This window comes from Buteo buteo, chromosome 9, assembly GCF_964188355.1.
Source record: "Buteo buteo chromosome 9, bButBut1.hap1.1, whole genome shotgun sequence".
NCBI lineage: Eukaryota > Metazoa > Chordata > Aves > Accipitriformes > Accipitridae > Buteo > Buteo buteo.
The window spans coordinates 27787042-27859130 of record NC_134179.1 but is presented as its reverse complement, the minus strand read 5'-3'; the positions used below and the strand labels follow the sequence as shown (position 1 = coordinate 27859130).

Sequence of the window (72089 nt, the reverse complement as noted above, 5' to 3'; positions counted from 1 at the left end):
TGAGATGAATCCCATGAATGCAAATTCATCATGTTCTCCTTTCTGTTTTATCTCACCAACTCTCTAGAAACATCCAGTCAACTATGATATATTCTCCTGTAACTTACAGACCTATTAATTATGATATCTCATATAATTTCTCTGTAGAGGAGGTATGGTATGCTCAAAATCATCATGGCTAATGTATTGGGTATAATTGCCACGGTTTGGGGACAGGTGGCGGCAGGGAAGATCTGTGTCGGAGGAGGCCATGAGCTGCTCTGTGGTGGCTACAGCTGGGTTGAGCTAGCTCTGAAACCCACGTGGGCAACTCATCACACCAGCTCTGAAACTCGTGTGGGTAACCTACTGCACACCACTGCAGGGGAGCACCCAGCACCAGTGCTCAGACATTAAAGCAAGAGCAGTAGCTGCTAGGGGCCGGAGGAACAACAGAGGAAAGTAGAAGGGCACATTGCCTGGGATGTGGCTGGAGACACACTCTTGGAAGGAGGTGTTCAACGATGAAGGAGTTATGTCTTTGAGGGACTTTGGCTATGGACGACCCATGCCAGGGCAGGGACACTCCAGAGGGACCGTGACCTGTGAGTCACCCACGCTGGGGCAGAGGACAATGAGTAAGAAGTGGAGAGCAGCGGAGGAAAAGACTAAGCAAGGAGTGTCAGAAAGTAACCATTATCCACCAACTCCAGTCGCATGCAGCGCCCTGTTGTAAAGGTACTGGGATAGTCTCAGTGTAACAGGTGATAAAAATGAGGGGAGTTGAGACCAGGAATAGTGGAGGAGAGATATTTGGCTGAAGTTGAGCCTAAGAAAGGCACAGGAAAGGTGTTTCCCTTGTTAATAATTTTTTATATTTTCTTTTTTCTGAATCAATGATTAGAAGTTTAGGTTAACTAGCAATAAATAAAATAAATTTGACACTGTTTTGCCTGCAACAGTTTTGGAGACCCCTTCTGGTACTTATAAGCCATTGCAAATAATTTCTTCCCTCTGGCTCTGCCTCTACTATTACTGTGTCATGGCAGGCTGTAGCACATGCAAGAATGCTCCTTCTTATTTTAAAATAAGTTTAAGCATTTTTCAAAAAGTTTCAGGTACAACTGTGACCTTAACTAACACCACTAAATAGAAATTCCAGGAGGGGCTAACTCACTGCTGATTTTATTAACTGCGTGAATGTCATTGATAAACATGTTGAGTTTCACATACTGAGACAACACAGGAAAATTCTTCCTCCCTGCAAACTCGAGGCTTATTTTCATGAAAAGCCAGTTACATTTATATCTATAGATAGATAGATAGATATAAACCCAAATTCCTATTATGCAACAGGCAATATCATGTTTATTGTCTGTTTCTCAAAATAATGAGAAGCATTTTTAACTGGTACAGCACTTTAAATATAAGATGGCAAGATGTGAAGTGAATAATTAAATTCAGTACCAAAGAACTTGACATATAACTCCTGACATATCCTGTTATAAGCTTTAAGATAGGAAACTGCAATTTCCCAGTGCAAACACTTATTTTAGGCTTAATCTAATCAGAATGAATGTAAACCAACGATTCACAAGTTTTATGTGCACAACATTATTATGATATACGCACAACTGTACTTAAGAAAAACTGTACAATGTTACACATCTACAAGGGGAGACTAAGGTAAACTCCAACAGAACTTGTTTTTAGAGTCACAGAGTTCCTTTTACTCCAGAAGAAACTATTCTAAAATTATTTCCCATTTTGCATGTCAGCTTAGTTGATAGCCAAAAGATTGCCAGTATTTCTTCAGAAGATCATTTCAGTAGCCGAGGGCGGTTTATGCTGTGTACACAGAAATAAAGTGACTAGACTTTCCTCAAATGGCCATCAAATGAGTGAAGGAAAACCTTTTTGTAATGGTTGCCATGACCATTTATAATATTTGTTAGTTTGTCATCCACTTATACTCTTTCCGTTACAGAATTACTAAAAAAAAGAACAGACCACAACTTAATTAAATCACAGCAAGCAAAGGATGGAAACAGACCCCACAAAATTGCTGTTTCCTTTCTCTCTTAAGAAAGACACTGGCATCTAAACAAAGAAAATTTGAAGAGGAGAAGGAATCTGGCTTTCATTTTTGGAAAGTTTAACAATAAGCCAACAATACGTTTATGGAGACAATCAATAACATATCCATCTCCGCAATGGCTTTGGCAGTCATCCTTTGGTGTCCATTTCCCATTACACAGTGTCAGAACTCAAGGTACAAATGTTGTCTCCACCTCGTCCAATCTCCCTTCCCCTCTGCCCTCCCAAAGCTTATTGCTTGTGGTTAATGAAGTCTCAGTCTTCAGGAAGGTTTTTCCCTAAAAGTAGTAATGCGTAGTCCAGACTGAGCTGTTCAGACTCCTTTCCCCACACTGCTCCTAGGAATCTGAATGGTTTCCTGAGTTGTCCTCTCATGATCATACCCACTTGTTTTAACCTTAGCACAGTTCCAGCTCGCTAGATGCCAAGTAAGATCCGATCCCATCCCATCCTCCGTGGGACTTCATCCACCTCCCTGGCTAACTGCTGCTGCTGCAATGCCATCAGGCAGGGGCTGTGACAGGGATTAAACCTTCACCTTACCTCTTGTTCTGATACTGAATCCGAGTTCCTCCTTCAGCTGGAACTCATATTGCTTAATCTTCCCCTCTACCAAGCGCCTTTGTAACACGTTGGTTGTAGGTTTTACTGAAAGCTGCATAAGGCCTTTAAGATTTTGGCTGTTGGACTCTATGATGGGATCTCAAGATAGCCCAAAATTTTGTAGTGGATCTGCCTGCTCTTCTTTCTGGAACTGAGTGTACTGAACACCCCAACAAGACCTTCTACCTCTACTGGCATACTCAGAACACAAACTAGAACCAGATGACTCAAAAGAGAGGTCTTTAGATCTGCTAGATAAATCAGACAAAAATCAAAGCATTTGAAAAGAGATTTTTTCTGTTGCCTGCTCTTGTCTTTGAATGGCAAGAACTTTATTTAAGGCTGATTTTTCGTCCAGCAATTTCCAGCAGCTTTCTGCACAGCACTGAGCACTACACTGTTCCCCTTGGTTGTCTCTGAAAACTACTTTCTCTTTATTATTTGCCTAGTCCCTGCTTTCCTCATAGTGCTCCCAGTATTCTGTTTGTACTTTCTTTCACTCTTGGATTGTGAACTTCCCCCTTGCTAAGCTTGCTTGCTTTTAGCAATGGTGCAATCTTCCCTTTCTTCAGCCAGGTTTTCTGGGCTGAGACAGCCTTGACAAGGCAAGAAGGGAAACTGCTTTCTTTTCTGCCTTCCAGCCACAGTCCCCTCAAGAAAACACACAGCATTAAGCACTCTTGGGAAATCAGAACACCTTTCTTGTATGCACACGTCTGTACGATTAAACAGTTTAGAATGACTTTTTTTCAAGGAGATCTGAAAACATTAAAGCAACACTGTCCTTACTCTCTGCAGGTCTTCTCAGAGGTAATGGGATGACAGCCATGTGCATATAATCTTCCAAGAGATTAGAGCTATGGCTTTTGAAGGAAAGTCTGTATTACCCTTTCTCCTAGACTAAACCTTGGTATTTTCTTTCTCTAGACATTCATTTTCTTGGCTGTTGCTTCAGGCTAGTTTATTCACAGGAGAGCTTCTAAAACTTTTGTGTGTAGCAGCTTCCTTCCAAAGTCCTTTCGTATTTTGTCAGAAGGACAAGTAAATTAGCACATGGTAGCAGAAAATTTTACTTGACTTTGTCCTGTCACTGTTGGAAATTATGCTCCTATTTTCTCTGTTGCAAAATAAGATAGTGCCTTCTATTTGGATGCTCTCTGCATCACAACCCTCACCTTGGTAGGAGCTACAGAATACATCTGAGTGCTGTATCAGTGTGCGTTTCTACCTTGTCTTTTACCAGCCACATCAGCAAGAAACCTCCCTCCACCTTTTCCTTAACTGGAAATAAATTAATGACATATCTGAGAAATACCTCTGGTTTCCACTATGCAAAGCAGAAGCCCATGAATAGTCAAGGTTCTAGCTGAAGGACGGTGGGACCTACATGCAAACTCTTTAGAGACCACATGTGCTCATTTGTATTATTAATGTATTGCAAAAATCCTTGTTACTTAGATCATTGCTGTTGTCATCCATGCGAGCTTGATTAAGCTTTCACAGCTAGCTATACCAGCACGTGTTAAAGACAGATCCTTACTTTGCTGAGTGGACATACATCTAATGAAATGACTGAAATATTGCAAGGACAAGCTATGGAGACTTGTCTTTACGGCCTTTTTGAGGACCTTCTAACACAAATACTTCTCTCTGCAGGAAATGTAACTACCACTGAAGTTTAAAGAAGCTAGGAGAATATGCCAGAATAAGTGTGATTTTTTTCTCGATACATACTGAATGTTGAACTCGTCAGAGTAAGTCAGGGTGACAATTACTGACAGTGGCACTTGGCATTTATATCTGACATAGAACAGTCATCAATTAAGCTAAGATTTCCATTTGTGAATGGGGTGGCAAACGGTTATTTGTTTGGCTGCATTACAGTCCATAGCTAGAAAAAGCCACCTTTCAAAAAATCTATTTACCCCTCTGTTCATAAAATTAAAAAAATATTCTTTGCCAACACATGCATGTTCAGAATTAGAATTTAAGTTTTTAATTCACCCTAAAATGGCCCTAGGTGATGGGCTATTCTTCATTTACAGTCATTACAGAGCCATATAAAACAATTTATAAGGTGCATTTCATCACTGAAGTAACAAGTTCTTAATGGTGACAGAATTTCATTTTTCAATAAATGCTATGCCAAATATAACTTTTGTCCCATAAGTAGCTATCATTCTCCTGTCCACGTTTGAAGGTTTCCTTGACTTTTTTGCTCCTAATTGCTCCAAGTCAATGCTTCTGACATCTCTGTTCTTTTCCCCATTGTACATAAGAATTCCAAAGCTGAGGCTTTCCAATCTGAAATATTTTTATATATGGTTTAGTAGTTTGCGGAACACATATTAAGATACAGGAAAGGAACTTAACAATTAGCATGTACAGAAATAACCATGTTTTTGACAGTAGGTGCAAAGGGGCAGGGAGAGCACACACAGCACTCCTTTTCATTAATTCATCTTGACTCATGTTGTCCTTCCTTTTGCTGGAACTCTTTTTAAGAGCTGGAATTTCATTTGGAAGATCTTGCAGGTGGCTGTAGTGCACACTATTTTAGACCTTATTTGTTTACTGAAACTGCTTGCCAATTTGCAAGCGATTTGCAGTTTTTTCCACTATTGAGAATGCCTGGTGCAGTCTATTTCATATGGGCATGTACTACCTGGCTTCCACTACAAAAATATTTTTTAGAGGACAGCACAAAGCTTTAATTATTTTGTTGATTTCATTACACTCCACTGGGTGCATAGGATCCCTGTGCACATCTTGTTTTGCATTTACTTCTTTGCTTTGTTGTAAAAGACATTTATTTTGGCTAGATACAACTATCAATCTATACCTGTTCATTAATTTGGCAGGTTCCAATTCAAAATGCTACACAGTATTATTCATTAAGTTACGATGCCTCTTTTTTTTTAATCAAATATAAGGATAATTCCAGAGGTAAAGAACACTCCCTAAAAAAAATTTAAAAAAGGATATAGGCCTTCTTTGCACAGAGAGATTGTTGCACTTCACCAATTCATGCAATCATACCTAGCACTGACCTGTTAATACGGAAATAATTTATATCCATCTGGAGGGAAGATGAAACTATGCTAGTAAAAAAGCATATTGATGCTTCCAAAAGGCATTGTATTGGTGTAACTCCCTACATAGTTCTGCCAAAACAGAAATCATACAGTTCCAGCCCTAAGATGTCACTGCAAGGTATTACCAAATACTATCTAAATATCTAATACTAGCTACCAAATCAGCTACAGAATTACTTGGTTTGATGTAGCAACTATTCAATAAAAAACAGATCTAGGACAAGAGAGATACACTGTTCGTCCCAATATTAAAGTCTGAGAAACTGTATATAAAGTCAAGATACTGAAAGAGAAAACTGCTATTGTCTGTCATTAACAAGGTTATAATTGTTAGGGCCCTCAGCACCAAGATTTAATTGAAGAGATTCAAACAGGCAGTCCCACAATAGGAAGAGACTTAAGGAGCAGCATAGAGTCAATTTTAAGGAAGGACTTATTTCTCACGCCTGATCTACTATTTCCAGTTATTGTTTACAATTCTTTCATGTCAGAGCACTGCTGTTAATAAAACCATTTGTGTTTACTGCTTTTTACAGGTCCCTTAAAAATTGACATCTGATTTATCTTCTCTAGAACTAGTAATACTAATATACTAGTTATAGAGAGCAGGCTGCAGTCCAGACAAAGCCAGTTAAATTCAACTTCCGTTCAAAGGACAGCAAATAAAGGCTAAGAGTGCAACGCTGCGCAACTAAAAGTCGGGCTCCACTGGAAAGTGAAGCACGTGTTTACACAGCCTTAACAGGAGGTGAGCTAAGTACAGCTGAGAACTACAACACCTCCCAGAGATGTAGGAATTTCCTTCAATTTTTTGTGGTAAATCCTCTATTTTCCTCACTTCTTCAGGTAACGCTCGAATTATAATTACAATTCATCTTTTCCCACTTAAAAAAAAAAAAAAAATCTTTTGCACTAGAATCAACTACTTTTTATATCTAACATGTATTCAGGTACCACCTGCAGACTGAATACAGCTTTAGCAAAATTTCTGAATCAAGCTTAACTGCTGATGGGGAACATACTACCTGGAACTGAAGATTAGAAACGTAATTTTGGAAAGTTCACCCCCCTAGGATAAAGTTAGTTTTAATGGATAACCTTTTCCACCTGTATATAGAGATGCAAACTAGAAGTCAGTTAGGAAAACATAGTGCAGCTTGTCATGGGAATATGCTGCATGAATTTTGCTACAGTACCTCACTTGGCTTCAGTGAATTTGAGTGGAACTTCAGCTGCATTGTGTTTGAAAATTGCATTTAGCTGTAGTGTATCTATATGATAAGGAAATGACATTTATTATAATTACTTCTTTAGTGCAAGTTCTGCATTGCTATCAAAGTATGAAAGGTCATAAAGACTCTTCTTCCCCCAAGACACAGTTCTTTTAAAAGTACATTATCTGAAGTGTAGGCAATTCAGGTGAAAACTTTACTTTAAAAGTATCTAAATTTAAAAAGGATACACTTTTTCCATTTAGAAAATTAGCAATTAGACTAGATAATTGTTGTAGGTCCCTTCCAACTGAAATAGTGTATTCTATTCTATTTCTATTAAAGGGGTATATTACTGAGGTATAGCTGATGCCAAATACATCTCTACATCTAATTTGTTAGTAGGGTTTTTGCATGTACCCTTTGAAAAACAGAAAACATTTGTGCAAATTAAATTGGATTTAGTATGGCTTCAAAGGTATTTCAGTGCACATCAGTTTCAAAATTTAACAATTATTGTATAGCAGTAAAAAAGGTCTTCAAAGGCATTTTGATCTGAGGGAAAAAATAGAGCATGATTAGTTACTAAAGTTTCTGCGCTAGTAGAAAATGCAGATTTAATGCATTAGAAATAATATTCCTAGAGTAAGCCCTTCCCCAGTAAAGGGCATCACCAAAACGCTTAATTTGACAGACAATGGAGTAACTGAGGACACTGTTACTTCACCATTCAGAGGAACCTGTCTAACAGTCTAAGTTAATGATTTAAATATAATTTGACTACTTAGACAGTAACAGAGACCACTATTTTAATAAACCACTTGTTGCAACCGTCCACAGTACTGACAGCAGCAAGGCACCTCGACATAGGCTTCAACTGTTGTGCTAGCCCTCCTAACCTCAGGCCAGCAGGGATAACCAGCAACACCGAAATGCAAGCTGCCGCAATATTGCTGTTAGCAGTATTTAAGAGAACTTCAATACAGCTGCTTTCGTTGCGATAACGCTCCTCACTTGAAGTTAAACAGCCTTCAAAAATATGTCCTTGCTTTGCGCGTGGAAACAAAGAGTTCCCTTTTGGCTTTATCAGTTGGTCTAAATATTCGGGATTTCAACGGCATGGGGAGTGGGAAAAGGATATTTACACTATCCGATTTTAAGCACTTAACATACTTCCTTCCCCCTCCTTGTCCCCAGCGTCTGCCAGGTTTACATTTGCCGCAGCTATAGCACTTCTGTCTCCTCTGGGAACAAAACACCAGAAACAGCGTATCGCCTCTAGCTTTCTGATAAGCAGCAGGGAAACAGGATTTAAATTCACATGACAGATACTCAGCTAATCATTTTTTCATAAATGATAGCGCCATTATATTAGATATTAAACAGGGACAATGTGTTTGTGTGTACCAACAGAGCCATTAATCTACTTCAGGTCATCTACAGAGAAATACTTTAAGGATCAGGTTCTCATTTACTTCATTGATTTTTTTTTTTTCCTCCACACACACTTATGCAAGATTATGATATAAGAGGACAACATCAACAGTTCTGGTGAAATAACAGCTGAAGAGAGATGTCAGAGAATACCACTTGGTTTTCAACTATGCAAAGAATGTATCTACAGAAAGCTACCAGTGTCATCAAAACTATCACTGAGATAAAGAATGTTAATATCAAACCAGCGAGGCTGCCTTTGGAATGGACAATGTTGGATTAGTAACTATGAAGACACCAGATTTTACAAATATATCGCTTTCCCTGAATTTCCTACATTTACAACTGTAGTTCTCATAGACCACACATACCTGAAGCTGCCTCACCTTGTTCCGAGAACTGTAGGGTTATATGGAAGTTGCTGCCTGGAACAGCTCTCCACCCGGGCAGATAGGTAATGTAAACTGAACCGACATCTGTCTGGTATTTTGAAAACAGAGAAGTTTTAAATAGCATGCATCAATGAAATGCAAAGGTTTTGCATCTCTATGAGCATTTTAGAATGGGATATGATGATTCTAAAGTTTTATTCTATACTGTATCATACTGTCATACACAGAATTATTAACCCTGCCTACTTGGATATAAGAAGAGCGGGAAATAGGAACATTGACAAAAATGAAACTTCAAATTCTTGATTGGTGAAAATGTGCAATAAATTCCACACAGCCCCACACTGTTGCTTCATCAGAAGAATTCACACTATGTCCTAACTGTTTATCCTTTTCTTGTACCTGTACTAAGTTTAATACCATGTCACTTTGTATTTCACCATAGCTACTTCTACCCAGTGAAGTCTTTAGTCATGAAAGAGAGAAACTGGAGGGCAGTTAAAGCTCCGGCTTATTTGGTGTGTTTGAAAATAACTGTTACACTATCTGTGGTCATTCTCAGATTATGATTCTATGCATGTGTCCAGAATTTGTGTGTTAAAAAGATGTGATTTTAATATCAAAATTCTGGAGAATTAAAAAGATAAATTCAGAAATTCCTTACTTCACTTGGACAATACAATCATTCCTGTTACACTCATTTGTCTTGTTTTCATTGTGATAATTTCCACAGTGTATGGTAGTAAAGCCTTAATTTCTAACATCTTGTTCAGTTGTTCTCAGTCTAGGAGCTGTGATCTTGAGGCCGAAAGCACTACTAGAACTCAAACACCAGCAGAACTGGAGTATGAAATTTTAAGTATGAGCACTAATGAAAAGAAAGGGTTGGTTTAGACTTTCTGGAATCAACACACTCATTGAATTCCAGGCATGATTTCTTTTCTCTTTCTAGCATTTGGATAACCTGAGTGCTGCGTGGAACCAGCTGTGAGTCTTCTGTGTAGTTCCTTAACAATGCTGAGTGCTTAGATCTTCTTCTGTAAGATTTAGACCCTGTGACGGGTTATGGAAAGCAGAATTTGCCCAGATATCCTCCTCTCAAACTACTTGGACAAAATACGCCGTTTCCCAGTTTGCTTCCCTTCTCCACCACTGGCGTCATTTATATCTAAATTACTGCATTAGCACACTTCAGGATCAAAGGTTCTGCATTTATACAAAACACGTATTAGAACATAAATGTTTCTCCAAGTTTGGCAGAACTACAGGGAAAAAAGCAGAAAAACACTGGAAGAGGGGATTAAAACAGAGAAGGCAGATGAGGTCACTCACCGGAGTAATCTGTCACAGCACTGGATACCAGCTGCAACCAGACAAGTAAAAAGGGCACAGTCACTGCTCCACTACAGCCAGAAGTCGGGTTGGACGCGGAGGCAATGGTCTGAGTGGTATGGGACTCCCTGCCCCAACCACTGCCTCTCTCATGCCTGCCTGCACCAGCAGCCCTGCAGCAAGCATGCCAGCAGCGATCTTAAGGACACATAGCTCTGAAGAACAGAATTTGTGCTTTCAGCTATTTCCAATAGCACATTCTCATCGTGCATTTCAGGATTGTTGTTTAAAAATTGTGACTAGCTTTTACTTTTACTGCCAGCTACCTTTGCAGAAAAGCAGAGAGATCGGTTGGGGAAGTCAGAACCCCTCCAACACGTACATTCCTTATGGATGATCGAGGGACAACCATGGTGGTAATCCCTCTTTTCTGGAGACAGATTAAATTAATCTTGTACACCAATAGTATGTTCCTTTGGGAAGACAATAAAATACATTAGAACTTTATCATTAATAATTTTTATGATTAATAAATTGCATCAGGTGAAGAAAGAAGCACTTGATTGTTGAACCTTTTATGATTTTGGTTCCCCTCAATAGCAACTTTTCTTAAAATTTATCGTTTTTATTGAGCTTGTGCTATAGAAAACAGAAAACATGCCTAATAGACGAAGGGCCACTAGTTGAATGAGACTCATAAAAATGTAATAGTAAAATAAAACAAAAATTAAAACTCTAAACGTTATAAGAGAAATCCATCACTGAATCAAAGTAAAGGCAAGATTTCTTTTTTTTTTTTTTTTTTTTTTTTTGCTTTGGTGGCAGTCCCATGTTAGGGATCGTTCATAAGGTAAGTAATCAAAGTTAAACATAGAAGTGCAGGAAGAAGCTCTTCCTTTCAAAGTTCAGATCCATTAGGAAGGTAGGAAACTCAAAGCTCTGTCTGATTCTCTTCTCTGCATGGCTCCTAGTTTTGCCAAGGAAGCAGTACACAATAACTGTTGACTCCAAATAGGCAAGAGTAGGAAGTCTAATTAGTCTGCAAAGATATGTTTATTCCTTTGTAGTCTAATTGACACTGGATATACTTCAACACTTTCATACACTCCCATGTTTAAAAGAAGGGTGCTTTGTAAAACTCTGGCATGCTTACATCCTGTTTCTTTCATAATGCATCATACTGTGGTCATAAGCGCTGCTCTTGGATACCCATCAGAACAGCTTCCAAGAAAAAAATTAAGATATACTTAAATCTTATTTTGTCTTCAAAATGGCACTCCTATTTGAAAGAAATTAGTCAGAACTAAAGGAAAAAAAACCCACCCAGCCCACCTGTTGAATAGATAAATCCCCCATATAGAAAACTGGCAGCAGTTATGCAGGGTAATGACAGCTAGAGTTATGCGAAGCTCAGGGATGCTGTTTAACACAGCAGCCTGCTTTGAACTCTCCCTTTGGTTCATCTGAGTTGTACCCTAAGGTTTTGTTATCCAAGAATCTTCCAAAAGACAAAGCAAAACTTGATCAAAATGGAGTCTGCGCTGCAAAATAGTGACTCATGCCCTTTTCCCCCTAAACTAGTCTTGGTTCACTTGACCGTCATTTTGGCAAATCTAGGCAAGTTTCACATCCAAAACTGTAATTGGAGAAAATAAACAAAGATGTATCCTGTTAAGAAATAATACACTCAAAATTATGATGGAAACAACAACTGAAAAAAACCAGTATTTGCTAATGTGGACTATAAGGCTATATACAAAAAAAAAAATCATATGAAGTGGTGTAATTTTCTCCTTCCAGTTTACAAATTGCTTGTCTTGTATAAGATGCTCAAGAATAATGCTGTTAAGGAGGAAAAAAAAAAAAAAAAAAATCACCTTTGGTTAGTCTGCTGACATTTAGGAGTTGGCAAGATATGTGAATCCCTCCATCCAGAGCTAGTCTGCTTTGAACAAGAATGCAGATCTAGAACAAAAATGAGAAGTTGTGGAAACCTGTATCCCAGAAAAAAACATAAGGAAATTCTACAGCATGTCAACATCATGGCACAGGCAGAAAACTGCTCTCTCCAGGAGTGCCCAGATGGGGGTATGCCAGCTGGTAATTGCAACTTCCATTCCCCAGCAAATCTTGGAAGTGGCAAACACTGTACAGGCAAGAAGCAACACATCTGAACAAATGTGACACAGAGAAATCTTCATAATATAGACATAGTTCCTTTTATACCATGCGCTCCACAGATACCAGACCCTAGTATTGCAAAGCAAATGGACAAAATCATGACATCCATTGATGACATTTAGTCTGTATAAACTTTGAACCTGCGTTAAAAAACTTTAGGAGCACAGTTTACTAGCTAAAATCTTCAGAACAAATTAAGCCCTAAAGCTCTGAACTGATTCTTAAGAGTATTTTTCTGTTTTAATCATCTTTGTTCCCACTTAGGGCAATCTGGATGTAAGTTCCCCAGCACCCTCAAATTATTCTCTCCCCATCCTTGGAAGTTTTCCCCACTTTACGTGCTCTGCAGTGACATGTCACTAAAGAATATCTGTCCCTTCTCCAAGAACCTACCATTCCTGTAGCAATTACACAGATTTATAGAAATCATGCAGCAATGAGTACAATAGCATACATATGTATAAGCATGCTGCATCTCAAAAGAACAAAGCAAGCCATTCACCAGAAACTCACATAATTTTTACAACATAATGTTAAAAAAAAGCTAGTGACAAATCTAAAGTACCTGCCATTACTGTTGCCACATTGCAGGGGTGGGATAGGGTTCCTTTTAAACTGTTTATGTGATTTGTTCATGACTCACGGCAACTCCAGGAACCAACAAGCTGGCTGCATGCATGAAACAGTAATTGAAAGCAGTCAAAGAGAGGTAAACAGAATAAAGAGAGTAATTCTTCTTGCACATAAATATTCACATTGCATAATCTTCTCTGCAGAGAATTCCTCGTACTTATTGAAAGTTCTGATTTTGTCCCCAGGAAAGTGCTAATTTCATGATTTTAGTGAAAGATCTCTGTGGCTCTAGATTGCTCCTCCCATATGCAGAAAACATGACATGTAGATGCTACATTAGATATGATGAATCAGGTATTACTAAGTTGGAGACCAATGGTCATATGCTGAATTTTATTAGGTTTCTTTTCATGTAGAATCTGACCAGGTAATTTTCTTCTCTCCCTGCCTATTTTGATGACACTAATCAAAATTTGTGGTACCAGGGAAGGGAACCACTGAAGAAATCTTTATTTGCATTCAACAGCTGAATACTTGCAACAGATTCCAGAATTTAGTGTGATCATGAACCATGCTGGCTTGTTTGCGAACGCCATTAACGCAAGTTATGAATCTCCATTTGGTGGCAAGCGTAGCATTTAAAGAAATATCAGATAAAAATGGATGTGCAAATCCAGCACTTCAACTTAGTAAAAACTCGGGATAAAAAATGCCTATGAAAATCTCTCTCATTATGGACAATCCAATGAATCCACTAAGAAAAATACTTGAAGGATGAGTGAATTTTGCTGGGGAAGTTTCCTCTCCCACTTCTAGCCTCTCTTACATTTTACTATTTTGAGACTTCAAATACATAAAATCTCTGGTTTCAATTATATCTTGCCAGAGACAAATATTAATTACATTAAAAACTATAATTTCTTTTATACTTACAAGAATGAAGCACATATTCATCTTATTATGATGACATAGAATAAAAATAGAATAAAAATAGAAGCTTACAGTATTGAAAGAAGAAATTAGCATACATGTCCCCTCAAACCCCGACTGCAATAAAGATGTAGGCAGTTCGATTTTCAACATTTGTTTTATTTTAGAATCTGGGTTCCTTTTTTCCTTTCTTCCATACACTTTTGTGTGGAAATTTTTGTGTGAGATGTGCTTTCCAAATAAAGTCCTTTTACTGGGCACTGCCCAGAGCATAGCTGGAAAGAAGAATAAATTTTCTATTTCATTTCCACCCTAAATTTTCTACTATTTTATATTTTGCATGTACAGTAACTTTATAATTCACATTGCATCTTCATCAACAATATCTGCTATGGTCATTTTAGTGATGAAAAGGTGTCTTAAAAACTTGTATGAGAGATTACTTACCTATACCTAATTCCCTCTAAGAAATTACTTAGCGTGTCTTCAAATGTTATTAAATTGCCAAGTGGTTGACAGCCTTCTACTATAAACAAAGCCACTCAGTTCTTGTTTGTTCACTCTTTTTAAAGGCTGCAGTAGACATTGCGGCTACTGCACTTGGTCACATGAGCAAAACAAGCCTCTTCTGCAGTCTTTTGTACTTTTTGTCAAAGTTCCTAGATATTTGAGTAAAATGTCAAGTATTTTGAATTTAGCCACCCAGTGACTGCCAGTCAGCAAGACCTTTGTTTTGGAGTGATGATGGAGGAACTGACCAAGATGTAAACTGATTCAACGTATTATCCTTGCAAAGTACTTCTGCCAGTTGCTTGCCAAAATCTCAAGAAACTACTTTAAATCAAAGTCTTAATGGACAGAGAGTTTTGGAGAAATGGCTGATACTCTCAGGTCTTCTCTAGAGTGCCCTACAAAGACAAAGCCTCTTCAGTCTCTAAAAACATTATGTCTGGAAAATTCAAGGTTCCCACCCAGTGTTTTGCATTTCCCTTTTCTAAAGGCTTGAATGTGAAAGTGCTTTTAAGTTGGGAGGCATAAACAGATGTTTTCTCTTGGGAGTTCTTGAGTCCTTACATTTTTGCATAGCTGAGGACTCAAAAGACAAGGAAGTTGACCAAAGATCAAGAAACTGCTAGACAAGAGACTAACACAACACTAGTCATTGAGAGCAAATGCTTGTAGAAAGTCATCTTATTTCTAATCTAAGACTGGAGCTGTGTGATCCAAGGGAAAAAAGAAGTGGGCTGTTCTGAGGCTTGTCCTGAAGATTTGCACAGCGCACAGATGTTTGTGGAAGCATCTGTGCCTACAGTGACTGGAAAGACTGATCAAAGCAGTCAAAAGAAGCAAGATGATCTCTGAAAAGATGAACTGTGACAGAAGTTGTGGAATTAGGACTTAGATTTCAGTAGACAGTAATCTTGACAGGTATTTCCATTGTCAGAAACTGAAGAAATCGCAGGTGCTAGAAATGCAGTAGCAGGGCATTTAGCATACTCCAATGTGCTTAGGTTCAAAGAACTTAGTGATTTGACCAAATACACATGGATCTGTAAACCTGATATATACAGGTAGAAACATTTACAAAGAGATTACTTCACAGAAAGCTAACTGAGCAGTACGAACAAATATTACAGTTACTATGAAAAGTGGCTGTAGAAAGAAACTCACATTTTACAGTTTGTTTCTCACTTGAGCTTCAGCAGGAACAACTGCTGAGTACTCCAAAGAGTCTGTGGGACAAATATATCATCTAAAGCTGTGTGGTAAGGGGAAGAAAGTTTCAACAGTGCTCACAATGCTCTCTTCAAAAGAGAGCTGAATGTTCTGATTTAGGTAGGTGGTTCAGAGTGAAGAAGAATAGAAGCTGCCCTCTTTTGTGACCACCTAGAGTGTACATGGCAGGGCCTGTACTGTGGAGCTTGTGCATGTTCCTGCAGGTGTTACTGAGAATAAAAATTTCTTAGCTAATTGGAGCTGTGGTTAGATATATCTCTAACATAAAATATACCGATAGGGCCTTCAAAGCAGTACTGTCCTCTTCTGCATGTCTAGTGCAATTAAGTTCAATAAGATTTATCATTATTACTTTGTATAAAGTACAAACAAAACCTCAGCATTTCCCCACAGAAAACACAAGTGGAAAAAAGTCAAGGCTTCTGTCTCAAAACCTGTCAGATTACAAGATTAGAACCCCCACACTGGAGAACTAGAAGCCTAACACATTTGGATCCATTAAAGCCACTGCCATTGTTCTAGCTATATTTTACTGAACAAGGAAAGCTTTCTACCCAAACATAGCAAACACTTACATACATGAGCACTCTTATTGCCTCAGTATGACCATTCACATGGGTGAAGTTGCTCAGGCAAGTAAGTGTAGGATAAAGGCCAGATGTGTGTAAAGCTTCTATTATCAAAGGGCTACTGAGCTGAAGTGCAGCTGTCACAAGTACCTCCATACCTGTTTTTCAAATACAGATTTAAGATCTACACTGAATAAAGTATTTTTCCCAAGACTGCTGATACAATTGATTACCTTCAGCACAAAAGAAATATTTGCTGTTTTTTACAGCAGCTTACTGGGATTTCAGCATGGGCTAGTTCCTGCAAAGCTGCATTCACACCAAGTGATACAGCCTCTATTTAAGCAGTGCCATATCTTGACAATATGCTATACATCTACATCTTTGATAAGCTTTTCATATTGCAAGTTCAAAAGGTGTCTGCATTCAGGAACATGCAGACTGTGGGTATTCTTCCACAGTCACAAGTGACAAACATATACTAGGTATCGAACTCATACAATGCATAAAAATCTCTTCATTCTGCCCCACACTATTATTCACAAAATGCTTACAATGCATCATAACAAATGTTAGAGCTAGTAAAGACAAAATGATATGTCACTGGAAGACACTGGCAGAAATCACATCATCACAACATCTCAGGTCCTGCAATAATTTTTTCTACAGTAACATTTCCAGGTATTTTGGGAGATGGTTGAGCAGAAGCCAGAAAAACTTTCCCAAAAGCTCACTGACTGACAAACTGGAATTCTAACTCTAGAATGACTTCAATCTTGCAATCCAACCCACAAATTTAGCAAGTTGTCTTAAAATAAATTAATGCTTTGTCCCTAATGCCTTAAGAAAGCCATTCCGTAACTAGACTTTTTTCAATAGGTAAGATTTTAATCATCTCAGTAGCCCTACTTTGCACCTCTTACTAGTAACTTTCATCAACAATGATCAGAACTGAACCCAGTATTGTAAGTGACAGTGTACTTTCTGTACCGAAACAATCTCATCCAATGCATCCTAAATTGGCATTAGCCTGCTGAACTAGGTGAGGCTAATCAGAATTACTTCACCTTCCAGTATCCTCATTTTTATTTAAAAATATTCTTGTTAGACCCAAGTGAGTGACTTTGTATTTTGTGCTTTCAGTTTCACTCCATTCTAGTCTTTCAGTCAAAGTCAGAGAATTTTTCCCAGTTCTCTGCAGTACTTGCAATACCACCCAACTTCATCTCATCCACAAATTACGTGTGACTTGGTGACCTCAACCTAAGTCACTGACAGATGAAACAGGATGTGTCCCTAGGCTGATCTCTCTCCATTTCCATCCTGAAAATAATTTAGAATTTACTGCAATCTCTTTTTCCACCAGCTTTAATCCATCTTTCAATTCTCATGTTAATCTATTTTCACCTAAGTATTATTAGAGCCTTATGTCAAGCATTACTTCATTTTAAGTAACTAAAATTTATTGCATTCATTTTCTAAAAACTTAAGTGTCCCAAACCACCCATGGTGAGGGGCAGAACAAAAGGGAGAAAATATCCTATATACTATGATACCCATGTTTGAACGTCAAGTCTTTTGCTCACAATCTAAAGTAAGCTTTTGCTTAATCTTGTGGTTAAACTAATAGGTCTGAAGTTGATCACAGCTTTTTTAATACAATTGTCTTATTTGCTGTTCTGCTGTAAAATACTAACTCTGAACTTATAGATCCATTAAAAGTTCTTATTACTGGATTTATACTTATTTCAGTATTGTAAAATGGAGGTTATGTTGGTCCTCTGATAAATCCAACATTTTATATATTTATATAATTTTATATAAATTGCTGCCCATGACTTACAACTACAGTCTCTGTATCTCAGATCTCCTCATTCCTGCCCATTGTCCCCTAAATTATCCTATCAAGTTTTTTTCCATTTCTTCCGTTCTCATTATACATATTCACATTGTATATTAATGCTTTCTCTGCCTCTCCTAAAAACTCTATTTATTTTGGGAACTTGTTACGATAACCAACCCTTGTCTTGTTATTACCTGTCAGGATTACAAAAATCCTGACTACACTAAGAAGCGTTATATCTAAAGAAGCCCATTTTACAGATGGGTTAATTGAGGCAAGGAAAAGTTGACAATTTCGCAAACTGCTTAGCTGGAGGTCTCCAAACTCCTAGAGATCAGTTTGTTGGGCTCTGATTGGGAACATGGCTCTGAGTAGAGTTAATTTCCATATATCCTTCTTTAAATATTGTAGTCATACTGCTGTCAAAGAGCCTCTGAAGCTCAGGAGGGAAGTACAATCACTACATTTTTCTCCGTAGTACATAACAGCTAAAACCCAGACCTGTTAATCTTCCCAAATTACCCAAGAATGTCTAAATGTGGGCTATCACTCATACTTGGCTTTGTATTCAACCACAACGACCTCCCCTCTACTATGGGAACACCACAGAATAAATACAGACTGTGAAAATGGGGAGGAAAATGAAAACAAGAAGGAAAGCACAAAATCAGGAGATAGCATTGTAAGGACAAACATGGATCTGAGTAGTTCTCTGCAGATACCATGCAGTTATTTATGCAGTCTCCTAAATTTTCTAAAAGGGCCACATCAAATCAATTTCAAGTATTTAATAAATTACATTTAATGAGCGCAAAGGTTCCAAGGATGAGAAGATCTGCTCATCTCCATTTTCAGAATGCTGTCAATTTGTATTTTTATTCTTCCCTTTTAGAGGTAGACTTAAGTCTCTGCTATCATTTCCTCAACGAGGTTAACTTTCTCTTGTGCTGTAACTCACATTTGTCCCAGTTTGCGGTAAAAAAAGGTAGTGAGTTTTTTTGTCATTCTAGTGCTCCTCCCCACCTCTCCTATCTTCCTGCAATCTTTTGCCTTAAGCTCAAGCTTCTTTCTCATCTCTTTCAAGGTTCTAAAGAAATCAGCCAACAACTCCAACCTCATTCCAGTCACTGCCCTGCTCCCATCCCATGTGGGACTGTATGTATTTTTCCTATTTTCTTCTGCAACCATTTCTGTGTCCCCTCCCATTCGATGGAGAGTGTGATTTCCCCCGGCGTATGTCTCCACTCTCTTTCAGCTTTGTTTTCAATCGTCTTATTTATAAAGTTCCTATTCTGAGATCATTTAGGGCATTACATTCAGAACAATCTCGATGATCAGACTGTTCCAATACTCTTGTAAGGCAAAGAGAGCTCTGCTGGCAACATAATTTCACTATCAGCAAGAAAAGAATGTATCTAATGCAAATTAGATATTCCTCCTGGAAACTATGCTAAGGCACATGGAAAATAAGAAGGTGATGGATGACGCCAACATGGCTTCACTAAGGGCAAACTGTGCCTGACAAATTCGGTGGCCTTCTATGATTTGTTTACAGCGTTGGTGGATAAGGGAAGAGCAACAGACATCATCTACCTGGACTTGTGCAAAGCACTTGACACTCTCCTGCACGACATCCTCATCTCTAAATTGGAGGGACATGGATTTGACAGATGGACCACTCACCAGGTAAGGAATTGGTTGGACGGTCGCACTCAAAAGAGTTGTGGTCAATGGCTCCATGTCCAAGTAGAGACCAGTGACAAATGGCATTCCTCAGGGGTCGGTATTGAGACTGGCACTGTTTAACATCTTTGTCGGTGACATGGACAGTGGGATTGAGTGCACCCTCAGCAAGTTTGTCAATGACACCAAGCTGTGTGGTGCAGTCGACATGCTGGAGGGAAGGGATGCCATCCAGAGGGACCTGGACAGGCTTGAGAGGTGGGCCCATATGAACCTCATGAAGTTCAACAAGGCCAAGTGCAAGGTCCTTTCCAACATTTAGAAATAGCTACTCTGAGGTGATTGTGAAGAACTGTTGCTGTCAGTATCAGGATGCACTGGCGGTTTAGAAACTTAGCATCAAACTTTAGGTTTTCCTAATCCAGATATCCAGGCTCAGGCTCCAATTCCATAAACTGCACAACAAAGGACATTTTAAAAGAAACTTTGTAAGCAAGGGCACTTTCCAATCTCAATCAGAACATTACCACAAAGAGTTTATAATAACAGAAACTATCTTTGATCTTTTGTAAATCTAACTTCCTCTGAATTTGTGTTCTCATTCTTTTTGTACCAGGCTCCTATTTCACTGTTGACATGAAAAAGGAAAAAATCCAAGACCATTCATTTGGAATACCGCACAATTAAAAGCTAGGTTTTGGCACTATACTAGTACATTTAAAGTTTAGCACTAAGAACAACATTTGTCAGCAGTATCTATATATTTCTATCTGACATGTTCCCAATACTTGTAAACAAGGTACTAATTATGTTTTCTGGAAGGCATTCTTATAACACACCACTGAATTTATGTGCATTATATTACAAATGCACAGACATGTGTCTGCACACAGACCACCACCACCCCCAATTCTACTTCAGACAGTAAGTTTCTCTGATGTCTCGCAGGTAAGTATTATATAGCATCAAGTACTACAATTACAATCACATTCTGGAATATGATCATACATAAGTCTGTGCTTCTGAAGCTTCACTTACAAAGGACATCATTAAAAAAATCTACCTGAAATGACTGCAACAATTTGAAAAGAACACCTCCAGTATTAGTAAATCCAATTAGTGCACATTTGAAAAAGTCTCCACCATTTCTTAAACAGTGACTGTAAGATACTTTACAAAGACTTTTGTAGGAATCCTGAAGTGTAATATGGAACTTTCCCTGCAGAGAGGTGAAAGTATAAAGAACTGAAAAAACATTAAGTAATACTGAAAACCTTTTAAAGTAACAAACATTGAACTGATTTACTAAAATTCTAGCTTACATAAATAGCAAAACTGAACGTGGAATATCTGACAGAAAACACTTCCTTCTCCTTTCTTAAGCAAGGCTGAGATTAAGAACTCACAATCTAAAGGAGAAAGGCTAATAAGCACAAAAAAAATGGCACTCTATTTAATACTGTACTCATACATGTTGGGAATTGGTTTAAGAGGAGCTATGGGTTGATACTTTATCATTCAGAACGGCTGTAAACTGAATCAGTCAACACTTGAAGCTCACAAAGTATTTAACAATGGGGACATAAATTCCAGCACCTACCACAAACTCCAAATTGGAACAATTACAGGCTATCTACCTACATTCTCCTGACATTTTCAAATATGTACACTTTATGAACTGTTCTGCAACACTGGTTTGTACTTTTGGGCTATCTGCCACATTTAAAGCTGTCCCAGAGGCTATACTTAATGGAATGGAAACATTTTGCTGTAATTTACTTTAGGCATTAGTTTGGATGATAAATACTCAAGAGCCTGTTGTATCATATGTTAGCACCTTAAATATGTGGCTTCAAACATGGTTTGACGGGCTGTTACAAAACTTCTCAATGAAAAAAATAAATGATCAGAGCAAAATAATTTTAGCAAAATAAAACTCGATATGCTAATTCAGGTATTGTGGCCTGAAGGTTGGTATTATGATATGTTTAATTTTACAGAATTAATGAGAATTTTATATGATAAATCTTCTAAACACTAAATTATTTTCACAAAGAAAGTCCTGATAGCTTCTCTAAAAAATTCTTAAACTTTTGTATTAGCATTTTCATCTCCACTGCCCTCAGAGACACTTACTTTAATTTCTTTTAAGGCAGAAGAAGGTTAAACATGTGTAAATGATTACTCAAAATTGCTCATGGCTTTTTCACTGCTTATTGCTTTTTCACTGAGGATTCCCTGGTTTCCTAGAGGAACCTAGATGTCCAGCATATTCATGGCCAACAGACAGTCTTTTATACGCTTTAAGAAATACTTAACTTTTCATTTGCAAGCTTCTTAGTTACGTACTTCCATTTTGTGTCATTCAATCACCAAAAAATTAAGAATATCAATTTTAATTGTAAAGCCTCAAATTGATGCAGTAGTATATCACAGCTTGCTTATTTTTCCATATAATACAAAAGCCCCAAAGTTCTTTTAATCATTTTATAAGTAGAAACAGGAACACTGCCTTTCCTCCTTTAAGTGCTGGGGACTGAAGGTGGTATTAGGAATAAGTGGTATAATCCACAAATGAAAGCAACTTCTGATTTTTTATAGCAATGCAATATATGTATTTCTACATGGATCAATGTTCTGCATCCTTTCAACTGAAAATCCAATCACAGTGTAACACCACAGTAATATACATGGAATAATTTACAGTAATTCAGTTTGATAATGAAGTGAGGGATCTATATTGCATGAAGTACTGTACACAACACAGGCTTATTGCCCAGTTCTGTAGAGCATTACTGTCATAAAAGTTTCAGACTGATTTATTCTAAATTTCCCAAAACAATTAAAATCTAATCCAAATCACTGTCCAGATTAGCATGCTATCCCGTATCAGAAAGCAACATAAACAATACCAGATGTTTTATCTATTAAATCTTGGTCAACTAAAATTCTTAAGCATACATTTACAAGTTTCACACTATCCTTTTCAAACCTGCTGTCAAAGATTCTACACTCTTAAAAGGATACCAACAGCTAAACTTTAATGCATGCTTATGTATGATTTTCTTTTCCTCATCTTTTTACTTTGAATATCAGACTTATTTTAGTTACTGCAAAACAGTGCAGCTGTAAAGAATACATGGATTTGATCTGGCAGCTTGGAAAGAAAGACAGATCAGATAGTATGTCATTAAAATTATTACATAAATCAGACATTCTTTATGGTGTACTCAATTATTACGTCACGCCAGTTAAAATACTACTTATTCTTTCTTTTAAACAGCATGAATGGATTTTCAACAATCAAGAGCTCTATAATTGCAAGGGCAGACCTCATAAAGACTCAAAATTCAGTTTCCAAGATATTTTAATTAAATCCCAAGTCCAAAAAGTCTCCACAACAAAGCAGACAGGAAGAATATTAGCTGGAAATATGAAGCTCTATGACACTAATACCAGAGATGAGCCTATACTGCTTTAATAGGTAAAGAACAGGCCTTTTTTTCAGCCTCTTAAAAAGATAGAACAGCTAGAAAGTAAATTGCCCTAAAAGTTCGTGTTGTTTAGAATCTCTGCCTCCGGTTTTAGGATCATCTCTGATAAATATTAGTATTTTCTCTCAATTATCCAAACATATACAAAGTTGTAAGTGTTCACACAAAAGTAGCAAGAACCAATGATCAAGAACATATGTAGCCATTCATACAGTTGTGGGGGATTGGGTTGGAACACCATCAAAATTACTTTCTCTGAAGTGTCAAGAGATGTTTTTTCCAGCACGTTTTAAAATGAAATAAAAACGTCCTCAAGTCTCCCTCAACTTTAACTTACGTCTCAGATAATACCCAAATAATTTATGTATAGAAAAAAGTCCTTCCATTGCGGATCTGTCAGCCTTCTCACATGCTCTCATTTCAGGAGGAAAGTGCTAATCTTAGTTACCATTTTAAAGCTATTATACTTATTAAATAACAGTTTGAAATAATAAAATCAGAGTAAGAATTTGAACAGAATATTCTTATGCTCAAGTTTTTTACAGATTCAGCATTTTCCCGTTCCGATAATCTAAATATTGCAAGATGAATTCTAACTCTTGAGCAGTGTTCACAGTACTTTCTTCAGTATTTTGCTTATATCAAGCCACTGCATTCATATGTTTCTAGCTCCACTGTTTGTAAAATGAAAACAGAGATTCCTACTGTACCATTAATTGCTAATCTGACACTGAAACAGTGATTTCATTGTCATGGGTGATGGGATTGAGAACTTCTGTGTAACTCCACTCCCCTAACAGGTACAGTAATAAGCTGTTAGTTCTTTAGGCAAAAGACGTGAATCTATTGGATAAAGGCTTCATTCTCTGCCCGTAATCAGTAACTTGAGGGCCTTCTGTAGATTCTGCACAGCAGTGCTCACATCTTCATATTGCAAAGCACTGCCAGCATATTTGCAATATTTTTGAGCTCTGGCAAAGTCCTCTGGAGTCAAACGGACTTCCCCTGCAAAAACATAAGTATTACAAAGTTACTATAAAGGAAATCTGAGGCTTCCTTTCACATGATTTCTGTGTTTTACTTGTATTTGCAGTATTATTATGAAAACCAGGGTAATATTTGTGGTAATATTACAAAGACCAAGCTATGGTGTTTCTTCTGTTCACTATTCTTTCCATTCACATAATGCTTAACATCTTTGCTGCTGGCATTTGAAAAACATAAGAGGACCTTTCTAAACACTGGTATTTGTATGACACAGTGCCTTTCAAAAGTAAGTCAACACCTTTGAGAAAGAGCTGCTCTTCATCTAAGGCAGCAAAGGAGAGCTTTTTAATGACAGTAAGTTAACTGGAATCATATTACAACCTGCAAGAAACAAGGACAGTGTTTTTTGTGTTTACAGTATAGTTACTTTGCTCTCTTCTTCAGGAATAATACATAGATAGAAACTGTTCCTTCTTCACTGGAATAACTTTTCAGAATGTAGAAGCATTTTCCACTGGCCTGTTTTTGCACATTTTATATTTCTGTTTTATCCAAGTAATGTTTATGTTTCCAATTTTATGTACAGAAAACAAGACTGAACCCATTAAATGTGCCCATTTTTGTAATACCAGAGAACACTAGCAAAAAAAATATTCTCATAATATAGCGTAAAGCAATTAACTTTTATTTATTTATTTATTAACCAGAATATTTTCTTGACATAAATTAAAACATTGGGAATTCTGTAATGCTCAAACACATGCACTCAGTCTTCTACAAAGCATAGTAGGGACTTATGCCCTAACTGGCAGAAGATTTGATATGTGAATAGCATCACTGATGGGTGCATAAAGCACAGTTATGTTACTGTCCCTCCCACCACCCACAAAATCACCGGGAGTTTTAAGGCTAATCCCATGCCATTCTAATAACCTATGGATAAATTATAAAACCTTTACTCATGTTCTTTCAGAACAACTTAACTTGTAAAAGACTGATTTTTACAGACACGGATAAAAAAACTATATGCAATACTAAAGAACTATGTATTTATTTCACAGCATTTTATAAGCAAGGAACAGATTTCACAGATTAAGAAAAATACATTTTAAAATGCTCTATAGATATTATACAAAATTTGGTTAAACACAGATTTAGCTGTCTAAGTACAGCTTCCTAATTTTAAGCAGGACATGAATATACTTAAATCTATTTTTTATGGGACAATTTCAGTTAGCTGGATCCCCTTCTTTCAAAATAAAACTGTTAGCAATACTGTGAGAATGTTTACTAAAGAATCTCAGTGCTTATCAGAAAATGTCTATTATATTTGCTTTTCCTTTCCCCAATCTTATTATTTAAGAACAGCTTTTGAACAAATAAAACGGAAAACCTGGAAATATTAAAAACTAGACTGGTCTGCTGGTTTTCAAAACAACACTATACCAATAAAAAGCAGAAGGGTAAGTGCTCTTAAGATTAATTTTATCGATTTTTAAAATATACTCTAGAAGTCTACTTATTTTCCCTTCAATAAATAAATATAGACACAAAATAACTGTTCAATATTGAGGCACATGACAACTTGGTGGACTTATTATCATTGCAATGTATATTAGTTTACTGCTGAGTAAGTGAAGCCACATTAAATCTCTTAAAATACATACACATGTCAGTAAATACGGGTAAGGGAGTGCATAAACACAGGCACACACTTAGGAGGTTATTTTGTAACCTGAATAAAGTCACAGACTAAAAGCAGCTAGGGTCAATCTGCGACCACATTACTGAACATCTTTAAGAAATTAAAAAGACCAAGTTCCCCTCAAAGTGGCTTTATGCTATGATGCCAAAAGAAACTACAAAATCATTCTTTAAAAACTGGCCAAGGCATCAGTCCAGTATTCAACTAATTTATTGGAAGGAAGCCTAAATTCACCAGTCTAATCTTATTTTTACAGTATGAGCTCTATTAATGTTTCGCTGGCATAAAGCCTTATTTATTATGAAATCTACTTCACATGCTATTATGACATAACTTGAGGGAAAAAAGTTAACCATTTTAAATTTATAAACCAAAGTTTACACAGTACGGGTGTTGATCTTTTGATGTGCTCAGTGGCCTCAGCTCCTATTGAAGTCAGCACCTCACAATGGACAAGCAGAACAGAAATAAACCAGCTCTGTGTTCTTGAGTTTTCAAAATAATGTGAAACTTAACTATAATGTCTGTACTTACATCAAAGGTATAACCACAAAAGTTAGTAACTGACTTCAATTTAAATATTCTAAGGGTTAGGCAGCTTTGGAGAAAAGGAAAGCAGCTTTGGAGAAAAGGACCTGCGGGTCCTGGTGGACACCAATTTGTCCACAAGCCAACAACCTGCCCTTGCAGCAAAGAGGGCTAATGGCATCCTGGGCTGCATTAGGACGAGTGTTGCCAGCAGGTGGAGGGATGTGATCCTTCCCCTTCATTCAGCACTAGTGAGGCCACACCTGGAGTGCTGTGGCCAGTTCTGAGTTTCTCAGTACCGTAGAGAGACTGACATCCTGGAGAGAGTCCAGCGAAGGGCCACAAAGATGATTAAGGGATTGGAAGACCTCTCATATGAGGAGAGGCTGAGAGACCTGGGACTGTTCAGTCTGGAGAAGAGAAGGCTCAGGGGTATCTTATCAGATGTATATAAATACCTGAAGGGAGGGTGCATAGAGGATGGAGCCAGGCTCTTTTCAGTGGTGCCCAGGGAGAGGACCAGAGGTGGTCGGCACAAACTGAAACACAGGAGGTTCCCTCTGAACACGAGGAAACACTTTTTACCGTGAGGCTGACCAAGCACTGGCACAGGTTGCCCAGAAATGTTGTGGAGTCTCCATCCTTGGAAAGATTCAAAAGCTGTCTTTTGAATTAACAATGCCATTTTTTCCTCAAACTTCTTCCTTCAGTGCTGCAAATTAAACCATGGGGAGAGTGCAGGGGCAGGGGGAGACACAAAGGACATGGTCCTGAGCAACCTGTTTTACAGGACCCTTGCTTGAGCAGAGGGGTTGGATGAGATGACCTTCAGCAGCCCCTTCCAATCTCAACCACCCTGTGATTCTGAGCTCTAAAAAAACCCAACAAAATTGAGATGGGAAAAGTATACTGTATGTATCCTGAAACAGACCTGTTTCTGTGTTAATCTGAAATTATTAGCACAATAGTTATATTTATTACTGAAACCTGAGAGACATATGGAATCTGTAACAAGCAGCATGATTCTTTTAGTTTACAAGGAACACAAAGTGAAAACCGAAAGGCAATTTGACTAGAGATGCTGAAGATCATGCTGGGAAAAAAAGCAGTTTTAGAATGAAAATAATGTATATTTTACATGATGTATCTGCTTCTCCCTTGTAGCCTTTTCTAGCCATTGGATGTTTTTCCTTTTTATGAAGTTGCCCAAATACAAGGCAGCTGATTTAAGAACATTTTAATAATGCAACTTGGTGTATAAAAACAGATATGGCAAAGGTAACTGAAATGATTTTTGAAACAAGATGCTCTTTTTTCCCATTAAAGCACTTAAGATATTAAAAATATAAATCCTCAAAGATTTCTTAAGATAATGAAAACATGTAAAATGTCAAACTATTGTTTCTACTCTGTGTGTAGAAAAATCAAACATTATTATACACACAACTAGAATGGACAAATTGTTTCTCTATACTATGCCACCTGTGGAAGGGAGCATATGGTAACATAATAAGACTTTATAAAAACTGTGTAGCACAACCATGAATGCATTTAGTGTTAGCAAAATCCAGGGGTAATAAATTTTTTAAGCAAACTACACCAGAGAAGTGCACGCACACATTATACAAAGTTGCTGTGTAGCTGCTCTACATTCTGTTGTCAGAAGCATTAACCAATGCTTAATTGCATAAGCTTTGACACTTACAAAAGTCAATGTTAAACTCTGAAACCTGTTCCCACAGGACAGGAAAATTATTGAAGGATTCATGCTTACTAATATCAAAGGAATACTGTTACTTTAACTTAATATTCTTTTGATAAAATATTCTACTCTTCTCCACCAAAAGTTTCTCTCCCATCATAGCATTAATCAAATTGCTTCTGCCATGTTATGAGAAGGAAAGAAAATATATAATTTATTTTAAAAATATACATTTGATCTTACTACCAGAAAGAGTCTTGCAGGAATATGTGGAATATCCTGTTTGGCTATGCCTCTACTAGTACATTCAACAGTGCCAGGGAATGCGTTGCAGCACTCAAACTTCACTGTCTACACTGTCAAACTGCTGGAACAGACTCCAGTATGGTTTTGGCCCATGCAAACTAGCACTTTCCCAAACAATTCCTGGGCATGACTTGTGGTCAGAACAGGCTAGAGACCATTCAGGATTGGCAGCCTTCACAAACTACCTTGTTTAGAAGGTTTAAAAGTTTAATAGTATGGATGTAAGTGGTTCTGTGCCAGCTGTTCTCTGTCAAATATTTACAGGCATGTTTAATTTATTAGTATAGACACAGACATCGTGTCTAAATCGTGGAGCAAGTGTACTTTGCACTGTGCTAGCTCTATGGATCTACTGGAGGGCAACACTGATCCCTTCTTCCCATCCAAAGGAAACTTCAATTCCATAGCAATGGTGCATACCAAGGTCTAACCTCAGTACACAGCCAGGATCTAGCCTGAATATACGTGTATTGCAAATCAGGAACGAGGGAGGGCTCCTGGGTCCTACAGTTTACTATGTCCGTTGTGAGATACAAGCATTTCTAAATCTACTTACAGGTCAGGGAACAAGGCTACTGTGGAACAGAGTACTGTTGGCATAAAAAGGACTCCTCAGCAGCATGAGGAGAAGAATGATATCTGCCATTATTCTTACACATACAGCTGAAGGGAGGATGTTTTGGGTAATGACCAGGCATGAGTGACAGGATGGTGACAGTCAAGGACAAACACTTTCCATTCCTCTCAAGCTTCTTAATTCTATTCATACAAACAAAATTCTTACTGTATGTCTGCTGACTGACATATCCCTTATGCCTTCTCAAACTCATGCATAATTTACAGTGTATTTTCTAAGCTTTCAGAACCAAGGATCTGTATGAGCTGTATCACCTCTTCCGGTGCACTTTTGCGAAACTCCCTCACAAGAATGTAACACTTTAAGCTGTTACAAGACCCAAACATGTAGTGACACAACAGATGTGCAGAGGAGGAATGCAGGCATGCAAATACTCAGGTTAGATCAAGTGAGAGATTCATCACTGTGCTTAGCAAGGGTCTTAATCTCTTAGCTACACAACAGTAGTTATTATGAATTCTCACAAACACAGGGTATCTTAATTCACTCAATTCCTTTTTATTTATATTTATGTACTTATTAAATCAGGTTATCACAGGTAAGTGGCTTGAGGGAGCAATGCACTGATACTATCCAGATACCAAATAACGGAACTTCTAATACTTAATGAAGAATTAAACTTTAAATCAAAATTATGACATTTTTGACAACTAGAATTAAACATTCAAACCAAGACACAATGATGACTAAAATTTTCAGAGTAGTTATCCAAAAACCTATTAGAATGACTGTCTAGAGGATCATGATATGCTGGTTAAATATGAAAGCTTTGCTGCCAAACAACCCAAAATCTACTTTCCAACTAGCAGTTACTACAGTAAAGCTTAAGTAAAGCCTTCAGCTGTTCTGGTTAAGGAGCTACTGAAATCCCCACAACAGCCCCCAAAACTCAAAAACTATCACCCAGTTTGAACAGTTCAGCTATGAGTCTGAGGTATTGTTTTCAGTAAAATGAGTTCACTGTCACATGAGACATTACAGTAATATGCCGGACAAACAATAAGATGTGCCTTTTGTTCTTTAAGAGAATACTAAAGGTTAATATGTCTCTATCAAAGGTAAATTTTGTTATTTTTACCTTTTTAAGACATCTACAAAAATGGCTCCTAATATTAAGATAGACACATCCTTGAGCATCCTTATGACAGCAGATGAAAATCAAGCTAAACACTGAATTCCTATTATAGCATTCAAAAATGATTTTTCAGTAAAGCTGGTATTTTAACATAGACACCCTCTTCAACAACATAATAAACTAAAATATCTAACTAAATATTTATAAGTTACAATATACAAGAATATATACCTATCTAAACTTGGTAGACTTAATAGGCAACATTTGACTGTATCTAGTACTGGAACTTAAAACATCAATTACGTATACTATCAGCTTTCCCTGGTGAGGATAAACTATAGGGTAGAATGTGAAGAGACTTCATACTAGGACTTCTAGGCATCCTCCTCACTCAACATCCACATTACACTGCCAATAAAAATCTGATTATTACGAAGGGATGCAAATTATCTTTTTATTACGTCTATTCCAGACAGAAAAATTCCTAGAAAACAGTTAACAATTTGTCCAAACGCACATCAGTGTTCAAACTAGAATCTAGGATGATTCCAGCTTTATTGTCAGTCACTACTCTTTCACAGGCCACGGTTTCCCTAGGGTTAGTATTTGTGTGTGCACTTCAAAGCATGATATATGCAAGCAGACATAAAATCCATGTAATATAGGTTATCAGTGATTTTAACATCAAAGACAGATGCCATTTTAAAAGATAAAAGCCTTGATTAAATGGTACATCAAAATGACATCATTAGCAATACCTTATAAATTATTTCATTTAATACAGATACTACTTATAATCAACAAGCACACATAATTACGCTGCAACAAAAAACACCATTGGAATGTCATGATTATTTAATGAAGTGAATAAATAACTTATGTACTGACCCTGTAGAAGAAATTTTAAGTAAAGGGAATGTGTATTGATTACCAAAAATATCATTTAGCAAAGGCCATCAGGAATATAGGCTTTGCTAAGTATATCACAACCTCACCTGAGAAGCAACAACATAAATATTAAAAAAGCCTAACGCAATGCTAGTTCACTGGTTCAAAAAAGTCAGATAGACAAACACTAAACATACACTGTAGCAAAGCTTTCAGAAAATATTAAAAACTCTTAGCAACACAATGCTTAGATGACGTCCATTATTTTTACAATTTCTGAATTAATAGCATTCAGATAATGATGTCATTACTTCTCAAACTTCTTCCTTCAGTGCAAGGTTAGACACACAGGACACAGCATGTCCATGTACAGACAATACAAACACCACCACCTTACCTGCAGACTGAGCACTGTAAAGGGAAGAATCGACTAGAGGAATATTCTGAGGAGCAGGCTGAATGGTGTTACTTGTCACTCCTGCAAATCAATGCAAAAATTGGACTTCGGTTATTTTTATCTATAGACTTTAAATGTAAGCAAACGAAATAAGAAAACAGAACAGGTAAACCTAATGACTCCATGATTTTTAAATTAAGCAGCTGATAGCTTCCCAATTCTGAAAGTTTGTAACAAATAATTTTAAAACCCTCGCTTCAGACTATGGACGTTTTATAAAGTAATACAGAAGAATTTACAGACTGTCATTCATTTTATCAGTACAGTATTTCACAGAAATTTAATTTCAAGCATTAAGAAAAATAAGAAAATACTAGTCCAAAAGACACTGGTTACCCTAGAGTACTGAGGAAAACCTGCTAAAAAAGAGTAGGAATAAAATTTTATATTTGAAGTTTAAATTCTGCCATTTAATATCAGACAGAGTCTCCATTATTGTATTTTTAAAGTCCCATGCCTGCCATCTCACGCTTGCAAACTATCTCCTTCCCAATTCCTTCAAAAACAATCAGTGAGAATAAAAAAAGCTAGCTAGATTTAAAAGGGAAATGGTGATACTAGAAGAAACAGCTCTTTACAATGTGAAGCATTCTTGTATCTGCGTTCACATTTTAGACACTCTCATTTGCCTTGATCCAAAACTGTACTTTTGTAGTATATCCAGAACATACCAGACTAACAAAGTTATTTCTACAACATCTGCTATGTAGGAAGATGGTATAATCACTTTTCTAAATTAGCTGTTATTTCATGGAATGACTGATGGGGTTAAAACTATGTAATGCAAAGAATTCCATGTATTCCAACAAGGTACACTTTCCATAATTTTCAGATCTGGTAAAAACGAAGAGCTAACATTTACCTAGGCTGAATGTAAAAAAACCACAACACTCTCCCCCTCCCAGACCCAACCCCCCCACCTATCTAAAGGATTTCCCTTTGATAAATCCGAAAAAATGAGCATCCTGAACTTTTCATAGGGTGAAGCATTTTTAAAATGAGAAAGTAAAAGAAAAGGAGAGGCTGTGGGACAAAAATATCTCATATGTTCTGTAATATAAAAATGTATCTGAACAATCAAATGATCATCAGGATTGAAATCAAGAGCTTTTAATTTGTTAGTCTTACTAAACATCATTATGAAAAGGTAACATGAGGTGAAAAAGTTGCATTCACAAATCATTTAACACAACTTTTTTTTTTTTTTTTTAATACCGCAACTGGGAAGAACTTTGGATTTTTGAGAACTTGGGTTTGGTCCAAAAATGACACAGAATAAGAAGGATGCAGGAGCCAGTATGTTTAGCAGTAGGGACAAAATTTCCATTAATAATATTGTTTGAGGTCAATCACACTAAAGTACTTGCATCGGAAAAGGAGCATAAACCAAACAGAAGAAAAGTATGAACTGTACATCAGGCATGATTGTTACAGTATTGTTTTAACAGTTTCAACATTATATTTGATATGTTCCCACATAAAGAACAACAGTCTATCTGCACAGGGAAAGCTAAATATGAAATGACGTAATACAATTTCATCTATCAAGTGAAAGATTCAAATAGTGCTTTACAGTATAGATGTTGCAATGCATGATTCTAGAGAAGAAAAAAACATTCTGTCTGCAGGAACACTCAGCCTTTCAGTCCATATATCTCTTCTGGCAAAGTGCTCCAAAATATGAATTATGTATTTTAAAAACCATAAAAACATAAAAAATATTTTTGATGGCATTTTTATGACGTTAATTCAGGAATTTTCTTCTGCCATAGAATACCTGTACTATTTTAGTTTATGTAATGGAAAGAGGGCTAGAATTCATCTGTCGATAAAGCCATGAATTGTTTTGGTGTTTCAGACATACCTGTGTTATGAGGAACTTCAGCTGGAGTGTTGGCTGGTGCATGGGCACCTGGTGGTATATGTATGCCAGTGTAATTACTAGTTGGTATGTTGTTAGCTTCATACGTAGATGTTGATGTTGGTTGAGTCGTTCCACTATGGAGAGAAGATGACCCTGCTTCTTCCCTTTCAACATCTGCTAGGATGACACAGAACAGGAATTACTGCAACTCTTCTGTACAAAAACTTGAAAACTTAGGCTTTCTTTTAAAACCGCCTTTCAAATTTTAGTTAGTAGAAAAGTTGCACCACAGTGTGACATAAAACATTTATCAACCCAAACCACCTACAGCTGATTTGACAAAGTAAAAAAGCAACAAAAGCAACTCACATACTTTCAAAGACCTCTTCTGTAAGAATAATGAGGTTCAATATTTCCCATAGCATGTACAAAGAACATATATATTATTTTTCAATCTAGTCTTGTTCTTAAGGTTCTGGTCTAGTTTATTCAATGTTGCATTGAAGGCTAATGGTCCAATTTTATTATGCTAATGACCCAGTTAATTTAGAACATGGTTGATTTCTGCTCCTTAATTTGAATTCAGTTCAACTTAAAAAAGCTAATTTTCTTTTACAGTGTGTGTTCATCTGCATCAATAATGTCAGGTGGAATGAGCAGAGTTTGGGGAATGGCTTTGTTAACACCCAGCTCTTGAAAGGGAGCAAAGCGAATATGGGAGCACAAAACTTGTATATGTCTAGAGCTGGCAAAAGATATGTTCTTTATGAAATCCACACTGATCTTCAACTATACAAGATTGTGTGTTATGCAAGCACCTCTACTGCTTAATAATTAAACAGTCTACTATTACAAATATTACTATCACAAATATCAGAATCTTTTTCCCATGTAAGGCTCTCTTCCAGAAAAATTCAGGTACCTTTACTAAAAATGACTAGACACCTTCTAATTCACAATACTATTTACTACAAAAAAAGGCTATAATGTGGAGTAAAATCAGCAGTATTGTCATTAGGACATTTTTACTGGACTTTAATAAATACACAGTCAGAGAATATATTTTTGTTTTATATTGCAAAGTTGTAGTATTTTAGTTTCATTCAGAATATCCAAGTACTAATAAACAAATTTGCAAATCCCCCAAATCCACAGTCTAATACCAAGAAACTTTATTTAAAAGTATTAGAAGCAAAGTTCTGTCAGGTATGTCAAGCACTGCTTGCAAAATTTAATATAAAAACACAGAACATGGTAAAATTTTTGTATGTTACTCTTGTAAAAATTACTTTCACTTGCTGCAACCAGTAATTCAGGCTGTGGTTTTATGAGACTATTCCAGACATGCAAACAAACATCTGGCAGATTTCTGGAAGGCAAAGGATATCTTAAGGTGCCAGATTTTTCCTTTGCTGTATTTTTTGCTAGTAACTCATACTGCAATATCATATGGCTAACATGCATGGAAGAAAAATTAAATGTGTTAAAACTGGCAAAAAAAAGTCAGATTCAAAAGCAAACACCGGATATGCTGCCTTTCAAATAATGACGTAATGATAGGAATAAGCCATTGGTTGACTGCTATACTTTTCAGTGGTTTTGGTGGTCACTAAAAAAATTGTTTTAAAACAGTTCCAGAAAATAAAATTTAGTTTAACAAAATCCCAGGGACTTACTATACATAAGGTTAATGAAATAGTTATGCACAACACTTATGCTGTCTGAAGGTAAGGCTGCCCAAGTTTACTTGTAACACTGTTATTGATTATTTATAGCTTGGTCCAATTGTAGCCATAAAGTTGGATTTTCTATGTTGGGTGCCTGCCTGAAGCTAGTATTTTGGGAAAGCTGATGTAAAAAATTAAGCCACTTTTGAGACTGAGAGAGTGGGAGAAAACATGGTTTCATTATACTTAGTATCTCAACTAAGAGAAATTACCTGTAAGTTCTTGCCCAGACTTAAACCATTAATGCATTTATTCCTTTATTCTGCCCCTGCAGCTTCCTGTTGCCCTTATCTGGCTCTTCAGTCCCATTCTGATTTCTCTCTCTCTGCACCAGGACTTCATATCCCATATCTGCAACCCCTTGCCCCATACTTGTGTCTGTCTTGCACTACCTCCCAACCTTCTCTCCAACACATTCCCAGTTTCAGCTTCAGACTTCCTCACTGCATAGTTCATGGTCTCTAGTCACTCCTTTAAAAGTGCAATGCTGTAGGCAACACTGGCCATGGAAGATAGGAACTCAAATGGTTCTGGCAATGTTATAAACAAACAAAAAAACCCAACCCAACCAAAAAAAAAAAAGCATCAGAAGTGCTGACCACCCTTAATAACAGCGCCTGTAAGAGGCAAATTCACAAAAGGGCAATATACTTTTTAATCAGGTATATGTATCAAAAGATCTAGCTAAACAGTTTGATTTGCTCATTATGCAATTGGCAAATATTAAACTGTATTAAACATAAAAGTAGCTTTGTTTAAATTAACTTTTCTTAGGTGTTGAAAGTGCCCAAATGTCATCAACACATTGCAACTATTCTTTCAGCAAAGTAAATATTTAAAATATTCTTTATCAAAGATTAAAGTATTAGAACCATTTTAAGATATGCACTTGCAATATTTGTGAAGAGTTTTAACAGTAGTGGTAAATAAAAGGTTTTCAGGCTGCTTGAAAAGAATATTTAAGTCAACAAACTGTTTTTAAGTTCTGTGGTTCGAACATCCATAACATTATTGAAAACCAAATCTTTTCCAGGGAATGGGAATGAACACTTGAAAATTAGAGAATTAATTTCTCATAAAGCAGTAATGCCCTAGAATTTAAAGTTCCTTGCAATTTGCTTAAGGATGCTGAAATACTAGGCTGTGAAACAGTGACACTATCGTTTCACATTCAATTTCAGCTCCAGCTGAGTTTCTTGTCTTGGAACCTCATCAGCCTTTGTGCTTGGATCCCAGCATAATGAATCCATGTGCTCTTTAGATTTTCCTCAGAGCTACAGTATACCCAGACTATCTGTTTGTTTAAATTATTTTTTATTTATTGAAGGCAAGACTTCGTGGAATGAGGCTGATACCCCTGGCCCCTTAACCAAATGTCCAAAGATACTTTCATATAAATAGAGGATTCTCAAGGCTTAATGGCATTCCCTTGTCTAATGTAAGGAAGCACCAATTATGAGATAACTTCAGCAGCCCAAAGCACTACATTTAAAACTAGCAAAATTTTTACTTTTAAGGAGTCCGGACTCCTCCAATCCTCTGGACTCCTATTTTTAAGGAGTCCAGAGAATTCAAAAGGTAATCCATTAATTTTAATTTAAAAACATTTTCTTTTTCTGATTCTGCTGTACTGTTCCTCTTTAGCTTGAGATGTTGCTAAAAGATGCACAATGTAAGGAACTATTGGAACACTGCTTTTTTAGAATATAAAAATGTCTATTTTTTTTCCTATAACATTGAGAAATGGACTCAAAAAATCCATCAACTTTTCATACACTGTTCTTTCTACTAGTTAGGACTATGAAGGTTTCCTGGAATTCTGTGATATAAATGTAGAATACATATCATATATTGCAATGAAAGTGGTGACATTTAATGTATTTTACTATGGCCATACCATAACCATTTAGGAACTTTTTCATATTTGAAATTATACTTTTAATTTTTTTCCATTAGTATAAAATCTTGTTGGGTGACCTAGGGTTACTGCCAAGTGACCTTTATGTGTACTCTCAGACTTGTATTCCAACTGCATTAATAAATTACGCATGTCATTTTAAGGTTTCCATGGTGGCGTCCTGACAAAAGCATCCATAAATCCAACAGCAGAACTGCATAAAGCATGCCTATGTTACTGTAAAAACATCTCCAAGAGTTACAGTATGGTTTTCAAGAATCACAAAGAAAATAACAATTTGGAAAGAAATAGTAATTTGTCAAGCTACAGAGACCTAGTTTCACTCTGTTTAAACAGACTTTTTCCACTTGCAAGGAGAAGAAGAAAATGAGCAAGCAGAAAGGAATGGGGAAGGTTCAGTCATACATTCAAACAATGCTGCTTTTCTTCTTATGATGCACAAAGCAAGAATTCACACTTTTTTTAACTGATTCTTCTAATAAAAATAATTTGCATAAAATTTTTGTCTTGGTTGTGTAAAGCATTATGGGCATCTACTTTACAGAGTTAACATCCAAAAATAAACGTCAAAAAGTATTTTTCATTTAATTGCTCAGAAAATAAGAGTGTGAGAAATTCTCTTACTACATGAAATACAATTCAACAAAGATATTGCCAGATTATAGATACTGCAGGCTCCCCATCAATAAGGTTGTTAAAATTTTGGCTCACTCAGCATTTGCATCCCTTTTAAATTGCATGTACACATAACTTGGTAATGAAAGCAACAGTCTTCACCAATTCACACTACTGCTTGTAATGACCTGTCATGAACAGTAGGGATTTGAATAAAGTCTGAATTCTACTTTCCCTCCTACAACAGTTTCTTTTGCAGCCTTGAGCAAGTCAGTTACTTTTGCCTCCACATTAATAAAATGAAGAAAGAGCCTATTGTTGCTGCTGAGGAACAATTACTGTTTCTACACAAGCTGCATACACAGATTTTTAGCAAAAGCTCTGTAATCTTTGCTTAGAAATTCTATTTTTGCAATTGTTTAGAATTCATAATTCATTTCACATAATCAGGTGAGCTTTGTAAACATTACCACACTATGAGCCAGACCACTAAAGAGCACAATATTTAATTGGGCTATTCATTACATTCACTATAACAAAAGATTTTTTTCCCCACATATTGTCTTCTCCAGTAAATTATCAAACTCGTGTAATTTGACTTAGAAAGATGTGGTGATGTTTGCAGCTGGAATTGCATCATAAGTCTCTCTCGCTACAGCTGCACTGGCATTTAAGAAAACTGCCTTGAAAAAGACTGTATGTTGAAGAAGAAATTAGTTTGCTAATGCTTCACTTCAAATATAGCTGTGCCTAGATTGGAGCGTATTTTATTGGGTAAGATAGCCATTCCAGTGTTTAAGTCTGTATGGCATCTTTAGGTAAGGAAAACATAACAACAAGAATACAGTAGTAACTTGGAAATGAAATTGTATCCAACTCATTATTTGTTCAAAAATATTTGAATTTACTTACGTTGTAGTGTTTCTAGAGTATTAATACCCAAACAGTATTTTATCCAGGAAAATTGCAAAGAAATTATAATTGGCACCCAGGCTTTTAGATACTTTTGTTTACTTTTAACAAAATAAAGACTAGCAATAAGCAGAGATAGACTTCTGGTACACACTCTCATGGTGATGATGTACTTTATAATTTTTTACTTTTTTTTTTTCCCTAATAATTAATTCACATTTTCCTGGTTGCGACCTGTGTCCATCGCCTGTTGTCCCATCACTATGCATGTCCAAGAAGAGTCTGGCTTAGATCTTCTCTACACTATCCCATTAGGTATAGTTTAAGACAGACCTTAGACCCACTTAACTTCACCTTATATGCCATGTTCTCCAGTTCATATTTGGAAGACAATAGAAAACCCTCATACTTCAAGCAATATGCTACTTTCTAACAAAGGTGGGCTTGGAAGGAGTAAGAATGCCTGTCTTCTACTTCCTCATACTTTGCTCACTGTCTGATAAAGGTGGCAAGCTAGACAGTTTTTATTCATGCTACTTTGTCACTTTTTATCTTCTGCTGCACATTTGTCTTCTGCTAAAGAATCAGCTAGTGGCTGCCAAGTGGAATAGGATGCTACACCTTACTGGAAGGATCACCAGTTTAATCTTTCTATAAATAGTAGGTCATGCCCATCCTCCTCTTTCTTCACAAATAAACAGGAAAGAAGCTTCAAAATATGAGACTGTATGATGAAAAGATTGAGAACCAGAAGAGAAACCAGTTTTCTAATGTTTTGACATGTTTAAAATAAAACCAACATGCAGAGAATTACAAGCCTATTCATAACATATTTGAAATTACAGGTTCAGACTTCAAAATTCACTGAAGACCTAGGTACAGACCCCAAACATGAATGAATGGAAACAAATACTTGTGTGTGTATGTCTCTGCATATGTACGCATGTGTAAATATATGGATCATATTGTATTAATACACATGTGTAGCTACTTCTACAAGGTGGCTCTACAAGTTAGATACGAGCCACACTCTACAAGTTAGATTTCTCTCTTCTGCATTGTAGATTTGTTTCTTGATCCTTTTTATTAGAAAAATTTGTATTACTAAATTCAAGCGTAAGTTAAGCAATAAATGAGCATCAACTTAAGTGACATTTATTCAAGCCACAAAGTCTTGTATACTAGCTCAGAGGAAAATTTCAAATCATTCAATGTTCTTAGCTGTTTCACTAGGTATGTGAAGAATTATACATAGAGGTTATTGTCATTATGCAGAATTAGAGTGTTTCAATTTGCATAATGAAAATATCCATTCCAAAGTCATCCTCTTTCCATAAGAGATTCACATTTAAAATTTGTATTTCAAGCTTCTGCACTGACTGGGGAAGAAAACAAAAGGATCCCTTATTAATGAAACTGATTGCTATCAAATTCAATTGGTAAAATGCAAAAATAATTAAACATCCATAAAGCATTAAGCATAGAAAACCTGCAAAAAATGGAAAAGTAAATGGGTGAAAATATTTTGAAAGTTAATTGAACAATTACATACCATTTCTATTTTGATGTATTTCAGAAATGAACCATTTGTGCATATATTTTGCTTTTATCAATAACTGAAAAGCATGATAAGTTTATACACAGAACAGTAATACTATTATCTGTTTCAGCAGTTTAACAAAAAGAAGTTTTTTATGTGATTTCATTTGAGTTCACAAAAACACATATCTGTGAAGTCTGTGGATCTATACTTTAGAAACAGGGTAACATTTATAAAGTTTAGAAATAATGTGGCAGCTCTGGTTTGATGTTTTGTTATTTTTAGAAAAAATACACGTAATGAAATAAGAGAATGGAGCTGCCTTTCTTAGAATAGGTTAGGATGTGATCTGCATGCTCTTGTAAAAGAGAGTCTGCTTAAGTATGTGTTCTGTTACTTCATGGAGAGGCTAGCTTGCATCAGGTCACAGTGGTGGTCTCTGTTTTTAAAAAGCTCTAAATGAGAAAGGTTTGGATGCCCCTAACATTTCTTACTGTAAAGCTAGGACTTTTAAATTAGCAACAGAGTTTAGACATGTCTGAATGCATTAAATAGAAGGCAGTAAAAGTTACAATTTGGGAGGCTTAAAACAACCTGTTTTGATAAACATTCATTTCGGTAAGTGGATGTCCTTGGAAATCACCACTTTTTATCTAACAGTTAAGGAGGTAACTTCAAAGAATCCTGTACAAGAAAGTCACGTAGCCAGAAGAACACAGGGGTAACTAAAAACATGAGGAAAGGGGGGGTGAATGAGAAAGCAGCAGGAAATCCAATCTAAAAAGAGTAGGCCATAAACCTGTTTTGAAAACCACATTATTATACAGGGAGAAAAGGGTTGTCTCATAATCAGGTGTTTGCTTTGAAGTTGAATTTATCTATGATCAATCCCTTTTTGACTCCTATTTAACTTCTAAGAGAGGATAAACTGGCAAAGGGATCATAACTTTACAGAACAGATTTAAAAGAAGGACTGTGGGTAGCATTAAAGAAATGCGTGGTTCTGGCCCAAAGGTGACAATGCCTTCTTAGAGAGTAGCTGTATTCAAAATAATCTCCACTACAGAGGAAAGAAAAAAAATAAAATTAAGTCAGTCAATCAAACAGTAACATCCAATAAAAATAACGGTAGGAGAAGCAGAGAAGAAAAAGCAGAAGGTGGCCCACTGTGAATGGAACATTAAACAGGGAAGCTGTGCTTCCTGTGGGGTGCTCCCTGAAGAACTATGCATACCACCATTTTGGTCTCAGCCCAGCCCTCTGCTCTTTTAAAAAGAAAAGGGGAACACATACCGAAGCTCTCTCCTTCCATTCCAATAGGCCCAGGCTGAGGAGTCTCTCCATTCTTCAAGCAGTTATGAATGTATGCTGCCTTCCACCTGGCATACTTCCTGTGCTGGGCATTCTGGGGAAGTGAAAAGGCCAGCCATTTTAACCACCCACTTCTGCAAATTAATGCATTCAAAACAGAAATATAAGCAGGTTTTCCACCCTGAGAAGATACCATAAAACTAAACTGCTTTCTCTGCTATCATTTGACACCCCTTTAAACAGCACATTTGAAAATTAATCAGTGTATTAAAAAAAAATATATAAAAAGAACACCTTTAACAGGTTCTCAGCATGAAAGGAAAATGTGGAGATCTTCAATTAGTTCAGCATGTCAGGAAAAGGAAATAAATTACACCAGGACCACCTAGTGTGAAAGGCTGGGCACTGTGTGGTAATTACTGATGTGAAATAATAAAGAAAACTTCCTATCTCCACAAACTTAGATGATTATTTACTTTAGATTTAAATACCTGAAACTTAAAATGCAACTCCTGCTGAACAATAATATATCTTTTCTAATTACATTATCTTAAATTTTAAAAAGGTATTTAAAAGCATGAATACAGAAAGGCTGCTGTAGTTGCAGATTAAGGTAGTATGTGTGGGATATTCTAGGACATAAAATATTTTGATAACTTCACAACATAGCTAAAAAATCAGATGAAGGACTTTAGCAATACATAAACTACCTGCAGAGCAAGGGGTTATGATACTTGAGTTATTAGAAAAAATGCTAACGCTCTCAAAAAATTAATTACTATATTGACGGTCAATTGCCAACTCATCTTCTGAAATGGTGCCAATATGAAGCAACAGTAGTGAGAAGCAAATCTGCTGCTTGCCTTTCTGATTCCATTTTCATTTCCATGGTAACAGTTTGAAATTGAAAAAATGTGGTAGTAACTTCAGTATTTAAAGAAAATCAACATGATTTTTCACTATTTTCAGTTTCTGGGAAAAAAAAACTGGGCTGAAAAGCATTTCACTTGGGTTTTCATAAATTCTTCTTTTCACAAAACATGAGTGATTGAAATAAATGTCAGAATCTCAACTATTCTGAGATTTTCCATTTCATTTTTTAAAATATACTGTTCTTAGGGACAACTTTAGTATGTCAAAACATGAAATGAAGATTGGCCACTTTATATCTCCTGGGACTGTTACAACAGTGGTTTTTTAACCCAGGAAGAATTCTCAATTGTTATGAGAAATCTTAAACTGATTATGCAAATCAACTACTTTGTCAAAAGTTTAAGAGAAATAACCAGTTCTGACAGTTATGAGGTAATATATTTCAAGGAACAAGGCTGAATATAAACAGAGATGAGAAATGTGGAAGGATGAGTGGAATAATTTGGCCAAGTGAACAATGCTGCTTGAGAGTGTGTTTCACATCAACATCATCACCTGCAAGGTACTGGTGAACTCAGATTTCCACAGTAACAATCACAGGTAAAGTGGTTTGCAAACTGAGGTAGACAGAATAATGTCTTTTTAAAAGTCCTGACTGAAACTACATCCAAAGTTTTTGTGAACTAATAAAATGAAATTCAAAATTGCACTTCACAAAGTTTATTGCACTGTCATCTAGAACAGGGTAGAGAGTGACAGTATAATGGCTATCTCCAGAAAGCTCCCTTGTTCTTATTTAATACACTGTTATCCACCAGGATGCTTATGCAGCCCAGGAGAAAGATATGGTTTTCATTTTCGCAAATAAAATGTTCTCCAGAAAAAAGTGTATCCTGATGACAGATTTATTAAAATGCATTCACTATACCTTAGAAGGGAAAAGTACAATTGGAAAACACAGCTTTCTGTTAAATACTTCCTTTTAATAATCATTCCTGGCCAGGTAGTGTTACAGATGAAATTCTTTTATCATTCACAAATACACTAGAAGCCACAAAATGCAGAAATTCACATCCAGAGTATGGTACTTTTCTAAAAGAGCATTATGCAAGATTTAACAGCCCATACATCTCCCTTCTGTTCTAATACCGCAATTATTTCTTGATAAAGTGTGAAGATGCTGTTGTATCAGGTGTCCGTGCCCATGTGCTGGCAATGGGGGGGCAGCAGGGGTGTATCTGTGAGGAGAGGCCAGGGCTGCCCTGTGCCAGGAACGGCCAGCTCCAGCAGACCCATGGCAGGACAGAGTTGAGCTTCTCAGCCAGGCTGGTGGTGCCCCTGGGAAAGCATATTTAAGAATGAGCCCAAACCCCTCCCACCAAAACACTGGACGGAGTGAGGAGAAGGGAACAAGGTGTTTGATGTGTGTCATTATGCATCCCAACTGCAAAGCTTATCATTCCGGAACTGAGAACCTAAATTTTGTTGCTTTTAGTTTGTTTTTAATACACAGCGCTGTCCCTTTTCGGAAGGCTGCCCTACTGTATGAACATTATTACTGAGGTAAATGAAAATAACACTGCTATCACATAGCTTCTTACTGATCTGACATAAGCTGTCTTGTAAAACATGTCTTCCAGAAAATCCTTTTACCTAGTTCCAATATTAAGATATGGAACATCTACTGTTTCCTGTGACACAATCCATTCATACTACCCAATAATCAACCACCTGCCAATTAAAAATACACATATTATTTACAACACCCACTTTCTGATTTTAGATGTCAAATATCTGCTTTCTATGCCTTCTGCTGTTGATTTAAAAGCCTTTTAATAGTTGATATTCCATACATATGAAGGCAATTACATACTGAAAAGACACACAAGCAGTCTGAATATAGATGTCATACTATATGACCAGATGTCAGCCTGAACTTACTTCAGGCTAATAAAAGCTTCTGCAAAAGTCTAAGACAGGCACATGTCATACTTGTCCCATCACTTCTTCATGTGACACTGGATAAGGAAACTGTTGAAATGTAATGATGCTAGCCAGAAGTGGAAACCTTCTACTGTATTTCTCATATACTCTTTTAACATCGTCTTCACTGATTAAACGAAATGAGATAATTCTGCTTCTTTCCAATTACAAAGCACTTCTCTCCTTTCAGCATCAACCCCCCCCCCCCCCCCCCAACCAAACACATTTAGTAGTAAACACACCACTGCTAGCATTCCACATTGACATTTATAACAATGGTTTCCATCCGCAAGAAGGATTGCTTCAGGACCTCTGGGGAGTCACCAAATCCGTGCACTGTCCTGCGTACCAGACTCCTACAGTCTAAGATGATTGTTATTTCAGCCCAATTCAATGTGCATTCACTCTCTGGCTCTAGCAACCATTATTTGATATCATAAAGGATGTCAGAGTGCTTAGCAGCTAGTTTTAAGAGACCACATAAAAGAGTAATCTTACTTGTGCCTCTTGATAGATGAAAATTGTAGGTTGGTATAGGCTTAGGCTATGGAAGATGTAGAATCTTGCAAGAACACTTGGCCAAGTGTTCTTCTTGGGCAAGACCTATCTTTAATATCTACACTTACAATCCTGTACGTCATAGTATACAAGCAGCACACCACTATCAAAACCATTCTTTTACCTTCCTTCCAATATTTACAAAAGAAAGTAGCCACGGCAACTGCATTTTAAACTAAGCAAACATGCCTGCATGTTAGGCACACTTGTCAGATCAGGGATTTACATACAGAACGTCAAGTCTGTGAATTCCAAGAACAGCATGGAATAGTTTGGGACCAACACAACCACGGGCTTGTGATGGGTCTGCAAAGCAGCAGAACTTTTGGTTTCTAACGCACTTTACTAGTGTAAGTACAGAAGCCTATAACACTCAAGCATGTGAGGGAAAAAAAAAAAAAAAGACACACACATTCAGCACTTAGATGATCAGCACTTGCTGATTCTGTCTCAGACTGTTCAGCATTGTTGCAGTTTCTTATTTATTTTTCCAGGTATTTCAACCTTCCTTTAACAAGATTTGAAACTTGTCTTCATGAGTCAGTAGCCACTTTCTCTAATTCTTTTTTTCTTTGCCATAAGTTATCAACTATACCATTACATTTTAAAATTGAGCTTCTCATTCAGTTAATTTAGCAAGGAAACCTCACTCTTAATTTTCAGAACAAGAAATATTTTATTAAGAGTACCTGCTCCTCTATATCAGAGATTAATTCTTCTGTGGGGCATGAATAACAGAGAGCAGCTGACCATTCACCTAATAGAAAAGTTTGTTTTAAAACAGACCAAGAGATTATTCTGGTGTGCCTTAATAAAAGTAATCATGATCTTGTTCTGCCAATTCTAGAATACTGGTTTGATTAAAAGATTACCTGCCATAAAGAGCACCATGTTAGCTACTTTAGTAGATAATTTTTTTAATTAAACATGTCATGTTCTAATGGCCAGATAGCAAGCCATTTTTTATGAAGTAAATTCACATTCTTCCAACTTACTGTATCACCTTTAAAAAGTGGGGTTTGTTGCAAAATCAAATATATCTGTTCTAACTAAAACTGTACACAATTCCATCTCAATTACTAGCACTGAAGTTCTGGCTTGCAAGGTGAAAAAAGTGAAGGTGGAAAAAGACAGGAACCTTGCATCATTTTTCCCTATAATCATTCCTACTTGCTCAATGTAATGCTATCTGTCTCACAGTAATAATCAGACTTTGAATTTCTAACTGATACTTAAGTCATGAAGCATCTTCTAACAGATAACAGTTGTCTAATATTTCAAATATAATTTATGCAATACTTAGCACAATTCCATATGACTTACTAGCATGTATTTGACTAGACAATTAGAACCTATGTTCTTTGAAGTTTATATTCACAAATTATAAAAAGAACTTTACAGAACTAAAATAGTAATTTGCACCTGTGCTAGGAAAAGCAATCAGATAATACACTGATATCCCTAACACTTACCTCTTCAGAGAGCTCCCCAAATACTGTTAGAACGTCTATCAGGAGACTTGCAGTATAAAAGGACTTTATCATGTTTCTGTAAAAAAGAAAACTTTTCACTAACTTGGTAATGTCAGTCTCTCAGGATCACATTTTAGAAGTTGGCATTTTAGATCATACTGGCTTATTTCAAGCCAATCATCACTACTTTTTTTTCTTTTAATCTGATGTTACAGAATGTACTTCACAGTATTTAAATTTAGCAATATATTGACTAGTGTCTTGACTACTATGCAGGAAGTTTCAGTATTTTTTAAAGCTGGTCATGTGTTCTGCACTTAGTTTCTAGTTTGAAATGTTCAATACTGGACATAGGACATCCTATATTATCTTAGACAAAGCCATCAACATGCCGTAGCAATTGCTGTAAATCAAACCACATAATGTATCATCATAATTATTTTAATATCACTAGACAGTAGAAAGTATAACATGCTTGATGTCAAGCTCACTATTAGCCTGGGGTTCTAGAAGGCTTGCCAGTAGGTGAGCAACCTCTTAAAGAACACAAGGAGGAGGATACCAGTAAATGTGTGAAGTTAAGAGACATACAAGTAATAACAAATCAAGTTTTCTGAAAGAGAAATGGATGCATTAAAGCCCAATTCTTGTTTCCAGTCAAATAAAAGAGAGTTTGGATATTCAAATTTCCTGACCCATATCTTAATTCAGATAACAAAGATTTTCACCTACTTATGAAATTGCCCAGCTCTGTCTTCGTTGTCTGCATACAAAAACATTTTCAAAGCGTAATTCTCCACATGAGCAGAACCAACAATTTCCTGAGTAATTGCTTCATTATCACCAAATTGCTTTTTCATCTGAAAAAAGTTGAAAAAAATACATTAATTACCTTATTAGACCTTAGCAATTCTGCAGTCTAATCCAAATACAAGAAGTTGCTGATTTAGACAAAGCCAAGTACAATTTAAAAAAGAAACAACATACACTTTAACTATTTCACAAATCTCCGACTTCTAACATAACAAACACTAAAAGCAGCATGCTAAAGAGGAAGCACATTCTTTTGGAGAGAGAAATATTATGAATAAGTAGCTCTGAATACCCTCTTCAATCACAAAATACTTAAAAAACCCCACAAACCAAACTAAAAGAAAAAGTCAACAATAAACACAACTACAATATTGTGAAGGAATAGCTACAGATATTTTTCCCCTTACTATCTGAAACACCAAGCACTCTGATACCTGTGCCAGGATTCAACACAGTTCAATTGATAAAGTAATGTATGCTTTATAAAGGTACTTTAGGTCAGCATGATCATGTATCTTCTTTTGAAAAGTTATTTCACTGCAGTTCATTACATCTTTCAAAGTGTCTGAGCCTTACCTTCACCGGTCTAGTGACCTATGGATTTACTGGAATTTTCAGTTTAAGCAGTGTACTGCAATTCAAAGACCTCTTTTCAAAGATATTAAGAGTACAAGAATTGTCAGGTTTCCTAATAAAAATCAGTAAAGCAAATAACCCTCTAACAGTTACAACAGGTGGATTTACAGCTTCTGAATAGGCTTACTGTTCACACATAAGGAAATCTCAGGTTATCCTTAGAGAACAAAACCAGGAACACTGCATGATACTAACCTGCAGCCTTTATTTTGCCAAAAGATTTAAAAACAATCTCTGAATAGCAGTTATGTTTCACTGTGCGTGTGGAGAAAATTTAATCACACAGGCTGCATTTCCATATTTTTTAGATTGCTGCCAACTTTTTAATACATAGAATGTTGCCAGAAAAGTTCCTTGATTTCAGTAGTGTAATATAAACTTTCCAAATAGAACCTGAAATTTGAAGACTTTTGTCAAACTCATACTCTACGTAGTTTTCAAAAAGTATTTGTTTTACAAAGTGTAATTGTTTCTCTTGTGACTGTACCACAATTTCTAAGTTGCAAGAATTAATACTGAAATGAAACACTGAAGCTAACTGAGGAAGAAAATGGTTTATATTTCTATTTCACCAACCTATATACATACCTTACACTCAGAAAATAACTTATTACTATACTTGATCTGATATTCAATGGACATTATTTCAAATGCACAAAAGACACTCAGTTACATACAATTCTAAAACTATTAAAATTAAGCAAGTTTTTTACTTGTGAAATCACCCTTCACACAATCTGTGATTCTGCACAGTGGTACTGATGTTTTAAATGATGATTCATAATTTGAACGTAAAATCAAGCAAATTTGGTTTAATTTTACTAAAAACATTTAAATAAAAGTTACGTATTGTAAAAGCACAACACCACAATCATATGTAAAAGTGACAGAAACATGCATTTTGGATACAAAATCACTGTGTTTAATTAATTCATATAACTGGAATATTATTAAATTTCTTGCAAAGAACACATCTGATAATTTCCAGATATATCTGCACTGTTTTATTCTTTGCTACTATAAAGTTCAGGATTGTTTATAAGCTTCTGTCTTAACCTCTAAAATAATCAACTGTGGCAACACACAGAAAGCTGTGAGAAACATTTAGCGCAGACCTGCAGCACCCCTTTGTGCCCCCCCCCTGCTGGTTAAGGGCAGACTGAAAATGGCTGCTATTAAATTACTGCAGAGGTCCAACTTGTCAATACACCCAAACTTCCTAGACCCAAATGTGTTGTATTAGACCTGTCTAGAAGTACTCTCTCCATCCTTCCACCACTTGACTACGTAGAAGGAACTTCAATACCTGAGAATCAGTTGTCACTGATCAGCTGTCAATCTTACCAGCAACCGAAAGATGAAACCATGGGGTTTTGCTGCTTTTCTAGTCTTTTCAAATTTGAAACAAAAGGGGTAACTGAATACTGCAGACAGATTAGTTGCTGCAGTACCACAAGGGGTCCAATAAATTTAAAAAATCCTTAGGAAATGAAGAGCAAAATCCTTCAAAGTTTTAATCTCATCTCTCCTGCCACCTCTCTTCCCTTCTGAAGATGAAAACCAGACCCATTAGAGATGTCAAAATTTGATGAAATAACACACCAAGAAGTCACTGTACACTGGATTTTCCATTGCTAAAAATCGGAGATAAAACACAGCAATGGTTCACTTTTCATTTTTTTTCTGAAGAATTGAAGCCTGTTGCACTAGTTTCACATGAACTCTTCAGGCATTGCTATGGCTAGATTTTGGATGGAATCATTAATACTGAACACAAAAAGAACCGCTGCTTCATTTTTCGATGTTACTTTCTGCTTTCAAATGAGCAGTTAAACTTTGAAATCTACACACTACTTCCTTTGAGACTACTGAAAATTACAGCACATGAACGTAAACAGCTCCTGGAACTTAAACTGACCATCTGTACAATGACTTGACTTTTCTTTGTTCAACTGTTCTTCTTAAGGTTGTTTGGTTTTTAATACTGTCAGGTCCACTCAGAAGAGCGTGGCATAGCTATCTCCTACCCACACAGGTAAGACTGTGCTTACAAAAATTCAAAGTATAAGGTCCCCAATCTCTAACAGAGGATACAATCAGAAGTGTCTAGATCTTTCAGAAAATGTTTTTAAAAATCCCTGGGTACAACAGTTTATGGCAAAAAGTTCAAAAGCGCCCAAGGACTAGGCTAGTCAGTCCTAGAGCAGTGAAAATAACTCTCACAGACTTCAAGGAAACAAAAACAAATCAGTAAAAAAGGTATTCTAGAACTCCTACATTTATTTCATAATGAATTATGATTTCTCATGAGAATACTTATGAATAAAGTATCATAAATCATGTTGTCTAAACAAAATCTTATGGCAAATGTCTGCTGTATAAAATTTCAGTTATGTTTGTGCATGCATACATAAACATCCATATAAACACCCATATACACATATAGCTTTACCTCCTTTCAATGCATCTGCCAATTTATTACATACGACTTAAATTCATACAGTATGCCTGCATACAGAATAGTTGCATCAATGACCAATGACAGAGAAAAGATAGTATTTGCAGAAGCTTAAATAAAAATTAAAGTAACATCATGAATCATTTTAGAGGAGAGTAATAAATTCTACTTACAGCTTCCAACTGATCCATAAGCTTGGATAAAAATTTACGGCATTCTGGGGTTTTACTATCAATCTTCATTCCTGTTTGCATTGCATACAAACGACCTTTAAAGGAGACAAAACACACAAAAAAACCCAGAAGTGATTATCTAAGGCAAAACCCATAAGCAAACAAAGCAATGCCCCCCCAACACATCTGAAAGACAAACTCATCTTGTGGTTTAAGAACGTACTACTGCAGCACTAGTCAGCAATGACAGCGAAATCTAGGTATGTTCAGTCTTGCAGAGATACTAGGAGATATTTTTCAAAGGTCTATGCTTTATTTTTCTCAATGAGTATTCCTGCCGATTTCAGATTGATACTTGTATCATTATTATGCAACATTAAGTACTTTTGTAAAAAACCTCCATCCTTCTTTGCAACTCTCTCAAATAGGAACTTCAAGTAGATTTTTATCCCTAATTATACCTGACTAATTTTCATATGACTTACATATATGTACAGAGTGTATGGGTATATCTCAAAAATGGAACTTTATGTAGCAGGAACCAGTTAGCTTTAAAACTCCACTTTAACAAATGGAATTAAGCATCTATTATCTCCATGAATATGCATACATATAGTATCAAAAGACACAAGACACGAACCTGATCTTTAAATCAGACAAGACAGACTTTATTGAACTTTCCCCGCAAGTAAAGTTGCCAGGTTTTCATATGATCTTGAAAATGAATGATTAACATCTTCTGATTAAAAAGTATGTTTTTATTACCAAAAAATCTATGAATTTTAGATACGGACATGGCAGAACGTTACATGCTTCAGAAAATTGTGGGTAAAAACAAACAGCTATATTTACTAGGATTAAGACACACAGAGAAGGTGAAATGGGCAGAAACATTCAGTAAACAAACGCAGAGCATTCTTCACAAAAAAGCCATTCCACTAACTCTCACTCCTGACCCTCAAGGGAGTCCTACAAAACACTTTCAAATGCAGAGCTTAAGAACTAAAAGCTGTAACTCTACCAAACACCATCATGAGCTAATAATTATGGTATACCCCATACAGGACACAGAGTTCTGCAAGTGATGCTTACTTGCTTCACAGCTTTACAATCTCTCTCCTTCCAAGCACCTCTTCATATACTAGAGATAGCCTTTTCCCTTCAAATTACCTAAGTAAACATGAATGTAACACAGTTGTTTCAAACTGCACTTATCCTGATGTTTGCTGCAGAAGCATTATATGCTCAAAAGCTAGTCTGCCTTTTCCACCTATTATCAGCTGGTCTAATAAAATTAGATCTCTCTACAAAACTTACCTAGGTTCTGCTGGTGAGCATCACAATTTAACTCTTTTTTCTGATTTTAAAAGTAGTATTTCACATTTCATATACAATTGATTATTCAAACCAGACAAAGTGCACATTCCTTATTTGGGACTGCAAAGCTGACTGATTTTTGAATGTTAAAGCTGTTGGGTTGCCCAACCACTTAAAGACACCCCAAAAGAATAAATAAAATACTTGTGATCTCCAATGTCTCTCTACTCCTACATTTACAATTTATAAAACAACCTAACACCTTCATATTCAAGTTTTCAGTAAAGAACAACCAAGTAAAAATCTACTCTGAGCAAAACTTCAGGAATGAATAAAGGCTATGAACAACTACAACAACTGACCATGACAAACGAAAGAAATGTTTTTAACAAGAATTGCTATGTAGGTTCTATGCTATTAGATTTCATCAAGCAACAACACTAATATTAAGCTAATTACTGATATGTACTCTTAAGCCCATCTTATTCATCTTCAGGATGCTGACACATTAATATTATGAAACCAGCACATATAAAGTTAAAATTACATTTCAAAGAAATCCAAACACAAAAAGATAGAGATTTTTATCTAAGGCACTCTAAGTCTACTGCCGATTAAAATACCATAATCACATGATAAGAAGTTAATGCTTACAGTATTCAATTAAACTGATTTTTAAGTACATACTTGATTGTAAGCTTCCCTGAACACACGTTTCATGGTACGATTTAATAATGTAGAACTTAGGAATTAACATAATGCATGCTAGACCTATGGGCCATCTAGATCAGTTATTTCTTTTTGATACATGCAAATATCAGATATTTTCAGAGGAAAGTAAATTAATTTTAGACTGATATGAGTTAGGGTGACAAATTCAGAAAACCCTTTGTCATTACTGGATATAGATTTATCTTACTTGCTGAAGTATGCATCTTCATATCTCTTCCATAATTCATTTATATAAAAAGAACTCTGTTTCCATACAAATGGAAATCTTGTAAATTTCTTTAGTCTCGAGGATCAGTTTAAAAGATCTGTTTATTTGTAATTGTTACTCTTCTGTGGGTTTTTTTCACATTCATTGCAAATACGTCCATTTAAATAGTGAAAGCAAGACAATTTTTTTCCTCAATAATATCCAAAGGGGTGTATTTATAAGACTATGACATCTGTATGCTTTGTAGGCAGCCCTAAAAAGGCAGCCCTTACCCCTCTTAGGATGTCAGAGACTGAGAAAAACTCAAAGACTCCTTCAGGCACTCCAGTGAACAAATGCAGAAGAGTGAGTCTTGAACACACAGAGAACACAGGTCAAAGAACAACAGTTACACATAAGAAACATGTTTTTCTTGTCTATATACAAATTTACACTATGCGTGACATCAAGCAATGTTCCATACCAACAACACTTTCCTGCTAACAAAAGACTCTAGGACTAAGGTGCCCAAGAGTCCTCAGGTCATTCAAGATCGAAGGACTATTATCCAAAGTGTATACAGACTGTCAAGAAAACATGAAGGTGCTCTAGCAGCAGCAGCTCTACAGGTATTAAGAACAGAGACATCCTACAGACAATTACTGTCACCTGAGCTAAGATTAAATGTGTTCCACCTGTCACAGTAATTACATCTCTGTACCACACAACTGACTATAAGAGACAGTTACCACATCTAGCCATCAAACCCCAATTTGTATCAATGTCTATATAAACTGGAAAGGAGATTTCCTGCAAGATCTTATTAACTGGTAAAAGGTCAAAGCACACTTAAGCTACACTAACAAGAGAGTCTGCCTTTCAAAGTTCAGAATTTTTGCATACTCACTTCTTCACATACAGTAATATGTAGTACTCCTTTTGAACATAACAAAACTTGCCCAGAGACAGGCCTCTGATGAGGCAATCCTTGAGGTGATGCCAAAAGCTACTCCTTCTTTCTCAAGTAAGTGGTAATCAAGAAAGAGTACGATGTTTGTGAAAACTACTATTGACAGAGCATCACTACCTAGTAGCATTCAGTACTGAAAGGGAGTCTTGACTCAAATACCGTTGATAAAACAACCTGATTGTAATGAAGTACAAGGCAACCTGCAGGTCAGAAAATGCAAACCAATACCTTACCAGTCAAAATCTCCTGGAACATCAGTTTCAACTGAAGAACTGAAGATACAGAAGGAAAGTATACTCTCCACAGTTTGAAACTCACCAGTGACAAAAAACAATGTTAAGTATGTTTAGGCACACTTACTGCTTTACTCAGTGCTGCTCTAGTCAAAAGTGGGGCTTGGGGGTTGAAAACCTGCATCAACAATCATCAAACTTACCAAGTAGACAGCAAGTGAAATAATTTGGTATTTGCCTCAACAGACACTACTGAAATAAAAATAATACTCTTCTAGTGTTTTGAAATTTTGCTTTTGAAATTACCTGTATGAAGAGCAGTGTGCAAGTAATCCCTTGCCTCATTACAGACAACAGGAAATGTGCCTACCACTTCTGCTCTTCACACTTTTGTGTATCATTATTACAACTTACTCCTAAGGCAAAGAATCTTGATTTCTCTCCAAACACAAGTTTTTCCAAGTCTGCATCTTTTGTCAGCCTTCTCTCTGCTCTCTAATTTTGAAATGTCCCAAGTATTCTAAATGAAGGCTATCTGTAAGACCATGTTGGTTTGTGTTGCTTTGGATACTACTACCTTTGCTAATCAAGGTGTCAGAAGTCTCTTGCCTATCTTTTACTTTTGTGTGTAGTTTATCACACAAATATTACTTATGGTAAGGATACATAATAGTAACTGAAAGACATGCTTTGATCTAATGAAGGAAATCTATCATGTCCTTTTCCTGTCTAACCTGCAGCAAATGGGCAAACTCACTTCATTACCGAGTTTTCAGTAGCAAAGAACTCATAAGCAAGAGGCTGCAAGTTTACCACCTCCAACACTTCTGCTGAGACAGCCAAATGTAACATGAGTTCAGTTTTTTGCCAGCCTATATCTGAAAGAAAACAGTAATTATTTACATTCCTTTAAATACAGCTGTTCTGGTTTCTATAATATTGCAAAAGCAGTGGAATTTATTATTACTGTGCTTGCTAAGTCACAAAAATTTTGCTTTAATGCAAGTGGTTCAATTTCTAATAACTAGAAGTTAATCTCCTGAATGGTATGGACACCACAGAAAGAAATCCTCTTAGTGTTCTGCATTACAATTGCATTATTTCACCTTTTAAAAATAGCACACTTGAAATTCCATTTTAGATCAAAATTATTTCAGAGTTTTCTTTTCAGAGCTTCTCTCTATACATTGAAAAATGTTTAAAATGCATGTCCCTAATGACCATAGTAACATACTGTAAAACTAAACAACCAGACTTACAGGAGCCATTTGCTTGGTAACTTTTGATAAAAAATTTCCTCTGTGAAAAACCAAGCTTCTGAAAATTCTGATATAAAAAGACAACTAAAACCATACATTGTAGCTGCAAAAGTTTTCAGGTTTTTAAAGCCTAAATGAAGTATCTGAAGAATGTAGACAGTCTTGGAAATAAGTGACCTGTAATTCTCATCTCTCTTCACTATTCGTGATGAAGATCTGGAATACCTGGTAACACATAAATGAATGCAATTATTGGTTCTTTTTAAGCTTGTTTTATGCGCTTAGCTTCATAACAGATACAACCTATATTTTTTTGCCCTCTTTATCTAAATCAAGTAGCAAAAAAGATTTTTGTGTGGCCAACAACAGTAGTCTATGCATAAAGCAAAGCACTAAGCAGGTAAAAGATGCTACACAGAGCTAATGTCTAAATATTAATTAATATTATAAGTAGAGCTAAAGTCACTTGTAATGTTTTACATGTGAAGACAGAACTGTTTTGCCAATTATTAACTAAAACATGGTTTGCTCTCAGTTTGCAGACAGGACATTTATCTTCAAATTCATAAAGACTTGGCAAGTAATCATTCTCAGAAAAATGTTTTGCCAAGACAACTACAAAATTTATGTCTTGATTTGCTGTCCTTAATCTTTGTTCAGCAAATCCTAAGTGTGGGTGTGCTGGATGGAATTATACAGTGAGCTTTACAGAAACTTCTCTGCTTTTATTTATGTCACGTAATACCATGTTATTTTTCCTTTGCTAATACACAGCACAATTTCAGAGCGAGCATTTTGTCTTTAGTACGTGCCAGGCATTCATTCCTAATACACAGTAAGTTATTCCAGATTTATGTTTGGATAACAACTGAAACTCCCCTCACTCCCATTTTAAACTAACTCTGTGCCAAGTAAAAATACTGAAGAACAAAAATTCCAGCCAGCAAGCATGCACAATAAGTTGATTCTATCTTCTAAATTCTGTCCTACTATCCATCCTTCTTTTTCCTGGTCTAACAGGATCAAAAGATTACAGTTCTTTTTCCCCATATGTATTTAATTCTCTAGTATAGAAAAAGAATTATTAGGAATGGGAATATTTCTGACATTTGATAGTAACAAATTGACATGAAATAGTATCAAAAAAGCATTGCCATAAACTTTAGCCATATTTTGATTCTGATTAAGAGATGAAAGCTTTTTCAGGCCCTAAGTTATTACTCATTCATATGCTACACCTTCCTCTTCCCTTTATCAAACCACTGACAGAAAAATGTTTGTTAACTGCTTGGTACAGGAAGACAACAGCTGGAATACAAATGTGGGAAGCAAGGGACACAAAAAAATTAAATTGGATTGTACTCAAACTACTACAAATGTATCTTCATAAAGAATTCATCTGCATATAAAAATAAAATTAATTATTCTTGCTTTCATGAATATTACTGTATCATACTTCATTCATGTAATTTCTGCATGCAGATCATAAATATATAGTATTTCTACATGGCTAAGTCCAAATTGTCTGAATTCAAAGACTTTAAAAAATAGATTTAATAGCACTGGCAAACAAACTTCAAAGGGCCTAATACGTCCTCTTCATTATGTGATGCTGAAGGAAACTGGCAAAAGACAAGATAAGTATTAGGCTCGCAGCATCAGTTCAAAATCTGAAACATTCCAGAGAAAACAAATTACTTTTAAATATTTATTTTCAAGTAAAACTGGTTTAAGGAGAAATGCAAGAAAAAAAAAAATTCTGAGGCAAAAGCAGGGGGAAGGAAGGCTACACACAAATTTAAATAAGAAACTCAAACCAAAGTGGATAGTATGACCCCCTCTTCCCCTCAGATTCATTTATAGTATTCTAAATCCTACAGAAGGAAATGGATTGATAACAGTATATTTCAAGGTTATGTTACATGCTAGACAAACTTTGTCAAGTCAGAACTACCTTAAGTAAAATGTCTCTTACTTAAAATTACTGAAAGTTATAGTAAATTACATTAGAATTCATTGTTGTTTGAAGAATAGCAACTTGCAAACTAAATAGGTGAAACAAAATTTGCAAAAACAAACAAGAGTGGTAATTATTAAGGTCAGATGACAAAACAAGTAATCTAATAATATTTATTATGAATCCTAGAAAATTACTGCATATTCTACACTGCCACTCTTCAGTGTGGTTTAAGGACAAATTTTGGTCTTGTAAAATTTGAGTAAGAGATCTATATGTGGAATTCATCGGTTTATAAACTTTTGCACAATATTTAAACTATGAGCATTTTTCAAAGCTTGTCTCTATAGCCTAATAAAGAAAAGGAAATATTTCTAATTAAAACAGGAAAAACCACCTTAACTGTAGGATTTATAGTAACTGAGATCTCAAGAAGGCAAAAGGAGGAGAAGGCAGGTACTCTGGATTAGTTATGGTCAAGTCATTCCGATAAAACAGCTTGTAGTGATTACAGCACAATCTGAAGCACTCCTGTGTAACATCCTCCGGTTTAGTTTAAACTGGAAGAAACCTATTTCATGCTCTCAAACTACTCTGTGAGGTGAACCAAAGCACCCTAGATGGGCATGACCATGAGGAGGAACACTGCCAGCAGGTTGAGGTGATCTTTCCCTTCTACCCAGCACTGGTGTGACACACCTGGAGCACACTGGGCCCCAGTACAAAAGACATGGGAAGGGCCACAAAGCTGATGAAGGGCTAGGAACATCTGTCACACCAGGAGAGGTGGAGAGCTGGGACTATTTAATCTTGAAAAGAGAAGGCTCAGAGGATCTTATCGATGCGCGTATAAATACATGATATGGGGGGGGGGGGGGGGGGGGGGCAGGGAGAGTGAAGATAAAGCCAGACCCCTCTCAGTGGTGCCCAGTGACAGGACAAGAGGCAATGGGCACAAAATGAAATACAGGAAATCCCATTTAAACATAAGAAAAATCTACTGTGAGGATGATCACACACTGGAACAGGTTGCTCCCAGCAGCTGTGGAGTCTCTATCCTTGAGGATATTCAAAAGGGTCGTGGACACAGTTCTGACCAACCTGCACTAGTGATCATGCTTTGAGCAGGGGATTGGACTAGGTGATGTACAAAGTTCCCTTCAACCTCAGCAATTCTGTGATTCTGCAAAATGAAATGCTGATATTGATGCATCCCTTCTTCAGAAGCAGCAGCAAACCTCAGGCAGGAAAAGACAGTTCTTAATTCTACTTCCAGAGATTCAAGTTGAATAAAGATCCACCAAAGAATTGTGAATTATACAGTGGAAAAACACATGTTAGTATTTTTACACCATACAGTTGAACATTAGGACTTTTATACAAATACACATACCTCAGAAATAAAGTTTCAATCTCTCAAGTACACTTTTTCTATTTTATGTTCTCATTCCTATCTCTGTCAGAGCAGATTATTTTAAAATATTACCTATGTAATCAAAGCAGGTGCCAAAAATACTACACAATAGTTAACATCATCTTTAATTTTTGCTTCTACCCACAGTTTGCTTTGAGGACTGTGGGGTTTATGTATTTAGCTTTGTTATTCCAATCACTTCTCACCATTTTCCTGTCTCCACAGACAAACCAGAGTTTTAAGAGCACAGTTTTCCCACTTACAAAACTTTGAAACAAATCAGAGCAAACAAGCTAAGACTGAAGACAGAAAAAAACAGAAATCACCGGCGGGGGGGGGGGAGAAATTGAGAAATATTTTTAGTTTATACTCATAGCACAATCAAAACAAGTCTCACAGTACACTACAAAATGGATATCTACTTCTTAAATATCTGACCATTTCGATTAACTTATCCTGAATAAAGAACAGATTAAATCTATTCTTCAGTATATAATCTCTAATAACAGGCTTTAAATAATTTGTAGTATTAGTAGCACACAAAACAGTTTTTTGCCACCAGCAATATGAGAATACGGAAAATGTACTTTTACAAATGGATTATATAAAACTAGTATAAGGAAATGAATATTTAAACTGAAAAACTCAGGAATTTGATATTAGATAAGGAATGGCATAAGAACATTATGTTACACATTTCAATTCTACAATGTCCCAGTTAAATGAAGTCAGTAAGTATGTGCAGAACCTCTGCAGTGAAATACAGCAAATACCAGTTACTTTTATTTCCATTAATACTTCGGAATTACATGCAACTTCTAAATTAGTCATTCAAAATGCATCAAGATACAATAAAAAGTTGAATAAATTAAAATCTCATTTAAAATATCTGTCTGTTATTAGTCCTCTCCTTTGAGGAAGGATCAGTAAAAAATTAACAGTATTTCAAATGTAAAATTACACAGTAACTATATTTCCCAGGTTCTGAATCAGGCCGTGAACTTTATTTTTTGTGTCTTTTTTTTTTTAAATAAAAATAAAATTTTTAAAAAAAAGGAGTCTTATAATTGGTATACACCAAGAAGCTTGTTTCATGGATGTGTGACTAAACTTCAAAGTAAAAAGCCAGTCACATGGCTATTTCTGTTAAAAGCTGAACAACTTTTGTTTCAAGAGGTTGTCAACTAGTTGTGGGAAAAAAATTTTCTCTTCTGCTTTTCTCTCCTGCTTGATCCCACAAAACCAGAAATGTCAACACAATGGTAAGATCCTTTGGAAGGATTTCTCTGGTGCTTTTCTATCTCAAGAATTTGAGAATTGTAGATTTTCTTCATACCTTTTTTAAACAGATCAAGTCTACTGATCTCATATGAATGTTTTCTGATGTTTAGCAGACTGTAAAGCAAAAAATGATCACAGTGCAGCTTTTGGGAAGTTATTAGAATCATCATTTTTCATGTTGCATTCACTGGATATGCAAACGCTGTTGTGTGTTAGGATGTTATACATCACAAAACTTCAATGCTTTTCTGGCAACTCACTGGCATTCTCAATACTTTTGAATTAGAACATCAATGGCCAGTAAGTACTGAAGTATAAAATAAACTACCAATCATCTTTGAAAAGAGCTTAACAACACTACTGAAAGGCTGAAACAAGAGCTATGAAGGAAAGTCTCGCTTTAAACACTAGAACAGAAGTTTTCAGAAGACAGAACTACCTCTCAAACCTTGCAGTTTTTCAAAAAACAACTTCTGAGTCAAACTGCCTGTGGCACAGTTACATACATAATTTCTTTAGTTATTACACAGGCCACAGATTTTTTTATCAAAGTCTGCCTCCTTGTGTTTGCAGAATAACATCTCAAAGCAGTCAGTCAGACTCATGTAAGTTTTTAACATGAGAAAGTTATTTTATTGACCACCAATCAATTATTTTCCTTTTGCTAGGCAATAAATGTGGCATCCCTTACACCTATTGAATCAGCTGACCTTTATTGAACCTGAAAAAGCTACATACTTAATGACAATAATTAACAAAATAATATGAAATGTGAGAAGTATTGTATGAGAAGGTAAATATTTTAAAAGGTAGCAGATGACCCCAGTGCTGAACACTAACATTAATGTCTAATCTCTTTAAAAGGAGAATTATTTTGTGAGATCATGTCCTGCACAACTTAAAAAATAAACTTGATTTCTTTATTTCTCTACAGTCTATGTTCTAAGTAGAACAAATTTTACAACCAAGTAAATTGAAGGTACATACTGTCAGGAAGCAAATATATTTTTATTGCTTCAATCATTTATATCCATCTACTAACAGTGGCTAGTGCTAAAAAAAGTAATGGTTTACCAACAACATATAAAGCTACTATTATATGCTGCTTTGAATTTGAATACCTAAAAATGGACTTAAGCATGAAGGCTTTGTAAGGAATACACATGACTACGAGAAATAAACCCATTTTTTAATGTTTGCAGTGTTTCCAGCAAGTACCACAACAAAAAGCATCTGTGATGTTATGGTACACAAGAGCATCAATGTTGTTCTTCAATGTTTTATTTTTCATGTGGAAAATTATGTGGCCATTGAAAAATATAAATAATCCCTGTCGTAGCTATCCATATTGTGTAAACCGGAGATTAATGTTCATCGAATTACAGTTTCTTTACATCAACATATGCCAGCAATATCAAAAAAGCAAGGAGTCCTGTCTTCGCTCCAAGCCACCGTATCTTGTTCTTTGTCTGTGTGTGTGGGAGCACAGCTGTGTAAGTGCTAGTGAATTGGCCTGGCTGAAAAATAGCTTACTGTTGGTTTTCATCATACAATTACATCAATGTTTGCTTCTGAAGCACATTAGGGTTGGGAATAAGAGGTCAGAGAAGGACTACAGTATCCTCTTCAGGTGGCAGTGCTGGTTTGTGCTAGTTTAATGCTTCAAATGAACTACAGCCAAAAAACATGAGAGAAAAAAATTGAAAATGGTGCACGCAAATAAAATGCATAACTGCCATTGAAATTTCCAGCTTTGAGAGCACACCTCTAGCACCAGTAGATGCTGATCAGAGACAAAAATACTATCATGAGCAGTAAGCAGTTCCTCCTGACAATTTTATGCTAAGCCATAGAAAGTAATATTTTAGGTTGTGAACACATTCTTACCAGAGTTTACTTGCTTCTGATATTCAAATTAGTTTGTGTCATAGCTCTTATTATCAGAAATATACAAGTGGAATTGAACCAAAACGCACATAAATCAAAACCTAGCAAACATTATGTCCATACTGAAAACCACTGTGTCGTGGAAACATCAGTCTTGGGACCAAAGCTTTTTTCTAGGGATGAAGCACTTCTGACAACATTCCAAAGCTATAAACACCTTACTCCATTCTTCAGACCAATAGCTACATCCGTCATATGACCAAAATTCAGACTCTCCCCCTCACACGGTGGGTGTGCAAGCAGCCTTGAGACAGAACACGCAGCACTGTCCCATCACATGACATTTCACCTCAGGGTCCCCTTGGCTGGCTGCTGCGCCACACCACCCTCCTGGTCCCAGGACATGCGTGGTGCCCGCAGACAAGGCTAGCGGAGGAGTACCAGAAGAGAACAGCACATGTTCCAGCACACACCAAGCTTTCCTCACGCTACTCCTTCCACACAATACATTATAGCAAATGTATACAGCTCCTCCAAAACACATTTCAAAGGCTCAACAAAGAGATTTTCACTCTTTCCAGTGAAGCATCTAATGAGAAAAATTGCTTTAACTCCACATATAATCTGTGTTGCTTTCAAAACATTATCTGAAAAGTATCCTGAAAATTTTTTGTATCCCCAGGCTTACACTTTAAAAACCTTACCTTTTTAAGGAAAGCCCCTATTATTCATAGCATGCTGGAAGCATATACAGTACATTTTTTTTGACAGTAGCAATATTAATAATTAATACTTTGGGATTCCACATAATTGTTCCAAACCCACAATGTTCAAAATTAATGGTTCATAAACCTTATTTTTGCTTTAAAGCCAGAATTAAAAAAAGAAAACAAAAAAATCCTATGAAACAGGAATTCTGCATTTTAGTCAATCCAAACTCATCCACCATGGAAGGAAATACGTGTCATCAGTGGAACACTAGAGAAAATTAAGTCTTCTCCTTTGTGTATTTAAAAGAACAAAGGACCCAAGCAAGACCTGTCTTGAAAAAGAGGTGTTGCTGCTTTTTACTTTATGTAATAATGTAATGAGAAAAGTATCTCTAGAATACGTCTTCGGTATACTCAGTAGTGAATCAGATGTGCTGAAGTACTCAAATTAAAACATATCATATGCAAATTTTCAGGCTACTTAGGACAGAGAATGCAAAGGACTTTACAGAAAATGCTAATTATTCAATACAGGTGGATTTTTTTTTCCCCCCTGTGCACCAAGACTTTCAGAATAGGAAAGACATTAAGAAAAATAGAGATCAGCCATCAAAACATTCCTGTTTTAAAACAGACTTGCAATCTGTTACCTACACTAAATGCTAGTATTTTTATTGTATAGCCAGACAGGGTGTTACATCTGATTAAAAAAACCAAAAGAAATAAAGAAAAAACAACAAAAAAACCCCAGTGCAACCTGACCTAGCTAGTGCTTTCTACCACACAAAGTAAGATTTATCCCGTTTTTCCAGCAAAAAAGAGCAAGTACTACTGAGAACATCCAGTATTCTAATACGTGGCTACCTCACTTCTCTGGTGGCACTCTTCCACATTAGCAGAGTATTCCTGTGTAACACAAAAAATTAAAATTATTCTTGTGACACTGAGCTAACGTTTTTTTCAGAGCTTTCTGAAGCTGGAATTTCATGAGTTCATCCTTCAACACTTAAGATTGCCTTACAAATTAAACTACCAGTTCTACCTCTATTTTTTATTTAACTCTCTTTGAAGACAAGCTATTGCCAAGTAAAACCCCCAAATGACCGCCTCACATCTCAATAAAAAGAAAAAAACCCAACATAAACATACATTTCTGGTGATCAGCTAGTCTTAGAAGTTTTCCAAGTGTGGTGATTAACTGTGACAGGAACTTATGACTACTAACAATAGGCTTGCGTTACTTAATTAACTGTGGATAGCCTTTTAGAAAGGCTCACAGACCACCCTGACATGCACTAGCTTAGAAGCCATAAAGTAGCTTGACAAATTTACATATTAATTTGAAAGACTTCAGGTAAGATTTTGCTGTGTTCACTTCAACGAAACGAACAAAAAAAAGAGCCACCCACTCTCCCCCTTAGAGAACCCTGAAGAAGTGACAAAGCCTCACAGAAAATATGAACACTTGAAAGAATTAAAGACTCTCAAATCCAAATTGCTTACTCGGATACAGGACAGAAAGGAGGTCTAATCAACAGGAGAAAGACTCTCGAAGGTTAGTTTTTTGCGATACTTATTAGGACTATCCCAACACAGACAGCAAACTTGACTTTATACACATGCGTACAAGCACGTATTTAGGCTGCTAGCATACGCCCTATGACTGCACTGAGGCTTAACTCCGCAAAAATAGAGCACGTGAAAGACGGGTCGGGGCTTGCAGCTGAAGCGGCAGACAGGGAAGACCGTGAACAGCCCGGACCACCCCAAGAGGTGGGGCTTCCCCCCGCCCCCACTTCTCCGTCCATCCGACGGGCACTCGGCGCAACCCAACAAGCCAGGCGGACAGAGCGAGGGGCACGCTCCGCCCGGTGCAGGGCCTGGTGGCCGGGGGGTGGCGGCGGCCCCAGTCGCGGGGAGCGGCGGCGGGGCGGGACGCGACGGGCCGGGTCGGGCCGGGCCCGGCTCGGGGCCCGGCGGGGCGGGGCGGCGCTGCGGCCGCCTCACTCACAGTAGTACGCCACCACCGGCTCGCGCTTGTCCAGCTCCTGCGCGGTTCGCAGATGGTGCTGGATGCTCTTGAACTGCGGCGGCAGCGGGGGAAGCGCCGTGGCCGCCATCGCGCGGACGGCGACGCGCAGCGACAACAACGGGCTACCGACAACGGCTCTCCCTCCCCAGGCTGGCGCCGGCCGCTTCCGCTTCCGGTACGGGACGCCGCGGCGCCTGCGCGGTGGGCGGGCTGCCGCCCCTGGCGGTGCGCCCGGGAAGAGCGCCCCCTGCTGATTGGGAGGAGGCGGGCGGCGGGGCGGCCTCACCGGGCCTTGGGCCACCGCAGCCGGGGGGGGCCGGGCAGACTGGCCTGTCCGTCCGTTTGTCTGCCCGCCCGTCCGTGCGTCCGTCCGCGGGGACGAACACCCTCATGCGCCTCTTGTTTGGCTCGTTAGTGTTTGAAACGTGTCCCACAGCCGCCGCGCGGAGGGGCTTGGAGAGCTCGGGGCGGCCGGGGCTTCTTCTGGCCCAGCGCGGGGGAATGGCGGCCTGGTTCCAGCTCTCGGGCCGAGCGGCGAAGCCCTCACCAGCACTTCTCTCTCCTTTCCTTTGGCACATCAGCCCAAACAACCATGCAGACCTTCGCCCTGGAGGTTGATCTGCAAGTAAAATCCATTTTCAGATTGAAAAACCTTGCCCTTGGGCTGCCCCGACACTCACCAGACATCCAGGAGGCTCTCGAGCACTGAACCGCAACTCTGCTCCTGGGCCTCTGCCCTTCCTTCATCCCACTGCCGCTCCCTGGAGAAGCCTTGTGCTACCATGGCCTGGCTAACAGTGCTTCGCTGGACTGGGCTGCTTCCCAGCAGCTGTCAGCAAGTCTGCCGGCCCTGGAAAGTACATCTCGCAGGATCACCACTTCCCAGATAACTTTTTCTCAGAGGAACCTCCAGGGATTTCCGGTTTTGCTGAGAGGGGATAAGACCAGCTAAAAAAAAGGGAACTGTTGAAGCAAAACGGTTTCAAATGGATCTCACAAATTGCAATATAAATTATTGTAGTGTCAGTCATCTTCTCATTCTGACAGCATAGTTAAATGATTTTTTAATTTCTTTTAAATGGCCTTGTTGCCAGACTTCTTCCTAGTCTCAAAATGGCTGTCTGCGAGGCAAGAGAATGTCAATGCTCCAGGGTATAAAGAAAGATGTGTGTTGGAGGGAGGCATGGGGTAGGAGAGGTGGCTGCATTGTCTCATTGCTATCATGGGAGAGTGCTGTAAAAGAGAACAGAAGGGAAATGATGGCTGAAAAGAAGAAAGGAAGCCAAGAAAGGAACAGAACAAGGAGTGGTTATAGTACTGGGATGTTGTGGTGGTGTACTAGAAGTTGGCTGGCCCAGAGCAACTATACCTTTGATGTGAAGGCAATCACGTCACTTGCTGGGTGTATTTAGCTTGTTTCACTGAAGATGATGGAGGGAGCAATTACGGCTCTTTGTTAAGTGAGAACTGAAATGGGCATGATGTCTGGCTAGAGACAAAACTGACTGCATATGCATCGAGCTGGGGATTGGCTTGAGTGCTGCCTGTGAAAATGAGGCAGCTAGAGTATGGTGGAAAACAACGAAAAAGTTGAAGAAGCACTTACAATATGACCCTGATGTAAGCAACAAAACTACTCCTACTGTGTTCTGGGAGACAGGACTTCATGTTCGCTGTGTAAAGAAATAGAATTGAATCAAAGAATCCCCAAGTATTATATAATTCCTTTCATAATGGCAAAAAAAGCCTTCAGGATCATCTCAAATATTTGCTAAGCACTTGAGCTAAAATCAGTGCAACACTGATGGATGCAGGCATATTATAAATCTCAGAGGGAGTAAGGGTGGAAGGAAGCTGATAGAAACCAATGTAAATGAGGATAAAAGTGGTGGGAGTTTGGAAGACTGAAAGAAAGAAAAGTTTAGAGACACTTGAGAATACGAGTGCCAGGAAAAACAAATGGCAAATGTAGGAAGGAGAAGTATTGATAACCATGGGGAAATGGTTTCTTTACATGGACATAATATCTCCATCAACCTGTTCCAGAAACTAATGATGGAATCGGTCACAGAAAAACATTTGCACTAAAAGGCAATAATGCACATTTTGTTTTTAAATGAAAAACTGAAACTGAGGAATTTGACCATTTTAATTTCACAGGAAGTGCGGAAAAAACCTGCATTGTATCTCGTTTGGAAGAAGAACATGTTTTAATATGTTCCAGGTTTTGACCACCAAGGGAAAGGGCATGGTGGTGGGTAATCCAGCTCCTGGACCCCCCCAGGGGTTCTCAGGCAGCCCTGTGCCAGTCCTGGCTCTGCAAGGCTCTTGATGGAAACATGAAAGTCCCCTGAGAGGCTGGGGGTTTTTGCAGTCCTCTGACCTTTCTGAAGTGTTTTGAAATCTACAGAAGAACAACTGGACATATATTTAAAACAACATATAACTTCCTTCCATAGGGAAAAAAATAACATTAATGCTTTAATACAGTGAATGTATGGAACTTTGTAATCTTGTTCTTGAACAGCATATTTAAAAAATCACATATCTGGTTGTGACTCACTTTTGATTTAAATGGCCCAGAATCAATCAAATCCAAGACACCTAAATCATGCAATTCCATTTATGAGATGAGGATTACTTTTGTGGGTGAGGATTACAAAGCTCTGACAACCCAACCTTGTCTGGGACTGCTTAACTAACAGTTGGTGCTAAAAGTTTTTGTAGTAATTTTTCCAGAATTTTCCAAATATTTCTGAAAGGACACAAATGCTGTCAGTGAGATCTCAATTTTTTATGCGTTTATGCTGAATGTTTTTTCACATATGTTTAACTTAATTCAAGACACAGAGATTGAACACTTCCAGAGATTGATTCAACACTTCCCTTCAGTGTTACAGACCTCAGACTATATCCCAAGATGCTGACAGATTTCTTTGTTGACTTTGCTGGTTCCTGGATCACTGTTAAGTAGTGATGAGTCTGAGTCTCTTGTTTCATTGAGATTCAGAACAGAAATTGTTCAATTTAGTAGCCATAGAAAATGATGAAAGAGGAAGAAACCTTCCATTTTTTTCCTAGACTTTGAGTGTATTTGAAAAACAAATGGAAAATAGCTAATTGTTATGATTGCTATTTTTACATATTTTGTACAGGAAACTACCTCCTTCTTTCTTCCCAGTTCTGAAATCTGTTTTTTTTTCATTACCTTACTTCAGCACAAGGAATGAAATCACTTCTAAGTTTTAAGATGTCTATTAGTCCTTAAGAAGAAACTCACACACAAAAATATCTGATACCTATATAAAGTTCAAGACGTAACCTATCCAAATACACTTATTGCATGGAATAATTTTAGTATGCAGACTTCTTTCTAACTGTTATTCTAGCAGCTTTAGTCAGAGCAATAAGAAGTTAGATGACACACACAGCGCAAAAAATTCTGTGGGCCCAATTCTGCAGTCACACACAAGCAAAATTCTCACTGAAATCAAGGCATGACTGGACCCAGAAAAGGCTTTTCTCCGAGATTTTCTTTTGACACTTTTAAGCCTCTTATGCAAAACTAAGTCATAAAGCCCTTTTACTCCTTCAAAATGTGATCATTCAAAGTTGGTAAAAATCTTCTACGTTGTAAGCCAAAACATAATGAGGGTAAGGCATTCTAGTCAGCACAAAGAATATCATGCTAGTCTTTCACTTTTAAAAGGAGATTCACAGCTAGCAGATGACACTAGCTGGACTGCTCCAAAGTAAGCTGGTATCCATGGTTGTGTTGTCAGCACAGCCTAACCAGGAGATTCTGCCCCTGGGGTCTGAGATGCAGGTTGCCACAGTGGCAGTGCTTGGGAAAATGTTTGAATGCTTTCTGGTACCCAGAGATTATCCACCATTACTGATTAATTCTCAAGCCATGAGAACATGTAAGAAATTTGGAATAGTTTTTCCTGTAAGGTCAATAAACTTATTAGCTCCAATTGCATGTGTTCAGAAAACTGTGAATAAAAATATGTTTATAATTAACCTCCTCCTCACACACACACACACACTCTTCTGGAGGCAAAACTATTTGTATGTGGCAGGTCATGAAAACATGTTACTCTTGTGAATCTTACCGCCTTTGGTCTTGACATGGAAACAAAGGTTATTCATGTAACGTGGTAGTTTTTACATGAGGAGTAAGTGTCAGATGACTACTCTGCAGCAGTAATCATCAGTGTGGTTCTCTTCTGCAACACTGCATAGAGGGCAGGGGATGTTTTTTGTTACAGTTTGAAATTGTTGTTACAGAACTACAGGCGGACAGGGTGGTAAATGACTAGGAGTGATTGAAATCACCGAGTTTTTAGGAAACCTAGCCTTCTACATGAGATCTCAAAAATTTTGGCAACACACAAGACCACTGTAATCACAGTAAATGTGTACGTTGCAATAAGAAAAATTGCCTTTTCAAAGTGCTCTGGCACCATGCACCGGGTAATGTTAAACTTTTTTTCAAGTGCTCCCACATCACACATGTAGATTGTGTTCACTCTGAAACCAAACAGCTGAATCTGAAGCCAAAAAGCCACAGCTTCAAGGATAATCCTTAAGAAAACAGAGAAGATATAAAAATGAGTGTAGAATGACTCTTGGAGATTATCTTCCTGTTTGATGCTCTTACATGCAGCATAAAGGTGAAAAAAGGCTCCAGGTACCAGCACAATCACCAGCTGTAATGCCCAGAATACCTAGAATGTAGCAGAAACGTAGTTGTCAGATCATTTACAACTGCATCAGGACAGCTAAAACACACACACACACTCTGGAACATTCTGCAAGTCTGTTTTTAATATATATCACATATCTAAACACTTAGATGACAATGAAGGTAAAAATCACTATTGTGTTTTAATTTGAAAAGTTCAGTTGGTTTCTGAAATGTGAAGGTTATCTTTATGAAGGATAGAAAGCATAACTCCATATTTAGTCACAGATGAAAGGTTATTAAAAAGAAAATATTCATGAAAAAGCTAAGCGATAATTAGCCCAATCAGTTCCTACTTCTTATATAGAACAATTATGTTTAATTTTTGCAGTTTATTCTCTTAAAATTGAATTTCTACAATAAAAAAAGAGAATTACCTGAGGAGTTATAGGCCTGAACTGGTTGTAACAGAAAAGATTAACCTCTCTCTTGTCTGGGTCACAGCTGAAATGCAAGGCCTCATTTCCATAAACAGCAAAGCCCAAAACGCCAAGGAAAAACATACGAACAGAGCCAAAGAAAAGAGTGTGGAACTGGCCAATTACTGTTGATGGCCTGAGCTGCAAATCACAGGGTTATTCAACATGAAAACAAAAATGAACAGCATTATTGTTGGAGGCCTACTTGCTCTTTTTCATTATCCAAGATATTTATTTTATTCTACTTGTTTTAAAAGGAGAGAGAGATTGCCTATGAAGGCTGCAGTAGCCTTCTAACAAAATAATGGCTGAGAACACTTTATTGTTGCTACTAATTTTATATAAACATTCGCTTGTGTAGCCCTTATCAGTTAATTTGTTTCCCTGCCTTTATCCGTACTCCGCTGTTGCAGAATGCACCAGACGGAGCTGAATGCTTCGACCGAGAGAAAGTCCATTCGTTTTGCTGTTGTATCGATTTGCACCATGTCAGGGGATGGCAAAATAAGGACCGCCGCGCCATCATCAAACCTCACGGTACTTGGTCTTGAAAATTAAATTTCAGCTTCCCCAAAGGGGCATTTCTAGCACCCGGGCAGGCCTCCCTCGGTGGGCGTCGCGTCGCGTCGCGTCGCGTCACGGCCCGCCCGGGAAGCCCTGCCGCCGAGCGGGCCGCTGAAGGTCCAGCACCGCTCCCCGGTGCTCGGCACGGGGCACGGGGCGCGGCTCCCTGGCGGATAGGGGCCGGACCCCTCGCTCCCGGCTCCTGGCTCCGGGTCCGGGCCCGCCCCCGCGTACTCACACATCCCTCCGAGAAGCTCCGCGTGTAGTTGGCGGACATGTCTGCGGAAGGCGCCCTGCGGGGGCGGCGGCAGCAGCCGGCCCCGGCCCCGGTGCCGGCTCCGGCTCCGGCCCCGGTCCCGGCCCCGGTCCCGGTCCCGGTCCCGGTCCCGGTCCCGGTCCCGGCCGGGGGCTACGCAGCAGCCGCAGCCCCGGCGCTGCGGTGTCGGGGCAGCCGCCGGCGGGAGGAGGAGCCGGGACCCCGCCAGCGGGGCGCGACGGCAGCATCCTGGGCTGCTGACAGGTTCAATTTACACCCTTTGGAGTTTCATAACTTATTTTTAACTAAGTCCAGTCGAAAGTAAGGATGCAACTGAACTCGGAAGCTGTAGGTCCGAGATTCTGAATTCAAAGAAGTAACAGCAATTGAATTAAATAATATTAACCACTCCAATATAGCTACAAATAACTTAATGGCAATAACTGCTATTAGTAATTTGCTAGCGTACTCCATATGCAGGAAATCCAGAATAGCTATGCATGCGAGATCATGCATGCGCCAGACACTCCTGCCGGTAAACAGCCGCAGGGATGTACCTCAGCACCTTAGTCTGAACCTAGTGGGAGTTGTATGAGAAGGTGGAGAGAGGAAGGATGGAGATGGGAAACAAGAGGGGAGGAGGTAGATTGTTGTTCCATCACTGGTACACAGTAGCTTATTCGGCGTTCTGAAGAGGGTGCGCAGGAAAGTGAAATCCAGCCACCAAATCCAAAGGGGGTCATTTATTCTATCTCTAAACTCATGAGAAAGCCTCCTTTGTACTTGGTTGCAGTGTGACTTCAAGATGATGTAGCAAAAAGTGTTGCTCCCTCTGTGATGTATGCTCATAGGCACAGAAACGTAGATAGGAGGAGGGAAGAGATGGGAATCGGGGTTCATTTTTTGTGTAGGTTTGTCTGCTGTGGCTCTAAAAGACGTCACAATGACTATATTAATGGCATGATTAGAATAACTGTTGTAAGACATCAGAACACCCTTTGTAAGAGGAACTTGCCCTGCATCTGCTGAAGTAGCTAGATTATGAATAAGGTGGAAAGTGCTTCAATAAGTGTGTTATTTACTACAGCTCCTTTTTCAGGCGGTTAATTAAATGTCTGTTTATCTCTTGGAGGACTGTAAAAGGTGTTGTATTAGTAGCACTGAGACTAGGTTTCTAAACTTTTTTTCAATGCAGTCTGCTGCTCTGCTGCATAGAGAGAATGCTGAGGTTTGTATATATGGAATGAACTAAAAGCAATCTCACAGCGGTATAGGATCTGCAATAAAATACTGCGGCTCTCAGGATGTGTGACTAACCTTCACAAAAATGCAATAATTGTGATTACAGTGAATTGTTTTTCTTCTGCTCATAATACGTATGGAGCCTAATTATCACCCAAAAGCAATTTTTCTTGTTCCCACAATACTATAAAATTACTAAATTAGCTTATCATGCTGGACAGATGTTTAATATCAGTAATATTTTAATCTTTTAATTCTTTTAAAATGTGAATTGCTATTGAAAACCTACTGTTGAATGTACTTCAAAGAATACTTGTATCAGTATTTCTTATGATGTCTTTCAGCAGAAATATTTTTAAAAAAGCAATAATGGGAAAACTGAAAAGCTCCTAGTTTCTAACCTGAGGTAGATCTTTCAATACTTTTTATTATGCTTGGTACAGTAGCAATTATTTTCACATTAATTGAAGAACGTGAACCCACAATAATCATTAAGTTTTGTCAGAAAGCATTTGATTTTGCTACAGATAGAAAGATATTTAAGAACACATTTGAGGTAAAAGGCTGTACTATACAAATGCTTCTTTGTAT

The 72089-nt window shown here is 37.3% G+C and overlaps 2 protein-coding genes across 4 annotated transcripts; both read right to left on the bottom strand.

The window, feature by feature from the left end:
* Nucleotides 1–22039: 22039 nt before the first annotated feature.
* Nucleotides 22040–64972, bottom strand: VTA1 (vesicle trafficking 1). Of its 3 annotated transcripts, none has more exons than XM_075035853.1 (8): nucleotides 64951–64972; nucleotides 50292–50386; nucleotides 46944–47071; nucleotides 46212–46287; nucleotides 41308–41419; nucleotides 33303–33479; nucleotides 31379–31459; nucleotides 22040–24158 (listed from the first exon to the last, which is right to left on the bottom strand). In XM_075035853.1, the coding sequence occupies exons 1-8, from the start codon at nucleotides 64955–64957 to the stop codon at nucleotides 24013–24015; spliced, it is 822 nt and encodes a 273-aa protein (XP_074891954.1). In that variant the 5' UTR covers nucleotides 64958–64972; the 3' UTR covers nucleotides 22040–24012. The 3 variants fall into 3 exon arrangements, with proteins under 3 accessions (XP_074891954.1, XP_074891952.1, XP_074891953.1); XM_075035851.1 differs by lacking the exon at nucleotides 64951–64972 and adding an exon at nucleotides 64250–64438; XM_075035852.1 differs by lacking the exon at nucleotides 64951–64972 and adding an exon at nucleotides 64250–64438 and having other exon boundaries at nucleotides 33303–33476.
* A 3632-nt stretch (nucleotides 64973–68604) lies between these two features.
* Nucleotides 68605–70277, bottom strand: GJE1 (gap junction protein epsilon 1). The gene is made up of 3 exons (XM_075036695.1): nucleotides 70239–70277; nucleotides 69395–69577; nucleotides 68605–69000 (listed from the first exon to the last, which is right to left on the bottom strand). Exons 1-3 carry the CDS (start codon nucleotides 70275–70277, stop codon nucleotides 68605–68607), a joined length of 618 nt encoding a protein of 205 aa, XP_074892796.1.
* Between the last annotated feature and the right edge of the window lie 1812 nt (nucleotides 70278–72089).

Excerpts from the sequence above, each read along its gene's own strand:
- VTA1 (XM_075035851.1), bottom strand. The coding sequence starts at position 64,358 with ATGGCGGCCACGGCGCTTCCCCCGCTGCCGCCGCAGTTCAAGAGCATC. Across the intron at positions 46,288-46,943 it reads AGAGCTGGGCAATTTCATAA|AAACATGATAAAGTCCTTTT; the intron begins GTAGGTGAAAAT and ends TCTTTTTTACAG. Across the intron at positions 41,420-46,211 it reads TTGGGGAGCTCTCTGAAGAG|AATGCCCAGCACAGGAAGTA; the intron begins GTAAGTGTTAGG and ends TCACTTCCCCAG.
- GJE1 (XM_075036695.1), bottom strand. The coding sequence starts at position 70,277 with ATGTCCGCCAACTACACGCGGAGCTTCTCGGAGGGATGT. Across the intron at positions 69,578-70,238 it reads GGAGCTTCTCGGAGGGATGT|CTCAGGCCATCAACAGTAAT; the intron begins GTGAGTACGCGG and ends TGTGATTTGCAG. Across the intron at positions 69,001-69,394 it reads TCAGGCCTATAACTCCTCAG|GTATTCTGGGCATTACAGCT; the intron begins GTAATTCTCTTT and ends GCTACATTCTAG.